This window comes from Jaculus jaculus, chromosome 6 (genome assembly GCF_020740685.1).
Source record: "Jaculus jaculus isolate mJacJac1 chromosome 6, mJacJac1.mat.Y.cur, whole genome shotgun sequence".
NCBI lineage: Eukaryota > Metazoa > Chordata > Mammalia > Rodentia > Dipodidae > Jaculus > Jaculus jaculus.
The window spans coordinates 134,278,023-134,350,111 of NC_059107.1; the positions used below are offsets into that span (position 1 = coordinate 134,278,023).

The window sequence follows — 72,089 nt, forward strand, 5'->3', positions numbered from 1 at the left end:
AGTTTCAGAATGGGAACACATTATTCAATACACTTGTAAAACAAAGGTTGCCCCATAAAATGCAGGATAGCATTAAGATTAGTATTACTGTCCTGGAAAGGTGGCTTAGCAGTTCCTTAACTGCATACAAAGTCCAAGGACCCAATTTTGATTCCCACATAAGCCAGAGGCAAAAGGTGGCACATGCATCTGGAGTTCATTTGCAGTGGCTGGAGACCCTGGCATGCCCATTCTCTTTACATATATCTGCCTTTTATTCTCTCCCTCTCTCTCAAATAAATAAAATATTTTAAAATATCATTAAAGGACAGGAGAGATAGCTTAGGGGTTAGATGCTTGCTTGCAAAACCTAAGGACCCATATTAGACTCTCCAGATACCACCTTAGCCAGAGGCACAAAGGTGAGGCATGCACAAGGTCACACATGTCCAGCAGGTGGCACAAGCCTCTGGAGTTCAATTGCAGAGGCTGAGGCCCTGGTGTTCCAATTCTCTCTCTCTCTCCCCTTCTCTCTGTCTCTCTGTCACTCTCTCTAAAATAAAAAGGTATGTATATTAAAAAGATTAGTATTACTATTAGTTATATAAAGAAGTCAGAGAATGAATAGAAATGATATCTGCTTGCTATTTTGCAGAATCATAAGCGAAAGTGCCAGTTCCATACATATTGTTATAAATGAGAGTTTCATTTTTGCTTAATGTGACTGATTAGAATTCCTAGCTGGGTGTGGTGGCTCAGGCTTAGAATGTTAGCATGTTGGTGGCTGAGAAAAGAGGATTGCCTTGACTTCAAGACCCTGACTAAAACTAGCAAACAAGCAAACAATTCTATTCAATACATGTGAATAGATGGACCTAGGCATCATGATGCTAAGTGAAATAAATGAGGCACATAGAGACAATATGCATCATCTCACTCATCTCTGTGATATATAAAGTTGACCTCACATACAAGTCAAGAGCAGAATATCGCTTACAAGAGACTGCGAGAAAGGTGATGAGGTCATGATGGGGAGAGGTTGAGCAATATGCATGAAGAATGAGACAGGAGAAATAAATTCTGGAAATTTGTTGTACAATAGATAAACACCAATAATACACTGCAAAGTTCAAAAAAGCTAGAAAGATTTTGAAGATATACCATGATGAAATAAATATTTAAGGAGTTAGATGTGCTTCACCTGACTGACAAATTTCTTTTTGAGACTGCATGAATACATGGTACTGCAGGAATAGAGCATCTTGAATGTTTTACATAATTGATCATTATTATGTTTATATATTCATCAGTGCTTAGAGTACCACATCATATATAGTACAGAGTAGAAGTATGTTTGGAGCCATTTCAGCAAATGCTGAAAATTATTTCCTAATCCCAAATCAAATCTCATTTAATGACTTTTCTGAAACTCAAGTCAGCAAGCAACTCATATAAAACTCTTTAAAATAGTGACATAATGGCCAGGGCACAGTACCATCTTATATGTTCAAAACCAAGACTGCCATGGAGTTGTGTGATGTCACAGGCACAAGTGATGTCAAGAGTACCTTGGATTAATTATGGATTTGATTTTGTATTCATTTTGGCTCATTAAATGTTCATGAAGCTATTATTGCTTGCAAGTTTTCATGAACCCAAATTCAGTTATATGACATCCTATAATGTTTAAGATGTGCTGTGAGGATTTTAAGGTGCATTTTATGATTCATTTTTACTTTGAATAAGACAGAAAAATTATTGAAGGAGTCTGCAGGGAATATCTTGATTCGGTTTTCTCTGATCGAAGCCTTTGCCCACATAGACTATAGGAGGACAGGAACGGGTCAAGGAAGATATTTAAGAAGAGCTGATTGGGGCTTTGACCTGGAGAAAGTGCTAACAGTATGTGGCACATGGTTATGATCTGAAGATAAAAGTAATAAGGTTGGATGACCTGTCATAAAGGGCCTGGGAACAAGAGAAGAGACACAAAGATGACTCTAAGAATTTTGGCCCAAGTCACTGGAGGGATGAAGCAAGGAATGAGATAGAAAGACTGATGAGGTTGAGCTGGAAGGGCTGGCAAGCAAAAGTTTGTATTGGAATCTGCTCATTTAGAGATACATATTCAATTTCCTTCAAGAAGAGCTTATATGTAGGAATATGGAATTCATAAAAACTGTGTTTTTTCCCTGTGTATATAAACCTTGGAAATGGCAAAAAAGAACCCGTGGCCTTTATCAGCACAGAAATGACTTGCTTTATCCAAACTAAGCAATCATACTGTACATGTTAATAACACATTTTACAGGGCCAATCTGGCCTTTTGCAATGTTCTTGTGGTTGCTAAGATAAATAAACAGTATACATTTCCCTCTGGATGCCTTTGCTGTGACCTGTCATCATTTCCAAAACAGTCCTTCCTTGGATGACACCAAGAAAGAAAAACTTCAAGAATAAGGATTTTATTGCAAGTTTTAAACATCCCTTTGTTTTTTTCTTGTGAGTTTAAAATTGTATAAAAACACTGCAATGTCTGTTCTCTCAAGAGTTCACATTCACAAAACCATTGCTTGTAGACTGCCTTGAATGTGGGTTGATAACTTGCTGGTGGTTTGGCAGTTATAAGCAAATAGCATTACCTAGAAAACCATGAAAATACATAAACTTTTAGCTAAATCCATTTTGCATGGACTTCTAATATACAGTATTTACAGAAAGTTTTTTAATAACTTACATTAATCATTTTCTTATGAAGAACTCATATGGTCACTTGACCTGACCTTAATATGAGAAATATGTAAGGAAATTCTTGAAATAATCTACTTTTCTACCCCTTTCCACAACAGAAAGTTTGTGAATGCATGCATGTATGTATGTATGCATGTATGGGTGTATATGTGTGTGTGTGAACTTATGTATGTGTTTGGGGAGTATTTTCTTGCAATCTTAACATGCTTTTGGGCTGGAGAGATGGCTTAGCGGTTAAGTGCTTGCCTGTGAAGCCTAAGGACCCCGGTTCAAGGCTCGGTTCCCCAGGTCCCACGTTAGCCAGATGCACAAGGGGGCGCACGCGTCTGGAGTTCGTTTGCAGAGGCTGGAAGCCCTGGCGCGCCCATTCTATCTCTCCCTCTATCTGTCTTTCTCCCTGTGTCTGTCGCTCTCGAATAAATAAATAAAAAATGAACAAAAAATATTAAAAATAAACAAATAAATAAATAAAAACATGCTTTTATGACAAAAATGAATTTTAATTAGCTTGATCATTTATTTATTTATTATATTAATTCATACATTTGTTGAGGATTTGGAATATGACAAAACTAAGCTACATTTTCATAAAATAAAGAAAATAATATGTGGATTTTTATCCATCTGATAGATAATTATTTAATGTAAGATATCTTTCCGTATGCTTCATTTATTTATTTTGTCTTGATGCATAGCTTACACTGATGTTTTTGAACTCATGATCCTCCTGCCTCAGCTTCCCTAGTGCTGGAATTAAATATGTGTGCTACCACATCTGGCTGCAACGGGCTTTACAAAATAAATTTAAAATAATATCTAAGAAACTTCTGAGAGGAAATGAAAATGCAAAATACTGCATATCTGTTCATGATTAAAAAATTATAAGGCTAAACAAATTTCCTGTGACTGCTCTGACTTGAGGGAAAACATCTGGATCAAATGCCGGGCCAGCTACACATCAGTGGACACAGCTTTCTCTGAGATCCAGGAAGCAATAAACGAAGCTATGGGACCAGATGTTTCTGGATGTTGCTTTTCTGACTCACATGTTCCTCCTTCTCCACCATCTGGATGAATAGGAGGATTTTTAAATTACTCCTTCAGAGATATAGCAACTCTCACTAATAAACACAGTAGCATTATGAATACTAATAGAGGCAGCAATTTTCTGGAAGGGGAAGTTAATGTATAAAATTAAATTTGTGGGGAAACCGCATGAGTCAGCCAAAAACATAGAAACTGAGGTCCCACTCAGAGCAGACATTTTTCTCCAGGTTTTATTGTTTACTTCTAAATTTCTTTCTCAGAGAGACTGTGTCAGACCCCTTATTGGGGTAGTGTGGAAATCAGGCAATAATCAGTGTTTGGTGGGCTGCTAGTGCAATATAACTTTGTTTCTATATTTTAAGTTTCATGTTTGTAACTGATACATAAAAACAAAATTTGCATATTAATTTAAACTAATACTTAATGCTTTATATGCTATGTGATGCATTTTTGTATGCGCACATTGTATAATAGTTAAAGCAGGTTGGCCAGGCAGAGTGGTGCATATGTATGATCTCAATACTTGAGAGGCAGAGGCTGGGGAATTATCTCAATTTTGAGGCCTTGTAGCCAGTTAGGCTTTAAACTTGCTATGTAGCCAAGGAAGTTCGAAGTCTTGATCCTCCTCTGCCTCCCAAGTGCTGGGATTGTACCTTATCTAGTTTTAATTAATTCTTTTGTGTGTGTTTCTGTGTGTGATGGTATATGCACTTGTCTATATATGTTTGGACATGCTTGCATGTGTGTGTACATGAGTGTGAGTGTGTACATGTGTATGTTGCATGTATTAATATATGTAGCATGTTTATATATGTTTGGTCACAAGTCCAGGTATGTGTATGTGTGTGTAGGCTAGAGGTTGATGTTGGGTTTCCACCTCGGTCACTCTACACCATTTTTGATTTTTTTTTTTTTTAGGTAAGATCTCCATTGAGCCTAGAGCTATCTGATTTGGTCAGACATAGCTAACAAGTAATCCCTAGAGATCTACCTGTCTGGACCTTGCCAATGCTGGGATGTAACATGTCACCTGGTATTCTGCTGTGGGCACTCTGGATCCAAACTCACAGGCTCATACTTGCACTGCACCCACTTCACTCACTGACTTATCTCCCTAGTCCCCACCTTAGTTTTTGAAACAAGCAATAACCTAGCACTTAACAATTTGGGTAGATTAGCCAGCCAACAAGCTGTAGGGATCCTCCTGTCTCCAAGTCCCTGGCACTATTGTGGGTGCTGGGGTCTAAGCTCAAGTTCATATGCTGACTTTACAAATGCTTTACCCATGGAGCCATCTCCCCAACCTTAGAATTAATTCTTCATGTAAAACTCAAACAGATCTGTTTCATTAGTGCCCAAATTTGCTTTTCTCTTTAATAAACTAGAACATGTTATATAACAAGCAACTGTTTTTAAAACATCTCTTTATGGTTTATTGTCAGTAATATATGATTTATGTACTTATTTGATGAACCTATACATACATTTTTGCATAAGATTTTCTCAGGTGAAAAGCAATCATGAGCAGAAAGAGTGTAAGAAGCACTGCTCTACAGGATTCAGTCCCTCCTTCCTCTGACTTCCCATGTCTCTCCTTGTTTGCTTTACTGGTCTTATGTGTTCCCTCTTCCTGTTGTTTCTGGATCATGATATGTATCTTCCTAACTTGATCTCACCCACTCCCACTTGATTTGGCCCTTTTCATCCACAACTCTGCTCAAGTGTTACTTCCTATAAAAGATAGTTCTTCAGCCATTGCATACAGCCTTGCCAGTTCATTCCTCTCATTCCTGCTTTGTCTATTATGCTATTCTGTGCACTGAAATGCCTCACGTACTGTGACACTGTCAAGAGAAAATAAGCCTACAGTGGATATCTGTTGAATACACGAAGTAAATCTGTTAGGCATATCAAACAAGGACTCGTGCATAGGATGTTGTTAAAACTTTTCAGTACATTTTAGAATTGATTTGATGCTTATTGCTTATAAACTGAAAGCCTTACCTTAGGTACTCACAGTCCCTATTAGGGTGGGTGTTCTGAAGAAAAATTATCTTCACATTTTTGAGTCTCATACACTCAGGAGTTCACTAACCCCCAGGCCTTTTGTGTGTGTGGGTCACCTGTATGTGCCAGGGATGGGAGAATATGAATTTTCCTTTTTTGTCCAGAATAGTTAATGCTGTAGAAGCTTATTTTACTTTATATCATATTTATTACTACATAAAATTTTAATAAGACTAGGATTTTTTCCTCTTGATTTCACTTTGTTTTCCATTATGATACTTTGTAGCATGAAACTAGCTGTCATAGACCAGTGATGGATTTGTGACAGATGGTATGCTTGAATACACAAATGAATCCACTATGAAAGGTTTTAGCAATATGTGGGGGAGCTTGAAAACAGCAGAGAAGACTGGACCAGCTGTAACCTCAGCTCCACACCCCATAGTCCCTGCATTGCAGGGTTTCCACATGTGGAGGGCAATGGTGTCTTGTGAAGAGTTCGGCAGGGCAGTCTTACATCAGGCCTGGCTAGATAGAATGTTTGAATCTACTGGAGGGATTAGGCAGTTCATTGTTTACATGAAGATAAGATAGTCATGTCCTGGATCTGCAGAAGTAACAAGACTGTGGAATGGTAAGGCTCTCCTTAGCATAGTCTAATGGAGAACAGAAAGGAAAAAATAAATAAATAAATGAAAGATAATAATGATGACTTAGTGAAATAAAGGCAGAGGCCTGGGTTAAGCCTGATTTATGATGGCCATTCCTACTAGATCATTGATGAGAAATGCAGGAAAAGAACATAAGCAAAACATTAAGTGCTCAAGATAGAAGGTGGAGTAGCATACTCTAGAATGTGTGTATGAAGGGCTCTGGTCCAACCACAAATCATCAAAGGCAAGTTTGCCTCAGTTTACATAATCCACATATTAATCAAACTAAAGTTTTAATAAAAATAACCCACCCCAAACCCCAGTTTTTATAAAGAAAATAAAGTTATATTAATAGTTGATTGGTGCCACCTCCTACAAACTGGCTCACATCATATCTGCAATGTCTGGGAATATGTCTTGATTAGAAAATACCATCATTGTAACCACTGAGGGCAAGTCACACTGAATTCCAGTGAGCTGAACCACAGTCTAGCTGGTCTCCTCATGAGAGCAGAACAGACACAGACAGAAGATCGACATGTGAACATAGAGGCAGAGTTTGGAGCCATGGGAGCTGTGAGAAGCAAGGGCACATCCTCTCCTAGAATCTCTGACAAGACACAGCTATTGGTGAACTTGTCCTCACTGGAGCAAACTACCTGAGAAAATAAATTTATAAAGAGAAAAAAAAAAATCTATCCTTTTAGGTTTGGTGGAAAGTGGGCCATAAATCATGACATGAGTGTTGAAGAATCATTTACCTCATGACCTAGATGTGGAACATGACAACAAGAAGGGATTAGATCCCACAGTCCCCTTCAAAGGCTTCATACCAGACCCAACCTCTTAAAGTTTCCATCACCTTCCACTAGTGGCAGGAATATGCAAAACCCTTTGTGGGGAAGAGTAGGGAACACACACTCCAGATCCAAGTTACAATAGTGACTCTACCAACACACACTAATTTGAAAATCTAGTCTCCAAGCTTGGGAATGTATAAATTTCTATCCTTTTAGGCTACCCAGTTTGAATTACTTTGTTATAGCATGGCTAGAAACCCTGTACAGGGGTGGCTTTTCATAAGGGTAAAGAAACAGGAAACATAAGAAAGACAGACATGGCCCAGCAGGACTGGGGAAGACTTTTTTTTTTTTTAATATTTTGCCTCGTTTCTCAGAGTAATAACTAAGAAGGGTCAGCATTTTTGCACTTACTTGAAATTCAGAATCTCAGATTCTCCTGTAGGCCTGGTGTAAAGGAATTTTCTTTGAGATGACAGAAGCCCAATATGTATTGTGTCTGAAGAATAACAAATGCAATAACAACAAACTTATTTGATTCCCCTTCCACATACCAGGCTTTGATCCTAGTGTAAAGTAAGTTAATCCATAAACCAAGCTAGAATTAATGTAGAGCTATCATTTTGATTTTACATATGAGATAACAAGGCAAAAAAAATGGCTAAATAATTTTCTTTACATACACATCTAGTAAATGTTGAAGTGAAGACAATGAGTAGAATGTATCTTTACTTCAAAGAAAAGATAATAGTTAAAATGGATTTATGCTGATATACAAAACAAGGGTTCTGAAGAAACAGGCCATGTTCTCCTTCAATATATAATAAAATTAGAAATAGCTTTGCTGGTAGGCAAGATAGGTTGAAAGATCTAATGGCAGATACAAGTATGAAATGTTCTTCCCTTCCCTCGAAATCTCAATTGTCACTTAAGCAATAGGGTAGCTGGGGAATACTCGTGCAACAGGCAGGCTACAACATGAGAACTATCTTCTTCAATGAAGCAACAGAGCTGGACACACCATTCTAGGCTCAGCTCTGCAAAGACAGTAAAATGATGCTGGTCATGAATATGGTCTTGACTATCTTCCACAGAAATCTTCCTCTTTCCCCTCCTTCTCTTGAACATAGTGGGAAATTCACATAAAGGGGAAAGTTGGTAGCTTCCCCTACAGTCATTAGCTCTCTTGAATGAAAATGTAAATGAATTATTTTCACTACTAAAGAAAAAGAAAGCTGAGCAAGGCCTCTGTATTAGTTACTTTTATCATGATACATGCCTGACAAAGACAGGACAGGAATCTGTGCCAGAACATAAACCTCAAACATTGATTGCTAGTTAGACTCCACCTAGTAAAGGTTCCACAACATTGTAGAACAATTCCACTGGCTGGGGACCAAGTGTTTAACAACTGAGCTTGTGTGGGTCTTTTTACATGCAAACCGTAAGACTCACTTTTATGAAAGCTTTATCAGAATATAGGCTGAGGCATACCTCTTGGATTTTGAATTTACTCTCAGCTGTCAATAGTACAGCCCCACCCAGTCTCCTCATTGACCTCTGCATATGTATTGTGGTGGTCTGAATAAGGTGTTTCCACATATTCATGTGTTCTGAATGCTAGGTTCCCAGCTAATGGCAATTTCCAAATCGGATCATTGCTTGAGGAAGTGTGTTTTGGGGAGCAGGCCTATGGATATCATAGCTAGCTTCCCCTTGCTAATGTCTGGCACATTCTCCTGTTGCTGTTGTCCACTTGCTGTTGGCCAGAAGGTGGTGTTCAGCCTCTGCTCATACCATATTTCCCCTGCCACCATGGAGCTTCCTCTCAAATAAACAACTTCCATCAGCAGCATTTGGTCAGGTGTTTTGTGCCAGCAACTTGGTGGTAACTGCAACATATTCCAGCACTCTTCCCCAGCTTCTACCTCGCCAGTGAAGTCTTGAACTTTCCATTATATCATTCAGCTACCACTGCAAAACAACTACATTCCTCTCAGCCACTACTGGAGCCTGCATTTATTTACATGAATTTTATTTTGATGTGTCACAATTATTTGCTGTATTTCAAATATTTAATAAATTCTTAACATCTGTTGTTTCTCAATTAGTATGTCTTCTATTAAACTATTATTACGTTTAAGTGCAGGGGTGACATCTTATCCATTGTTGTATCACCAGGCTCTGACACAGCCATATATATATTTGCTAGGATCAAAGTCTTAAAGGTTAAGGCTCTTGCCTACAAAGCCAAAAGACCCAGGTCTTATCCCCCAGTACCCATGTAAGGCAGATGCATATTGTGACATATGTGTCTAGATTTCATTTGCAGTGTCTGGAGGCCCTGACACATCCATTCTGTTTCTCTTTCTCTTTCTCTCTGTCTCTTTCTCTCTCTCTCAGATAAATATTCAAAATATTTTTAAAAATTCACTCTGAACTGTGAAATTAATATATAAACTCTTGAAGTCAATATAATTTAGTTAAGTAATATGTCAGACATATAGATAGGTTTATTGAAATTTAAATTACTAATATTAACTTTGTATTATAGTATTTAATTTTATTAACACACGTCGAGTACACCATAGTCACATGTGCTACTTTTATACCATAGTGGACAGTGACAATAGAGAATATATTCAAAACTGAATAGCTGTATACATTTATTTGATTTCTTTTTGTTGTTGTTGTTTTAAATATTTTATTTATTTATTTGAAAGAAAGAGAGAATGGGTATGCCAGGGCCTCCAGCCAGTGCAAATGAAGTCCAGACGCATGTGCCACCCTGTGCATCTGGCTTATGTGGGTGCTAGGGAATAGAACCTATGTCCTTAGGCTTTGCAGGCAAGCACCTTAACCACTAAGCCATCTTTCAAGCCCCACCCCCTTTTTTTCTGGAGGTAAAGTCTCATTCTCACAGTGGTTCTCCTACCTCTGCCTCTGAAGTGCTGGAATTACAGGTATGTGCCACTACACTCAACAAGTTTAGTTTTAATTGTTTTTGGAGATAGGGTCTCACTATAGCTCAGGCTGTCCTGGCATTCACTCTGTATACTCAGGATGGTCTGAAACTCATGGTGAGCCTCCTACCTCAGCCTCCTGAATGCTGAATACTGGGTTTAATGATGTGCATCACCATGCCTGGCTTCAAGTTAAGTTTGTTTTTTTGTTTTTTTTTTAATTTTGTTTTTTAAGTTCAGTTTTTAAATTTTTATTAGCATTTTCCATGATTATAAAAAAACTCCCATGGTAATTCCCTCCCCTCCCCCCACACTTTCCCCTTTGAAATTCCATTCTCCATCATATTTCCTCCCCATATTTGATTTCTTTGTAAACAAACTTATCTCTTCTGAAGCGCCCTAATGTTACATTTAAATTTGTGGAATCACTCATTTCTTAGATCTCTGCACCATATTGTTGACATGAGAGAGGCTATGGATGCTGAGTGATTCTGGCAATGAACACCTTCTCTTCTGAAATGTCAGAAGGCATCACAGTGAGCTGATGAAGTCTGCCTTTCACACTTACTAGCTGTATGCCTGTAGGCCCGTTACTCAGTTTCTCTGGAGCTCTACTCTCTCATCAGTTAAGAAAAATTAAGTCCACACAGGCCCACATAGCTATTATAAATGTTAAATATAACACTGTATGGAACTGGTAAAGACATATCATCCAATAAATGATTCCATCTTCATAGCACTTGCTCTTTGAGACTGTACTCCATCTGTGGTCACTGAAAAGATTACCTGATATTTTATAAAGAAAAATCATGTTCAGCTAACCATTTGACCAAAATTTATATGCTTGTTTAAAGTATTTGGACCCCTGATCAATGCAGACAAATCAATAAAAGCCTATGACCAGCTTTACTAAAAAGCCCGCCTCTAGGGTTACTCCAAATTTTAGTAGCTCACTTCTTATCTATAGAAAACTTTAACAAAGGATTCTGAATATAGCAGCCAAAATATTTTTATTGCAGGCAATTATTTAAACTGTGTATTTGACTTGGCACTTAATAGGTCATGTGGGAAACACATCCTCAATACAGTTAACTTTCTAGTATCTTAGCTTTCAATTTTTTTAGTGTGTGTGTGTGTGTGTGTGTGTGTGTGTGTGTGTGTGTGTGTGTGTAAGCAACAACGTTAACAGGAAATAAATAAAAATAAAATATTCAGACAAAACAGGCAGTAGGTATTCTGAGTGTGCTAAGTATCTGAAGCTTGTGAAAGTCACTCCAACTTTGCACATTTTTGCTAGTTATTCACCACCATCTTGTTTTATCCATTTCCTCCTGCTCCTGGATTGACCCTTATCTCCTCGGTTTTCTTCATAGTTTTTCCTATTGGGTTTGGTCAGGAGAGGCTCTGCTATGTGATGTGAAGGTAGAGGAAGTGTGTCATGCATCGGCACTGTCCCTGTGAAGAAATCAAATCCCTTCCGTATCTGTGGTCAGACAGGGGCAGAGATAGGAATACTCCATGGTAATTGTCTCTATAGTAGTTGGCTACAGAAACCCCACCAGGATCTATCTCAGGACACTTCAATACCTTATTTTGGTTCAATAAATACTGACCCCATTCTACAATTAAAAATAAAATTAACAGTCTGGACAGATGGATCAGCAGCTAAGGTGCTATCCTACAAACCCGAGTACTGGAGTTCAATTCCCCAGTGGCCACATAAAGGCAGAGATGCACAGTGGCACATGCATTTGGAGTCTGATGGCAGCATCTGGAAGCCCTGCCATGCTTATTATACCGCTCTATATCTTCTCTGTATCTCTCTGCTTGCAAATAAATAAAATTTAAAAAATAAATAAGATTACTTATCTAAATTATTTACTTCCTAGCTTTCTAGAAAAAGTCAGCCCCCCTCCCCCACACACACTGGACACATTCTTACAAGAAAGGAGAAAGCACAGTTATACTTTCCTGAGTATTTACCAATGGGGGAGTAAATAAATTATAAATCAATTTACTTCCCTGAACAAAACAAAAACATTAACTGGGCTCAAGAGATGGCTTAGCGGTTAAGCGCTTGCCTGTGAAGCCTAAGGACCTGGGATTGAGGCTCAATTCCCCAGGACCCACGTTAGCCAGATGCACAAGGGGGTGCATGTGTCTGGAGTTTGTTTGCAGTGGCTGGAGGCCCTGGCATAACCATTCTCTCTCTTTGCCCCTTTCTCTCTCTGTCATTTTCAGATAAATAAATTAAATTTTTTAAAAAAATTAAAAATCATTAACATTATTCACTCTGTAAGGTTGGGAAAATGTGTAATACTTAGAAACTCATACCTACTCAAAATTTGGAAATCCTATGCTTCTCTGCTCAGGCTAGGGAAGTCATAGGTGGAATTCATATTTTGCAACTGTGAGAGAAACCAGGCTAACAACAAAATGAAGGGTGGCTTAGCCAAAAGAACATCAGAGAAACTTGCTAGAACTCTGATCAGAATGTTCCTGAAAGTCCCTAAGGACTACATAGTACTCCTCTTTGTGACTTAAACTAGTTTCAACTGTTATCTTAGGATTTACAACCATAACACATCCAACTTTGTAGAAGAAATGAGCTGCCTTCACATATCTTTCTATTCAGTATTGATGTAAAATGTACTGTGGTAAATACTCTAAGGATATCAGTCCACCTCCAACACTTGATTAGTTGCCTGATTTGATAGCTGTTTCCAACTCCTACTTAAAATAAACATATAAAATCAGTGGTTAAGGCAATAAATATTCTAATACATCAGTAAATGTGCAGGCAAGCCATTTGATTATATTCATGATGGTTTTAAAGTTGAGGACTGGAGAGATGGCTTAGCAGTTAAGGTGTTTGCCTGCGAAGCCAAAGGACTTAGGTTCAATTCCCCAGGACCCACGTTAGCCAGATGCACAAGGAGGAGCACACATCTGGAGTTTGTTTGCAGTGGCTGGAGTCCCTGGAGCACCCATTCTCTCTCTCTCTCCCCCTCTTTTCTGTCAAATAAAGAAATAAATCAAAATAAAATATTAAAAAATAAAATTGAGACATTTGTGCCAAAAATATTGCTTCTCTATACTAATGAATAAGTCTGCTTTGGGATTTAGGCTTCATATTGAATATAGATAATTTTCATTGGCATATTCAGATGTAAAAAATTAGGGGTATAAGAAATAGCTAAAATCTTGAACATGTGTGCAATTACTGTCAACTCTCCAAAAAAAGTAAAGGAAATTTACAATTAAGCTTTTATACAATATCAATTTTGAATGCATTTTTCAAATTTATTTTTCAATATAATGACATTAGTAAAAATTTTACATAGCCCGTATTGAACTTACACATTCAGATGAGGCTTTGCCAACAATAATAGAGATAAATACAGAGTTAGAGGTTGGTGTTTTATTTTGTCAAAAGAGTTAGTAGTTTATGAATTACAGAAGGGATTTAGTTGGTCCCTCTGTAAACTAAATCAGAGAAGCTTTACTAAAAAGCCCGCCTCTATGGTTATTCCAAATTTTAGTAGCTCACTTCTTATCTACAGAAAACTTTAACAAAGGATTCTGAATATAGCAGGCAAAATATTTTTATTGCAGGCAATTATTTAAACTGTGTATTTGATTTGACACTTAATAGGTCATGTGGGAAACACATCCTCAATACAGTTAACTTTCTAGTATCTTAGCTTTCAATTTTTTTTTTAGTGTGTGTATGTGTGTGTGTGCGTGTGTGTGTGTGTGTAAGCAACAACGTTAACAGGATTTTTGCCATGTTATAAACACAAGGCTTCTTGAGAATTACTTGTAGTTTCCAAGCTGAATGGCAGAGCGCATGTAGACACACCGGAAGGTGGATGGCTGGATCTCCCAGTACTGGACAGGGTTGCTGAAAAGACTCACACCTGAATAAGAAGCCTTTTTGGTGTTGTATCCAGGTGGGCAGAAGTCATTTGAGCCCACCGCTGAGATGTTGTTGTTATGAAGGTATACGACCTGCAGTGTGAAACAGTAGAGAATGATGACTCTCCCTTTGAAACCCTTCACAACAATATTCTTTTCAAAATTCTTATCTTTTAGTCTAAATACATTAGCACTTCTCAAACCAAACCTCTGATGTCTCCCTTTCTTTCCAAATTTACTTTTTCCTTCCTTATCCGTCCATGTCTCAGAATGTTCCATATGCCAAGGATATAAATATTGTCATTAAACTTGACACTTGGGTTGGAGGCAGGGCTTTCTTTCTTTACTGAAATTGCTCTAATTGTTCTCTGCATGTTTTATTTATTTATTTATTTATTTATTTATTGCTTTTGCTTTTTTAAAGATCATTGTGTTACCTGACCTCTCAGAGCATTTTTAAAAAGTCCAAAAGTGGGTTTTAGAGAATGGCAATGCCATGCAAAACAGACATGAGTGGCCATTGCGTCTGTGCTTAGGCAATCTAGTGACTTCCCTTCTCAAGCAGAAAACAAAAAACAAAAACAACAACAACAACAAAAACCTTATGTTCTCACAATGACCTTCAACTCTTTTGTGCTTGGACATTCTATTCTTTGCTGAGTGCAGATCCTCTCACAGGACACACCAGCTGTCTGGTTCTGATACCCGAGAATCACACACGGTTGGGCAGGTACACACACAGGCTTCTTCCACCAAGAGTAATCTCTGAGATAGCTACGAGACTTACTGCCTCATGTAACTAATTTATTTCTTTTAACAGGAAGATCTTCCCTGACCAAGTCTCCACTTGTTGTCATATTTATGTGTCTTGGTTTTTATTCATAGCAGTTCTCACTGTGTAGCATGGTGTGTATGTATGTATGTATGTATATATATATATATATATATATATACATTTTTGGTTTTGTCAGTTTTATTTCTCTATAGTAAAAGCTTCACAAGGTACAAATCTGTTCTATTTGTCCATGAATGGATATTTAGTGCCTATTAGGACAGAGCAGGTATTCAGTAAGTATGTTGAGTGATTAAATGTTAATTTATGTATTGATATTGGCTCTACATAGACCACAAACAGAATGTACCATTGCTGTATGTGTGTGTACACACATGTACACCCATGGGTAGGTAGATGACAAGACAGCTTCATGTATCTTTCCTCATGCACTATCTAATATTTCGAGACAATTTTTTCTGGAATTTGCAAAGTAGGCTAAACTGGCTGGCTAAAGACCTCCAGGAATCTACCTTATCAGTGCTGGGATTAGAAGTGCATGCTACCCCACCCAGAATTTTTGGATTTGGGGATTAAACTCACTTCTTTGTGTTTTCACTTCAAGCACTTTATCAACTAAGCTGTTTCTGCAACTATGGAATGTTAAATCTTTAGTGCAAAAACAAAATATAAAATCTTTTAATAAAAGGATATGGAATGAGCAAATGCAACAACATGCCAATTGGAATTGATCTAAAGAGCTACAGATTTCAGAATATACTAATGCAGCACAGCTTTAGAGACTTTTTGTTTATCTCCTGTTATTTTATAAACATAAAGCAAGTTGTATTCCATGTGAAATAGGAAAAACGATCCTCCATTCTATTAAGTTAATATTTTCTAATATCAAAACTAGAAAACATATTATCAAAAGTGTAATTAAATATCCTTATAAATTTGTATTTTGAAATATTGAACAAAAATATAAAGGGACTGCATATCATTTCTAAGCATGATTTAGCTCAAGGATATAAAACTGCTTTAACATCAGTAAAATTAATCAATTTATAACCGTATTAAAAACACAAAACATCCAGGCATAGTGGCGCACACCTTTAATCCCAGCACTCAGGAGGCAGAATTGGGAGGATCATCATGAATTTGAACCACCCTGAGACTACATAATGAATTCTAGGCCAGACTGGGCTACAGCAAGACCTTACCTAGAAAAAAAAAAAAAAAAAAGGCTTTGAAAAGAAAATTCCAAAATTTGGGATAAAATTTCAAATAAATCAAGAATAGAAGATGCCTTCTTCATCATCATAAAGAGCATATACAAAAGACCATAACCAACATCTTATTTATCACTAAGCATCTGAATGATTTGAATGTGTCTTCATGAGACCAAAAAAAAAAAAAAAAGACAGATGTCCAGTTGTTTCACACATTTCACTGAAGATTTGGCATGTGTAACAATATGTAATGTTGTGCTTTAACTCCAGACCCTGTTTTTACTATAAACATCATGTGGTTATTTCCAATAAAAGGTGACACTCCAAACAGATAAGGGCTGCTGCATCTTGAGACCCTGAACTCTGGGATGCAGACCTGCTGCACTAGCATTCTTCTTTTTCTCCCTTTTTATGCAATAAAAAATTTGTTTCATTAAAAAAAAAGAAAACAAAGAAGAAATAACTGACTATACATGATTGTAAAGGGAATTTTGAAGGAAAGAAAATTGTTTTAAAAAATGTCTTGTGGTGCTGGGATGACTTTATAATTTTTAAAACAAAATAATTAAAAGTAAAGTATATGAAATCCTGAAGATTTTGTAGAAGGTAAATAGTGGAAATCCAAGCATAAGGTCTTTTCAAAATGTGAAAATATCCACACGATTTGCTTACATTCAGCAGAGACTCCACAGCAGTGTGTCTTTCTCCATGACTCAAGCTAAGAAATGTGTCATACATTGAAACTCCATATGTAGCCATGAAGAAAAACACTTGAAATTCCATTAAGGTTATCTCTCCTCTCCTAATGCATTTCATTCTTTAAATGTTCCTAAGGAACTTATTAACTTGATTCTATGAATAACACAATGTGTTCTGATTGCTATGGGAAAACAGGCATCCAGAAGGTAAAAATGACCATTTTAGACTACAAACATTCAAAAAGAAAAAGCAAAACAGAAAAAAAAAAAACAAACAAAAAACAATCAGCAACAATGAAAACCTCAGTTTTAAAAACCTCATATGTCAGTATTATTTAAAACTCCACCTACTTATATTTCACCACTACCACAAAGGACCCCAGTAAGGGGAAAAATTAACCCTCAAGAAGAAAATGTTTTAAGTTTTTATTATATCATGTCAAACACTTCATTGAAATCCAGTGACTGAAAATTATGCTATGCCTTTTGACTTTGAGTTTTTGTCTACTTAACCACAACAATGAGATCACAAATGCGTTATAGTTTTTGACAGCAAAGACATACATTTTGTAACACCAGCCAAACTTAGATATTAGATTTCCCAGAGGGTAACTATAAAAAACATTATCTAGAAAATATATCAAGGAGCCTGAGAGAGGGCTCAATGGCTAAAGCTCTTGCTGCCCATGTGTGACTACCTTGAATACATTAAAAGCATATGAATATTATGAACTACTAATTCAAACCCATTTTCCATAAACAAGAGTGAATATTTCTATGAACATATTAATGGTATCTTTGCAAGTAATTAATTCTCCCAAATCCATATATTGAAATTCTCCTCCTGGTATTGTGGTGTTGGGAGATGCGTCTTTGAGAGGTGGCTAGGTTATGAAGATCACTGCTCTTTTAATAGCTCTCTTTCTGCCATGTGGGGACCAGATATGACATCAGTCTGAGATATGGAAAAGGCCATCATCAGAACTTACTCGTGCCTGCACTCTGATGGCACACTTTCAGAACTGTGAATACTAAGTACTGAGTAAGCCTCCCAGTTCATGGGATTACATTCCATTGAGCTATGCAACTACGGAAAGCATGTCTAAGCAAGCTCCTGGCTTCCTAGCATCCCTGCCCAGCTATGTCTTACAGTGAGCAATGGCTTTGTGTTACCTGTATGTACTTGTGCTCTGCCAGCCCTCCTGGAACTCTGATGAGCTTGTTGTTGTCCAAATGAAGCTCTCTCAGGTGGGGAATATTGGCCAGAGTGCCATTGTCCACAGCAGAGATGCTGTTGAAACTCAGCCCCAGCCTGCATTGGGAAAAGGACGTGAGTACACACACCACTCAGAGATGGCTCCTTTAGATATGTGTGCTGTGCATGCTGTGTCTGTGTGCTCGTATGTATGTGAAGCCGCTGGGTACTATATACAGAGTGCTCCTATGTATGCAAAGCCACTGGGTACTATATACAGAGTGTTCGTGTGTATGAGAAGCCACTGGGTACTATATACAGAAGCAGGAAAGGCTGCTTTATATATTTGTCCACTGGAATTTCTAGAAGATAAGAAAGAAGATGTGTTTTACAGCTATTTCTCTACCACGGCATTTATATACAAATGGAAAAGTTTGATTTGTCACAGCAGGAACATTCTCTGTGAGAATATTCAGTAAATTTAGGCATGTCGAGAACAAAGTATTTCTTGGAGGTAACTGAAAGGTCATTTATCATTTATCTATTTTTCTATTACTTGACCAGTTTACAAATTCAGGAATGTCAAAGTTAAGCAAAAATGCAGACACTAATGATCATGTATAAAAAAGAAAATGGGGGTTGGAGGGATGGATGACTTAGTGGTTAAGGCAATTGTCTGCAAAGCCAAAGGATCCAGATTCAATTCCCCAGGACCCATGTTAGCCAGATGCAAAAGGTGGTGCGTGCATCTGGAGTTCATGTGCAGTGGCTGGAGGCCCTGGCACACCCATTCTCCCTCTCTCTCTCTCTATCTCTTTCTATATCTTTCTCTCTCTCTTACCCCCTCTTTGTCCCTGTTAAATAAATAAATAAAAAGAAAGAAAGAAAATTGTTAACCAGGACCACAAAAAAGAAAGCTGGCTTTTGTGATACTGCATTGACTGTGTGGTGAAGTTTAAATACCTCAGAGAACTGGACTTAGAGAATTTTACTGTGATTATTCTAAGAGTAAGATCAAAATGCCTGATTTTTTATATTTTGATAGCAAACATTTTAATGAATTCTTTGTTTTATAATTTTAAACTTCTGTTTGATTACCACTAACTTAGAATAAACCACATGAGTATGTTGATTTAAGACCTAATTTGATTGAATATCTTTTATGTAAGATTTAAAATAATGTGTTATTCATAAAAGATGTTCTTATTAATTTTTTATTTGACACAAAGAGGAAGAAAGAAAGAAAGAAAGGAAGGAAGAAAGAGAGAGAGAAAGAACAGAGAAAGAAAGAGAGAAAGAGAGGGAGAGAGAAAAAGTGAGAATGGGCACTCCAGGGCCTTCAGCCGCTGCAAATGAACTCTGGACATGTGTACCCCCTTGTGCATATGTGCAACATTGAGAGCCTAAGTCACTGTGCATCTGGCTTATGAGAGACCTGGAGATTCAAATACGAGTTCTTAGACTTCGCCGGCAAGCGCCTTAACCGCTACTCCACCTGCCCAGCCCAATATTATTACTTTATAGTAAGTATGCTAGTTGACTGATTTTTTTTTTAAAGAAATAGGTAAGCAATACAAAAATAACAGAGTACACCACCATGCTTCCAATTCTGAGTATGTTGATTAACATAGCTAGTCATTGTTCTGATTAAAAAGTAATGAAAGAAAATTCTTACTTAGCCAAATTACTCAGTCCTTTCAGGCTGGATGCATCTACTTTGGTGATTTTGTTGCCATCAAGATGCAATTCAGTAAGGGAAGGAGGAAGACCTGGAATATTCAAATAGAAGATGTACATTAGCAAGTAAGTATTATAAGAGCAGAATGTGGAAAGATTTAGTAGGCACATAATCACATCAATTCTCTAAAATTTGTAGTTTTGAAGAATTTTGCTTTTTACTTTTCCTTCATCCCATTTATAATAATATGTTCTTAAAGTAATGTAAACTCTTTTTATATCCTAGATAGACTTTCATAAAATCATGATTGTTTACATCACATCATAGATTATTGTGCTAGTAACAATAGGGTTAAAGTCAAACACTGAACCTCAAAGTCAAAGGCCGACTAAGTGGCTGAGTTACACCCACACTCCAGTGGTCTAATTCAAAGGTGGCCACAGTGAAGGTTTTGGTGTGGCGCTGCCTGGCATCAGCCAAGCAGGACTCAGCTTGGCTACTTCTCAGCTCTGAGACCTCGTTCACAGCGTGCTTCTCTTCAAGCCTCATTCTTCTCCTTCACAAAACAAGAATGATATGGTTTGGAAACCATGAAATGTTTAGAAAAATACCTTGTACCTATGCTTACTATAAGTCCTATAAGATTAAGAGGTAGTAAATATAAGCAAGCCTAACATGATGAGAACTTATGTGCAGGATAGAGCAAACCTGTAAGAAATCAAGGAAAATGGACTCCTAAATGATGGAATGCTTCATTGTGGGACACTTTAGAGGAAGCATTAGGAGGGACAGCAAGGTCAAATCAAAGTCTGTGCCTAAGGGAAGTCACATGACAACAAGAAGCAAGGGGAACTGTTGCTGTCAGCTCCTTGTTGCTGGGAGGAACAACCAAGACACAGCTTATGGAAGGAAGAGGTATGCTTCAGGCCTTCAGAGTCCAAGGGAGCACCAGCAGTGGTGGAAGAAGCAGGTGCCTTTAGTAGATCCAAGCAGAGAAAAAGCAGGCACCAACAAGCACAAATTTCCCCCATCTCAAACTCTTCTCCACACCTCTGGGCTGGAATTCAGATCCACCCCTAAACACACCTTTGGGCTCCACTCTAAAATCTGGCCCCAGTGACACCCCCCCCTCTCTCCCACCCCCTTAGCATGAATCTGCCTGCTAGGGACTGAAGTTGCAAACTCAATTTTAATTAAGTACCCTGAGTCTATGGGGCCATAAATTTACACTATCACATTCAAACCATCAGAGGGACATTTTGGTTGCCTCATCTCCTACAGCCTTAGGAAACATTAAGGATATTTTATGTGTAGAAGCACATTTGTGTGTGTGTGTGTGTGTGTGTGTGTGTGTGTGTGTGTGTGTGCGCGCGCACGCACATATACCTTTGTCCCTCAATATCTAGGTGATTGGATTCACAATTAATCTTCAAACTCAACTCTATTGTATAAAATGGTGAAATATTTCTGTAAAATCTAGGCAGCTATTCCTGTATTATTTAATTCATCTCTAGACTGCTTATAATTCCTGATATTCTTTAAATGTCAAGTATGTAAAGGTTACATTATACTATTTAAAAGATTAATGGCAAGAGTAATCTGCATGTTGGGTACAGATGTATGTATTATGAATATTTTTGATCAATAACTATATATATATATATATATATATATATATATATATATATATATATATACATACATACATACATACATACATACACACACACACTTCACCAGAACTTGGGTTAAAATGGAATATTTTTACATACAAAAACATGGAGACTCACCATGAACATAATTATTAAATTATTAACAAGCATCTACAAATCATCTATCTATCTTGGTAACTATTTTTAAACACATCAAAAGCATTAAACAACAGGGGACTGGTAGGAAGGCAGACTATGCACTGAGTTCTCCCAGGAGTTAAGGTTTCTGCAAAGGCAAAAGAAAGAATAGTTAGTGCTGCTGAGGAGTAGTTACCTACATCTTGTCTCCAGTCTAAAACCTGTGTAGGTGAGCTGAAAAAGGGGCAGTCTGTGGGAAACTGGGCAGTACAGAGGAGCTTTTGTGAGACTAAAAATCTGGGGCAGAGAGAATGAGAAAATTAGAGGCTCTTCTTTCTGATTCCTGAGTCACAGAGACAGGCTTACATGCAGCAGCAGGAGGAGCTGTGAGCCTGGCCATGTGGTTATCACTGTTCACTATTCTGGCTCTGCTAGAGGGTCAGATCCTAAAGGTCAGCAGTACATATCTCCTACTCACTTGCTGGGCTCCAGTGTTTAAGCCTAAAATATTTTAATAAGATGTAATATTAGTTCAATACTTATTTACATACCATTTTTCTTGTATTTAATTTTTTAAACATCCCTTTGAGATCATTATTTATATTATTCTCATTTAAGAAGTTGAAAATCCTTCAGCTAATTAGTGACACATTTCAGCCAAGCAAATAAATTCCAAAGTTGACATGATTTTTGTTATTTATTTATTTTGGGAGAGTGAAAGAATGAGGCAGATAGAAAGAGAAAGCGTTGAGTGTCCCAGGGCCTCCAGCCTCTACAAAGGAAGTAAAGATGCATGCATCACCTTGTGTCTCTGGTTTACATGGGTCCTGGGGATTTGACCTGGGTCCTTTGGCTTTGCAGGCAAGTACCTTAACTGCTAAATCATTTTTCCAGCCCAAAGTTGACATTCTTCACTTTATGTTAGCCAAAAGGCAGAGAAGCGATCAAAATTGACATTCTTTACATTTATAAGAAAAGTGTGGTTGATGTCCCTAAGTGTATATTAATGAATGCAAATTTCTACAAAGAATTCCCTATGGGACTGAAGAAGTAAAATTTGGCTCAATTTTAGAAGTACTTTCAGGTATTTTAATTTTTTAACAAGTACCAGGATAGTCTGTTTATTAAATAGCTATACTTTTTCAGGTAGCATAAACACATTGTGTGTTAAGTTACATCCCAGAAGGGACTTGATAAAAATTCTGTCCTTGTTTCTAATGAGCCTGGAGGATCTAACTGTCAACGAGGCCCAGGAGAAATATTTTCAGGAACAGAGACTTGAATGAAGATAAGGTTGGTTATTTGTGTCACAAATGTACACAATTATTTTTTTTTAATATGAATGTCAGCTCATAGGGAGTTTAGTTTCTCAAATGTTATCTAGAATGTATTGTCACCTTGAGGAATGGTGGTTATGTTGGTGTCAGCAATGCGGATGTAGGAGAGCCTCTTCATTCCCTGGAAGGCTCCATTTTCAATTCCAGAGCTCTTCAGTGGGTTGGTGCCCAGTTCTACAAATACAAAAAATGTAAGTCCTTTAAGAGACATGTTAGGATATCACAGTGTACACTTCAGTAAGGAGTCTAGAAAGACATTTGGGTCAAATGTGGGTGTAGTGTGCACGAAGGTTGATAGGTATGTTTGCATGTGTATAGGCATACATGTGAGTGAGGGTGAGCTTAAAAGTGGAGACCAGAGGTCAACATTGGGGACTGTCTTGATCTCTCTTCACCTTGTTGTGAGGTAGACCTTGAACCAGAGATAGTAGATTTGTCTAGTCTAGCTAGCCTGCTTGTCCCAAGCATATCCAGTCTTTTGCATCTCAAAACACTGATCTTAAAGTACTGAGCCACCATACCCAGCATTTATATGAGTTCTGAGAGTTTAAACTTGGCTACTCTTAACACTCAGACAGCTAAGGAAGAAGTCAAGATGAGTTCATGACCAATTTGGGCAATTTAGTAAAAACCTGACTCAATCAGCCCATCAATATATATAATTAATCTATCTATCACATAAAACAAATCAATTAATAAAACAAATACTAATGAAAAATAATAACTATATTATTTATACTTTTCAAAAAAACAATATTAAAGCAATTATTTATAAATACTAAATTGCATTCTTAATTTTCTAAGGCATTTTAAAATTGTAAATCCAGTAATTTATAAGCCAATTATAGAATTACTGTATATACACCAAAACATTGTAGCATATGCCAAAGGAAGTGTAGGACTCCTTACATTGCACTCTTACAGACACAAAATGTCCTGGATATCCATGATCTTGTAGTGCCTGGCACTACCTACACAAGACCCTCATAACAGGAGGAAAAGATGATGACATCAAAATAATAGTGATATTGATTGAGATGGGGTGGGGATATGATGGCGAGTGGATTTGCAAAGGGGAAAGTGGCAGAGGGAGGGAATTGTTATGGCTTTTTGAATATAATTATTGAAGTTAATAAAAATAAGACAAATGATTTGCAAGTGTTCAGGAAAAAAAAATATCTACCATGAAAAGGCCCAAAACATCTCTAATTAACTACTGCCAAATCTATCATACACATTGTACCTGGGATGTCACATATTCACACTAGCCCTTCCTCCATATTCACAGATCACCAAGGTCATCATTCTATTTCTCCAGGTCCTGCTCCTACACTTTACATAGCCTTCATCTCCTTCCTGCAGCTAAAGCTTACTTGAAATCCCTTAAGGGAACATTGAGTCCTTGTCTTCAAATTATAAGCAGATCTGTACCTATGACAATCATCTGGTTCAGTCCATTGAACACCGCTTTCCGCACTTTGCTGATCTCATTCTCATGGGCGCGAAGCTCTTGGAGAGTTTTGGGCATCTTTTCTGGTAATTCCTTCAGATGATTCTTGGACAGATAAAGTCGTTCCAATTTCACCAGAGGTGTGAATGCTCCTGGACTGAATTTGCTAATCTTGTTGTTGACGAGAATCAATGTCTGTAGACAGTGTACAAAAACAATTCTTTGAATCCAAACTTCCCACCTGTATATACCTATGATGTATTTGGACTCTGCAGTCCTTTCAGGGAAGTAGCATTGCAATTTGGAAAACTTTGAGAAACCAGAAAATGTATGCAAATGTGGTTCCTTTACTTCATGTGTGTATGTGTATATATGCATGATTTAAAAAAAAATGCTAAAGTTTGAAATTATTAGTGTGGTACCAAAACCTAAAAATTATCAGTGCCACAGACATGTCTCCCCGTCGGCTTTCATCCTAAAGGTCCACCTACAGTGAGGGTTATCAGATTCTGCTACAGATGCAGGAAGCTAGATGAGTGTCACCTGCAAATGCCAAGCTAGGTTTAGTGCATGTGCTCTCACTGAAGGTTCCTGAGTTTCTACATTTATGCTCTGGCTCTCATTTGTTGTGTGAGTATGAAGAAACTAATCACCCTGTACCTGTATTCATCTTTTAAAAAGGAGTCTTAAATCTGTCTACAAGACAAAAATAAGAATAGAGGTGAGGATTAAGTAAATTAATATATCTAAGCAACTGAGGACAGCACTGAAAATATAACAAGTATTTATTATTACTCCATGGTTTATAATTTTGTTGGCTTTTAATTTAAAAACCTTCTTTACCACATTTATCTAGAAATATAGTCAATTTATTAATGCATTGAGTCATTCTCCATTATATATCTATTCTCTCAATAAAACTACTCATGCAATAAGCCACAAAATTTTAATTGAATACAATTATTGGAGAACAAAGAAGCCCTTTTCTGTTAAGTCTTTTCTATTTTAATCCTTGCTAAACTTTCATTTTTTCCTCTTCCTTGTCATTGAAGTACAGTTTTCCTAGCCGAAATTATGATGTTTGCATAATAACAAGGATGGAAAAGATTGGGAATGAAAGAGTAAGAGAAAAACAGCTGTTTAACATCCACTGCATGGTCAGAAGCTCTAATGAACTCTCTTCTTCTGATGTTCATTTTGAAGTAGAACAGAAAATGCCAGTAAAATGAAGACTTTAAAAACACTTGGCATGGGACTTCTGGGAAACAAACAAACAAACAAAAAAACAACTCATTCTCACCAATAGTAGATTTAAAGAAAACATCAGACAACCTAGACAGAGCTTTAGAAAAGTATTCAGATTACACTTAAATGTCAGGAATTTGAAAGTAGCACTATTAGAATTCTCTCCCCCTACACAAAAAAAAGCAGATTTGCGACATATTTCTGCAAATAAAATGCAGACTTTACAATATTTTGGTTTACTGAAATTAATGGTATTCATTCTTTATTATCACCTCTGTAAAGTTATTTTAGTGATATTTTAGAGAGTCACTGACAAGCCTTGCTGATTTTCTCTCAGCTCTCCCCTAGTGAAACCTTACAGGTATGAAAGGACCCCAGACTCCAGATGTTTGCTTTTCCCATTTGAAGAGTGTCCGGTTAACAAGCTCCTCCCATTTGAAGGAGGGACTTCTGGTAAAACTTTCTCCCATTGGACAAGGGCCTGCTAATCAAGCTTCCTCCCATTGGAGGAAGACTTGAGGGTCAAGTTCTCTCTGTTAGAGGAGAGAGACGTCAGCTCCTGATTTCCCCAGTTGGAGGAGGGGCTGCTAGCTGGGCTTGAGAGCTGGGGCCTTTATTTTACGTTTTCTAAACGAGCAGCTTCCCTTCACGAGTTTATATGTTCACTGTCTGTTGCTGAATTTCTGCCTCCTTCACTTTTGTTCTTTCTTGTGTAGAAATTACTTTCTTCTGTTTGCCTAATTTTTGTTAATCCTCTAGAACTCTTTTCTCCACACTGTGACAAAACCCTGCCTTGTAATTTTATGTACACGACGTGATATTTCAGTAAACAATTACGTCTTATATTGTGTTTGTATTATGCACATCGATTACTTGGCCATAGTGTTTTAAATATTTGATTGAGATTCTTTTGGAATAGTTTTGTCCTAAACTGTTAAGTTTTTAAAGTTTATTAGCATATTCAATGTAGTATCTTTAGTCTTAGGAAAAGTAGGTTCTTTTAAACAAAAACTAGTATATCTTCTAATGAATATTTATTGGTTTTGTCATCTTGGATGTCAGGAGGTTCATAACTCCAGCTCATCTTCATTATATAAATTCTGTCATATTTCATTACTGTCCCTATATCGGCAATTCTTTAACTAATTCATAGAAGACAGGTGGTTTATTTTATATCTGTATTTTATTACATACTTTCTAGTTTATTGTCTATGTTCTCAATTATTTGCATAAGTACAACAAATGAAGGTGAAATGAGATACTCTCAGGCTTTCCATTGTATTTCTATGATATTCATGATTTTTAAAAGTCTACAAGCTATTAGCCCCTCACATAGTTGCCATGTCAACCCTATTTTCTGAAAATTCTCTTTCAACTTCATTGTTTAATATTGAGTAATCTACTTCTCTGCAATCTCCCCCAACATGGCTTTTCAAATATTTCACTAGTGTCACCTTTCTCTTTATTGTAAGTTTACATTTCTACCAAGTGTATTATACATGTGATGGAAAGGTTCGTTTTACCCATGCTTTGGGTGCTTGTGGGCAACCTTTCTTGATATTTCTTGATATGCCTCCACCGTTTCTTGACATGTCTTGCCAAGAGTCACACCCAATCCGGTAACTTTGGCCAAAAAGTGGAATGCAAACACCAATATTTATATTATATGTATATTTGGGACATTGATGTGTGGCTTTCTTCTTTTAAAAGTGCACTGGTAAAGAATAGACCAAATCACACTCCTTCCACAGACAGAACTGCTGGACAGGGTCACAAAGTCCACAGTGACTCTGGTGGCCTGTGTGAACAGCACCCATGCTCTTAGGGAAAGTTGCCTTAGAAGGCTTAACCATGTTTGATTGAGTTGGTCATTTTCAGTTACATCTCCAGCAATGTTCAGTCTTTGTCCTGTGGGGAACTCTTCTGTGTCCCTGGAAACTGGCATTTCATCAACTCTATGCCTTTACTTTCTGTCCTGTAAGTTTCAGTCACAGGATACAGAGGAAGTAAGAAAGGTTAAAAATGTGTCCTGCTGTTCTCATGCCCCGGCTTTCTTCACTGCCTCACAATGCCTTGTTGCTTCCACCACCTCTGTATGAACAGGTCCTCTAGGAAGTGGAGAAATACTTTTGAAAGCATCCTCTCTTTGCTAATGGTCTCATAGCCAGCAGATAAGATATAACAGTGTAGATAAGTGAAATCACAGCTTGCAAATGTGACAGTGCATAATCCTAAAAAGCAATAAATACATATATGTGTAGAATTAGCTGTACTAACATGTGGGTGATTAATCCTGATTCAATTGGTGTGAAAAGAAGGTCGTTCTTTGAGAATTTTTAAAGTCACTCACATTTCTTTAAGAGAATGAATGACATAAACCAAAAGCTACAAAAACATACAATATCATTATGATTAATGCATATTGTGTTGTACTCTGTTATTGGTGTACATCCTAAGTCAGATAATATACATTTCCATTCAGAAAATATGAAAGAGCACCATGATATAGAGATTTTTGAAGCAAATACTGAAGACACATGTACATTTGTATGACCACAGGTTAATTTTTAGTGGTTATTTAGCATGTTACCTTTCTCACTTCAAAAGATAATTTAATAAACACTTATATGCTGTAATAAATAGTGAATAATGTTATTCTGACCAGTAAATAAATAATTCTTACATGCAGATTCTTCAGGTTCTTGAAGTCTCCATCTTTGATTTCTGTTATTTTATTGTTCTGCAGGTCCAACAGTGTTGTGTCAGGGGGAAGATCTCTGGGCACCTTGTCCAAACCTAGAATAATAGTAAAAGGCACAAATCATCTGTAAAAAAAAAGAAATCATGACCAACAGAGGCACAAAGATTTTTGTTGTTGTTGTTCATTAAGGCAGAGTCTTACTAAGTAGTTCAGCTAGTCTCGATTTTGCAATCCTATTGCCACAACCTCCCGAGCACTGAGATTTCAATGATGCCCAGCTTGCAAAGGATACATTTACAAAAAAAATACAGGCTGAAATGATAGTCTTCCCAGTAACATATTATCTTACAAGAATGGAATCAATTGTAGGCTAAAATGTTTGATTTATCTTTCCCAACAATGTCAAAGATTCTTTTTTTCTTAAGCATGCACTCTGATGGCTTACTTGTATAATTACTCTTCTGTACATATCTCCTTTAGTGTGTAGCTCAAATTGCCATTATACATTATGTTCTTCTATATGTATTCAGTGAGGAGTGATCTGTAAATCTGTGCATTTCTACATAGAGACCCCATCAGTAGACAGGTACTCTATCCAAATCATAGTATGCAAAGTTCCATTACATAAATCTAAAGCTGCCACAGTTCAACATTTGTACTTCAAATTACTTAAACTTATAAACTTGTATGAACATCAAGCATTGGAATACAATTTTAAATCTAGTTGTAAGGCAGTACAATATTAATTTTACTTGAGCTTTTTAAATGCTCATTAAAATGTCACAAAATAGAATAAAGTAAGATAAATTTGTATATATGTTGCCTATCTATATACTGATGTTTATTATTATTACTTACATTTACATATATATGTAAGCAATATATATTATACATAAATTATTATATATTATATATGTTATAATATACTTATAGTTTTGTAGTTTTAAGTTATAGATTTAGGTTGAAGCAACTTAGCTAATTGTTTTCAATGTATTGTAAGCACATTCATCAATCAAGTGGTTCTTGGCATTAAAAATGCATTTCACTAGACAATTAACCAATCTTGCATTAGAGTATCACTTTGAATAAATTACTATGACTATTTTAAATTAAACCTATTGTCTTTCATTGACTTTTGGAATGCAAGAGGCAAAGCATATACATTTGATATTCTATGAACTCAAACTGATGTGCCTGTTGCTACATTCTGAGATTGTTTAATACCCATCTGAAAGATTTTTTTTTCAAGTCATTAGTAGAAATGATTTCTCCATAATATATAACTCATGAAGTATTAAAGTTCTTTGATTTATTTGACAAGGATCTGTTGAACTACTCTTGGCAGTGATAATTTATTAAATGCTGCACATACAGTTGGTCCAAATAGATGATACCCACACAGAAATATATTCATTTAATATATAATTACTTCCTCTGTTTTTAATTAAGATAAAACCACAACAAAGTATAGTAACTACTATGTTGGAAAGATACCTTTCCAATTTTAAATCTTTAATGAGCATACACTTAGAGACCACACATGGTAACCATATTTCAACGTCTTCCATTTCTTTCATGAAAATTACATGTGATTCTAGAATGACATGTCAAATCACATATTTCCAAGTTCTTTTTGTTCACAAATCCCTGCTATGACCACTAACTTCATAAAGTGCCACATGACAATGCAGGTGATTTTGAACTTAAGTCATATGCTAAATTAATACAGAACTCATGACAAACATGGTTCCCATAGAAATAGGAAGACTGAAGTGTTTTTAGCAATAAAGAGTAAACTCCCAAAACAGCTACCTTGTGGGAGGATGTTTAATGGGTTTCAGCAATTGCAATCACTGCCATTTTCAGAAATGTCAATTTGCTAATTGCATGCAATTAAAGGGGATATGCTTTTGCCAAATCTTTGATAATTAGTGTGATCCAACCAAGGAAAGGCACAATTTCCTTTCATTTAAAATATAGTTGGTACCTACATCTCATTATTACTTGTTTTGATTTTTTTGTCAAAGTTAAATTTCCACTTATGCTTAATTTTATATATTGGTGATATAAATTCTAGTGACTATCTAAATGTTTAATGTCAAGCTGAAATAGAAACTCAGATGTGTAGGAAAAGGATATATGAATGATATGATCCTAGAACTTTATAATAACAGAAGTTGCTGAAGGTAAATTACATATATCATTTCTGAAAACTTTGCATAAAAAGATTTTCAGGCTGTGATTTTGCAGGTTATTTCTTGAAGACATTTTAATAATGAAAATTCTAATTATATACCCTGTTCTGAGTTTCTAATAACTACATATCTTCGAAAGACTTCATGTACTGATACTTATTTTTACTTCTTAAATTTACATAGATTTCAAGATTATTTTCAAAATTAAACTATGTTCTACTCACAACTACACAATGTGGCAAGTGAGGCAGTATGATAATTTCCCTTACCATATGATTTTTAGAAAAGATTCAATAATGATACCAAGTTTTTCTAACTAGAAGAGATGTGGTTTTGTGATAACCTTTCAGGATTTGTTTTTAGTCAAATGGACCTGTTTCTCCAAGAATTGTTCTGACTCCAAAGACTAAACAAAATAGCAGCTACTGAGTAAGATGTTCAACAATATAGGCAAAGTGCAATAGGCAAATGATTCTGGTGGTGAAGTTTAGAATGTCCAACAAGGTAGAACCATAACAACCAGCTCCCATATAGTTCTCTCTAGGCTGAAAGTGGCTTTTAGTGGACTACATCAAATTTGGTTAGTTTTATGTAAATTAATATAATTTTGAAACAATTTCCTTGTCTACATTTAAATATACCTTCTGTAATATGATTCTGATAACAGTTTGTTTTTACTTTGGTAAGCTTGATTTTTAACCATATTAGAGAATGAACATAGACAAAATTCAAAATTTTTATTTTCGCAGAAACCACCGTATTTCTAAGCTAACTCAATCATCAATCATCACTTAAATATATATGTACATTCATTTGTTTGAGGAAGAGAGGGAAGAAAAGAGATAGAGAGAGAGAGAGAGAGAGAGAGAGAGAGAGAGAGAGAGGGAGAAAATGAGCAAGCCAGGGCCTCCAGCCACTGTAAATGAACTCCAGATGCTTGTGCAACCTTGTGCATCTATCTGGTTTATTGGGGTTCTAGGTAATTGAATCTGGTTCCTTAGGCATCACAGGGAAAAGATTCAACTGCTAAGCCTTCTCTCCAGCCCCCAGCATTCTTTTTGTCCAGAAAAAATGGCTTATCCAAGATGCCTCATAGCTGAAGAAGACCAAACACAAAGATGATCTGAAGCCTCCTTTTGTAAGCACCTGGTATCCTGTTCATACATGTGACAATAGAATGCATATTTTAAAATTTATAGTGTACATATATGCCTAGAACACACTGTACTCATTACAAGTTACTCATTTTGCCTCATTAAACTATGTTTCATGAAAAATTCCACCTGGCCATTTTCTATTCTAATATCCTTTAGAGCTTAATCAATGGCTTTTCCTCTTTTTTGTCAACTCAGGTAATGGTGATCTCCTACTTCAAAACTCATTATAGTTATAGACTACAGACCTGCTTATGGTGCTTTTGGTGTGCAGTTATATGTGTGTGTGTGTGTGTGTGTGTGTGTGTGTGTGTGTGTGTATTTATAATGTAGGATCTGACCCTATCCCAAGCTGACCTGGAACTTGCTCTGTACTCACAGGCTGGCCTTGAACTCACAGCCATCGTCCTACCTCTGCTTTCTAAGTGCTGGGATTAAAGGTATGTGCCAACATGCCCAGTTTTTGCTTCTTTATTTTTTGCACATTCAGAGTGAGCCAAAATGATAGTTTTTCATCAAAGCATTGCTCTGGCTGTATTATATGTAAGCTTCTTTATGATTGATTAAATTGAAAACTAGCTTGTCTCATAGTTGAGTGGTGAAGAGTTCAGATGCATGGCACTGACCCCCTTTATGCTGAGTTTTGTTATAAAAATCTCTTGACATCTTTCTTTTATTAAATGTTTATTTCTTCCAAAATATTAGGTTATGTCTGGCTACAGGATCATTATTTTGTTTCTAATTCTCAGTTTCAAAAGAATTCAAACATCAATGATTCCAGCTCCATTACCTGCCTCCTGAACGTTGCTTTCACTTTTTTCTTTGACTGTGATATATTTTAAAGTGTCTTTTGTCAAATAGGAGTCTAAAAACTGTTTTGTTGTCATTATTGTTGTTTTTGTCCCACACATGGTCCCTGATCCCAGAGTAAAAATTTCTTTGCTTAGAATATGTTTCTCCTGGGGAAAGATCAATTGTAAGCCTCTAGATGGAGAAATAAATCTTCATTCATGGATCTGAATTGACCCAAACAAACACACAAACAGTCAGTCCTGAAAATGATGAATAAATCTACCTTCTACATGGCAGGAAATAAGTCAAAATTATTCTAAAATTATATCCAATTAAAAAATCTGAATTTCTGGGACTAGAAATGGCTCATGGGATAAAATGCTTGTCACACAAGCATGAGTATCTGGAGTGCACAATACCAGGTCCCCAGGCCCCCAAAGAGTGGAGAGAAAGGTCCAGAAGCTCACAGACCATATAGCCTATTGAACTAGCCAAGAAAATGAACAAACAAGAGACCCTCCCTCAAACAAGGTGGAAGGTGAGGGTGAACCCCAAAAGTTGTACCCTGGCCTCTACATGGCTCATGCCCTCACTCACACGCATATGAACACACAAACACACACATATATACACACATGCATGAGTGCGTGTGCACACACTTGTGTTTATTTCTTCAATAAATTATTTACAAGAGGAAACGAAGGAAAGTGAATGAAGCTATAGTTTGGAGGAGACTTAAGAATTATGCTAGGCAGTGAAGTGTGGACCCGGATTGCAGCTCAGTGGAAGAACATGTGCTTAGCACATACGGGATCCCAAGTCCCGCCAGCACCAGCCCTACCAAGAAAGAAAGAAGACAAAAATGATGCCACGGATGTTACATTTGGATCATGAGTCTCAAGAACACACTGCAAGCTAAACATTTTAATATTTATGGTATTATTAAAAAGTGTATGTTGAGTCTTTGTTATTGAGAAATTATTAATATTTTAGATGTGCAACAGTTATTGCTAATAGCTATACCAATGATATGGAAGAGAAGTGACAAAATATAAGAAAATAATGAAATTCACTGATACTCATTAAAACATTTTAATCAATAGAAAATATTTTTTTGGTATTGTTCTAGAGAATTTGCATATTTAAGGATACCTCTAGGACTAGAGAGATGACTTAGTAAATAAAGTACTTTCTTGCAAAGCGACCCAGGCTGAATTCCCCAGTACCCATGTAAAGCAAAATGCACAAAGTGACACATGCATCTAGAGCTCCTTTACATTGGTAAGAGGACCCAGTGTGCCCTTTCTCTCTCTCTCCTTGCAGATAAATAAATTAAAAAGTTAAAAAGATGCTCTATAATGTCTTTCGTGAAATTTTTATCTCAACCTAATACTGGTTCTACTTGAACTTATGACCATGAAGCAAGGGACCTAAGTTCTCTCTTGGTACCTCCAAAAGAAAAATTCACTGCCTTTTATTTACAGAATTTCTGTGAAAAATCAATGAACTATTCTACAAAGTAATTGGTTTCCATAGTGTAGATCTGAGCCTCATTTGCTGTCACCTGTAATCACTATAGGCAAAGAAACTGGGTGGTCTAATTATTTCTTGATTTTTGGTCTGCATGTGTCTCTTTTCCCTGTGCATTATATTTGCAGTGCATGCTATCCTAGAAGCTGGAGGCCCTGAGTTGGATTCTCTTGTCAGTCATTTTCTATAGTTTTTCTACAAAGGTCTAGGTTTGGACAGGAAGCTTCAGTTTAATTAGCATATATTTTCCACCAGGTGATTAGACCCTAAATTTGTTGCTGACAATTCATCCTATGTAATGAGGATGAATGTTCAATTCTGTTGCAAATCAATAAAATACTAGTTTTTGTTTGTATACCTTTAGTATCATAATAACCTTGGCTGAAATTAATTTAGCCACTAACTATATATGCCTGGCCCCAAGTTAGCATATCTGACAACTCCAGGGCCTCTTTTGAAAATAAATTCAGTTGTAAATACCCTAGAACTAAGTAGAATTTTAAGGGCTAAATATCATATTTTCAAGCTAGAGCCAATGTTCAAATTATAAGTCAATAGAAATATTTCTTAAATGATTTTTAGTGCCTAGATAAAGTTAACAAATATCATCTTTAACTTGATGTGATTGTATTAACTCCCTATGGATTTTACTAAGTAAATAACATTGATACTGATTAATCTATGGTTATTAATGAAATACTTAGAGAATAAGATATTAAATACTTTAAAATAATATTTCAATTAGTCATATATGTTGTGTTTCAAGCCTAACATTCTATATTGGAAACAAAAAGAGATATGAGTTTTTGGCTTTTAAAATCTCAAGTATAAGTATGTAGTTAGCTTGTAACTCAGTTTGACTATAATTCATTTAACCACTTAACTTTTTAAAAAATATTTTTATTTATGTTTAATTTGCAAGAAAGAGAGAGAGAGAGAGTATATGGGTATGCCAGAGCATTCTGCCACTGCAAATGGACTCTAAATTTTATGTGTGACTTTGTGCATATGGTTTTACATGGGTATTAGGGAATTGAACCCTGGCCAATAGGTTTTGCAAGCAAGTGACTTAACTTTGAGCCATCTCCACAGTCCTTACAGAAACTTATTTGCTAAAAGACCTTCACAGAGAAATTTAATATCATCAACTTTCCATGTATAATATGCACCTAATGCTTATACTTTCATTAGAAATATATAAAAGTCTAAAAAATTGTAAATAACAGTATTTTCCAAAAATGACATTAATTCTTCCATAATGGGAACCTTTTCTTACTTTCAGGGGTTCAAATCATTCCCCTTCCCTTTCCTTAAATCTGAGATGGCCTTTTGGTATCTCTAAGTACCAAAAGAACGTGGTAGCAATGAAGCATCCTGACATTTGAGGGCGAGTTACAAAGGCGGCTTCACCTGATAATTGGTTCTATTGAGATGCTTGCTCTGAGCGGCCAAGAAACAAATAAGAAATATGCACATGCTCGGGTTACCATGTGCAAAGGCCACCAAGGACACTGGACATTATCTCACAGGCCAGAGCACCACTGAGGGCAAGTCATAAAATTACACCATCATGAGGGTTATGCCCCGGTCAGCCTTCCTATGATTCTGTTCCCTGCTTATGTTTGACTACAGATACATATGAACAACATTCTGGACTCTCCACATTGCACATATTTTTTTAGATCTTAAGTCATGAGCAAAATGAGACTACTTTTGAACTGCATTGTTTTTGGATAATAATTATATAGCATAGTCATAGCGGGAAAATGAAAGCCTTTTCCTGAGATGGAGGATGGCTTAGCAGTTGAGTCACTTGCCTGCAAAGCCTAAGGACCCAGGTTTCATTCTCTAGGTCCCACAAAAGCCACATGCACATGATGGTGTATGAATCTGGAATTTGTCTTCAGTGGATGGAGGCCCTGGCATGCTCATTCTCTCTCTCTCTCCCCCTCTTCTCTCTGTCTCTAATAAATAAGTAAATTAAATATTTTAAAACATCTTTCCTGATTTTTTAATGGACAAATTTTAGTATAATTGTATTTTTATTACAACAATATTTCTATCAAAATTATTGAATGATTTATGTGTTTTCTCAAGTTACGTAAAGATAAGCTTTGTTGCCTTTAAAATATAGTTTGTTAAAGTACATAAAACTCTACTTAAGATATTACCAGAAAGTTGTTTTAGATACTCCCTCTAAAAATATACTTTAGGGTTTTCCTTCTTTTCCCAGTGATTAATGGCATTGTTTTACTCAAAAATATACAAAACCTGGTAAGCATCATTTTGGACAGGTATCATGCATTTTAATTTTTCCTGTTATATGGCAGGTATCCAAACCTCAGGAATTATTATTTTTATTTCTGTCTCCAACTTATATAATTCATACAATGATGACATATTTCACTTTTGACAAAGGACCTCCAGCCATACAAAATTATTTTTGCTCCAGCCAGGTAGGTTTCTTCTTTCCTTCTTAAACATTGTAGTTGGAGGCTGGAGAGAAGGCACAAAGGTTGAGAGCTCTTGCTTATGAAGGCGCTCATCTGGGCTCAATTCTCCATGTAAAGCCAGATGCACAATGTGGAACATGCATCTAGAGTTCTTTTGCATTGGCAACAGGCCCTAGTGTGCCCTTTCTCTCTCTCTCTCTGTCTCTTTCTCTCTCTTATATCTCTATTTCTCTTTGAAAACATATAAATAATTTTTTTTAAAAAAATTGCAGTTGCCTATGCCATCAGTGAGATCAAGCTGCAAAACCCAAAATTTCTTCCACAACTTCATTTCTTTTAAGAAACTTGAGTAAGGTTTACACTGCCCCTTGGTTTAGAGTTAGCTGTTTGTTTAATAATTGTGCAATTTTGGGTGCTTATCTGTTTGTATCTGGGAATAATGCAGTTCTCTTTAGGAACAAAATAGAGAAACTATTTTGTATAAAGTTTTTTTTTTTTTTTTTTTTTTTTTTTCAGTACTGAGTATTGAACCAAGGCCCTGTGCATGCGAGGAAACTGCTCTATCACTAAGATCCATCCTCCAGCCCTCTTTGATCACCTTCAGTTTCAAGACAATTTATACCTAAGTTGCTCAGGGTGGAATTCACTGTGAAGTTCAAAAAGAACCTGAACTTGGCAAACTCCTTCTTCAGTCCCTGAAGTTGCTGGGATTGCCACCATGTATCATCAAATAGAGTTTTGTATGCAGCTTAAGAAGCCATGTATATGAAGCACTCAGTTTCAAATAAAATAAAAAGAAACTGTATTAATAACCTCAAGTTTTGGCTACTTTTGTCTGAAATAGTAAACTGAATATAAAAGCTACTAGGGGGCTAGGACTTTGGCTTAGTGGATAAAGTGCTTGCCTAGCCTGCATGAAGCCAAAAGTTCAAGTCCCATCACTATATAAAACCAGGTGTGGGCCTGGAGAGATGGCTTAGCAGTTAAGCGCTTGCCTGTGAAGCCTAAGGACCCCAGTTCGAGGCTCGGTTCCCCAGGTCCCATGTTAGCCAGATGCACAAGGGGGCGCACGCATCTGGAGTTCGTTTGCAGTGGCTGGAAGCCCTGGCGCGCCCATTCTCTCTCTCTCCCTCTATCTGTCTTTCTCCCTGTGTCTGTCGCTCTCAAATAAATAAATAAAAAATTAAAAAAAAAAACCAGGTGTGGAGGTATATGCCTATAATCCTTGCACTTGGGAGGTAGAAACAGGGGGATAAGGAGCTCAAGGTCATTTTCAACTACGTAGGATTTTCTGGCCAGTCTGGGACTACTTGGAACACTGTCTTCAAACAATAAAAGCTACTATGATAAGCACTTCAACATAGTTTCCATTCTTATAGAATAATGCAAAACACATATCAAGTCATTAGATAAGAAAGCAAGATTTTGAAAATACCAAACATACCTCTGTAAGATAGCAAAGCAGACACTAAGTTCAAGTGTTTACATAACCAACATTCTTTGCATTACTAAGTGATTTCAATTATTTTCAAACTAATTATAAAAAATTACCAGTAATTATTACTATAATTTCAAAAATAGAAAAAAACAATGTTTGTTCTTTTGTGACCTTTTAGGACTAATTAATCTATATTTTAGCAGTGAGGTGAAAGTCATTACCAGATCATGTTTCTTGGTGATCCTTGACTCCAAAATGAATGACTGAACCAAACTCCACAAGCTAGAGAAACTATCTTCCTTCAAGATTCCAAGCACATGAAACAAAACATCTGACCAAGATCAAAATTAAAATGCTTTAAAAAGCTTTGGCAAGCGTGAACTGCATTCACCTGTAGGTGGATTTTTTCAATTGGCTGCTATTTCTTTTCCTTGGAGCTCAGGGTTGGGTAGTGCTGCAGGATACATGGAGGTGTTTCTGACATAGGAGTTTCATTTTCTCGGGATGCATACCCAGAAGTGGGATTGCTAAATTATATGGTAGCTTTATTTTTTTAATTAAAAATATTTATTTGCAAAGAGAGAGAGAAACAGAGAAGAAAGGGGGTTTGGGGAGACTGTATGGAAATACCAGAGCCTCTTGCCACTGCAAACAAACTCCAGAAGAAAGTGTCACTTTGTGCATCTGGTTTTATGTGGGTACTGGGGAATCAAACCCTGGGCCAGCAGACTTTACAAGGAAACATCTTTAATCAACCTCTAAGACCAATTTTTAAAAATCTTCGATGACCATATTATTATAGCAGCTATACATACTCATTTCTAATCCCATCAGCAGTGTGCAATGGGTTCATCACATCCTCATCAGCACTTGGCATCTCAAATTTTGACAATGGTGATTCTTACTAGTCTAAAGTGACAACTCATTGTGGTTTTGATTTGCATTTTCATGATGATTAGTGATTAATTCTACATTATTCATGCAGCTACTGCATTTAGGTGCATCTTCTAAGAAATGTTTCTTTAGATTGAGTGCTCATTTTGTTGTTTCTATTCCTATTATTGAATTATCCTTAAACAAGATGCCATCTAAATAGTTTCATTTGGCTAACGAAATAAACATTGCAGTTGGGGAGGCATTAGAAAGTTTTCTCTTAGTCAAGGTCTCCATGCATTCTCCATCAAATGCTCACAGGATCCAAGGTCATGGGAAGTCTAGTCTGGGCTGTATCCTCCTGACAGTGCCGTCTGGTGACTAACAATTGGTGTTTCCTCTAGTCTGTGGGATGAAGTTGTCTGAAGTGACTCATGTGGCCTTGCTGGATAGGATTCTCAGTCTAGACATATCCATTCTTACTGTTTTCTTTCCTTTTGTTTTAACTACTGAGTTTTTGGAATTCCTTCTATAGTCTGAAAAATCAACCCACTGGAAGTTGTATAACTTGCAAATATGTTCTACCATTCTAGAGACAATTTGTTAACTCTGTTGATTGTCCCATTTGCTGGACCAATGCTTTTATTTATTTTCGAGATAGAGAGAGAGAGAGAATGGGTACACCAGGGCCTTCAGCCGCTGCAAACGAACTCCAGATGCATGTGCCTCCTGTAGTACATGTGTATCATTGTTTGTTTGTGTCATTGTGCATCTGGTTTACATGGGACCTGGAGATTTGAACATGAATTCTTAGGCTTTGCAGGCAAGCACTTTAACCACTAAGCCATCTCCCCAGTCACACAAGTGCTTTTGAATTGTATTAAATCTTATTTGTCTAATTTGAATCAACTGATAAATGGGTAAAGCATATATAGTTCATATACACCTTGGAATGCTACTCACTGAAATGATGAAAAATAATGAAATCCTGCTATTTGTAACATGGATGGAACTGGAGCCCATTATTATATGTGAAATAAATGAGAAACAGAAGGACAGGTTCTGTATAGTTTCATGTGCAATATAAAAACAGCTTGCCTCAAAGAAACTGAAAATACAATGGCCATTATTAAAGGCTAGCACAGCAGGGGTTGTGGGTGAGGTCTGATGACCAATGGAGAGTCATGGTTCAAGAGTCATTAGAAGTAGTGGTGAGCTATTGCACAATAGGGTAACTGCAGATTACATTATTATGCTAAACATTTCAAAAGAATATCAGAATTTAGAAAGGCTCTTCACGAAAGGATAAATGCTTGAGTAGATATGTGTTTGATGAATTACATAACTCAATGTATACACATATTCATATATCACATGATACCCCCAAATCTCTATCTTTTATAAACTTATGTGTTAGATAATAAATATGAGAAGACTGAGCTGCACTTTTGGTTTGTTATTTTAAAATATGACACAGATTCCTCAAATAGTTAATATTGTGTTTGTGTTTAAGCTTCTCTGTTAGTGCTATAATTGATTAAATTTTCATATATTCGATATGGATAAAGAAAGAAGAAAAGATAGGGTTCTTATGAAATTCAGATTCAAATTACAGACTTTTGCAACAGAGTCTGCAAAACATTTTGGCAGCTATCTGTGGGAAATTCATATTTACTTTTCAGTCCTCAACACTCTTAAAAAGCATGTTATACTACCCCAATGAGCTGTAACTAAGGCCAAACATTCAAGGTATCTTCCAGAAAGTCTTAACTTTTCCCAAAGAAATTACTCAATCTTTATTTCTCAGTTTTAATTTCTTTTCTTTAAAAAATATTCATTGGAGAGAAAAAACCATAATCAAACATAGTAATAAAAATGTCTGTATATGTTAATCATTGTTTAGGTAATGACAATGGCAAAATGTTGTTCTGTTTGAGCATCAAAGCTTCCCTCCCTCATTGAATGCTCTAGGAAGGAATATCCTAAAGGCATGAGCAACTGATAAAGATAATAGCATTTCCATCCCAAACTACATTTCATTTTTTTTCTTGCAATAATTCATCCTTCATATTCAGCTCACAGTGAGAGCATGAATCAAACAAATTACCCAGCTTCCCCTGACTACGATTGAGGCTACCCATTTTCTTTCTTTGTTTTCTTTCATTGTAGCTCCATGTGATCATTAAATAATCATGTAAAACACTGAGCTGCTTGTGTGCTCCAGGCTCCTCCCTCATGTCATAAAATGCTGTGACTGACAATGAAGTTTCTATCTTTGGCAAAGATACTAAGGCTCTAAAAGACTGGGTATGTAACTCAGCAGTAAGGCCTTGAGTTCTAGCTCCATTAAGGAATAACAAATATAAAGATAACTTCAAACATAACAGTGTTCTATGGTCACACATTGCCCAACAGCTCACTAGTAGCTGAAAAGGTGAGGACAGCTCACTAGTTTGTTTACTTTAAAAGCCAAGGGGAATTGTCTTCTTTCTATTTGATATGTTTTGCCTTAAATGAACATATTAAATTTTTTATATTGGTTCAAACATGGATCTCTAAATTAATAAAGTACCTTGGTTGAGTTCATTGCTTGCTGAAACTTAGATAAGTTTCATTAGATATAATGTCTCCAAATAAGACATTTTTGCACTTAACCACTTCTTTACCATGCAAGTCAGCAAGCTCATGTGTAAAAAATGAATAACATTTTCACTTACAGGACAAAAACATAATACGTGAAAGCTTTAGCATTTAAAAACAAACATTAGAAAAAAAGTCAATAAGTCTAATGGGTCTAAAAGCATATTTACTGTTTGTTTTGGAATAACAGGCATTTTGCATTGTAGCCCTAGGTAAATTACAAAACTGGCCCAATACGTTCCTCAGTGATCAAGTATAATGGACTATTTGTCGTGAACACTAAGTTAAAATATAAAATAAAATCAAAACCTCAGTAAAATTACCAGCAAACTTTCCTTCCCCCAAAATATCAGCACCTCATTTTAGAGATCTTGCATATTGGGAGTAAGAGTGAATGCTCTCAGGATGGAGAGATTGCCTAGTGGTTAAAGTGCCTCCTGCAAAGTCTAAGGACAAGACTTCCTTTCCTTAGTACCCACATAAAGTCAGATGCACTAAGGGGCACATGATTCCTGAGTTCCTTTGGAGTGTCAGGAAACCCTGTTGCATCAATACTCACTCTCTCTGTGTCTGCCTCTCTCTCTCTCTCCTTTCTCTCAAGTAAAGAGATAAATAATATTTTTTTCAAATAATGAATGTTTTCAGCCATGTTGAAAAGATGAAGTGAAATTTGTGCGTTCACGCACATGATCGCATGTGCATGCAGATACACATATCCACTGACATCATGTGTACACCAAGAAAGTTATTTGCAGTTTTTACTGCAAAAATAATAGTAATAATGCTAGCAGATATGCACTAAATAAATATAGTGTTTGCAAGAGAAATCCCTTATTGTTGTGGGATTTCTTCCATGAGGAAATACAGATGGAAGAATGCTCATCTGATGAGTGGTTTCCTCCCACTTTCCAATTAAGAAAATGTACACAAAGGAAGCAGAAAGCTGGCCACCATGTAAACAAAGTTCATTCCCCTTTGGCCCAACCACTGAGCCTTCAAACTCTTGAGATTTATCTCCTAAGTGTGTTGTTCTTGGAGTTTCCAGGCCATTTTTTTTTTTTTATTTTAAAAGAGGATAAATCAACTGCTCTTGGAGTTTCCAAGCCTTTTTGTTTTGTTTTTTTTTTTTTTTTTTCCTTAAAAGAGGATAAATCAACTGTCTGTAAGAGGGTTAGGGTTAAAGTTTTATGTTCCAGGATTATTATGGATATTTAAATTTTACTTTAGTTGTAAATATTTCTTTGGAAACTTTCTAAAGAGCATAATACCCTGGACTGTAAACTGCCAGAGGTAAGGACGGAATGAAAACCTGCGGAGAGAGGGAGGGAGGGAGGATCTTGGTAGTTGGAAATTTCTGTAGTCCCATCTATCTTGTTTTGCTTAGTAAAAATCTGCATGTTTTCACATTAGCAGTGTTCAAGCACTGTTCACTAAATCTAGCCAATAGTTTCATTAATAGCTAACATTTCAAGAATGCAAAATTGTAGAACTAAAATGAATCCTCACTCTGGAAGCAGAGCATAAGACATCCTTTGCAGAAGGATGCTCCTGAAGCTCGGAAAGATGTTTTAACACATTCTTCCCGAAGAGCAAAGTGATGGAGCCCTGAGCTTTACGGAGTCAGGAGGAAGGCACAAGCGCTCGAGCCCCAGAGCTCCTTCTCTTTCGACCCTCCTCTGCTTCCTTCACTCCTCATTAGGTGGCACTGTCTCTCGCTTTTGCAGCTGCACAGAAAACTGAAAAACCTAACACCCAGGGAAGCCAGGTCATGAATAAGATGCAGAGGTCAGGTGGGAAAGCAGCGTTGCCAGCATCCCACTTACCCAAATCAGAGCACTGCACCACTCTCAGATGGCATTGGCAACGGAAGGGACACACAGGCCCCAGGAGGTCCAAGTCTGGCAGGTCAGGGACAGGACTGTGTTCTTCTGGGCCTATCCCCGAAGCCTCATCTTCCAGCATGAAATCGAATAAGCCTCTCTGTTGAAATGGACCAGCCCAGGAAACTTGTGCAAGCAGTAGGAAGATGAGAGTCGCCTTCATGACTGAACACAGGTATTTTCACAGCCTGGGATCATAAGAAACAAGTGAAAGGCTGGAGAACAAAAGCATCACCTGTGTAATTTTTCATACTCTATCCCATCATGGAGTAACACACACAAGAAAACATTAAAAATATCACTATTTATTATGAGGAAATTCCAGACATTCAAAATGTAACACAGTAATGGTAATTACAGTCATTCTTACACAGCCATTTACTTATAAATCAAATTTAAGGTTTGAATTAAGAGGATACACTTTGCATTCACATCATTTGCCAGGTGTTTTATTTTTTATGAAAAATACATCATGCTGGAACTTTCTGTGCTCCCTCAATGCACGTCATGCCACAGTCAAATGAAAGTCTTGCTGTACATAAGACAGAGCTCCAATTGCTGTCTCAGCTAACACCTGTGCAAACCCACTCGTTTCTCCATTCTACTCCGTTTGACTCTGTCTAGGGCATCTGGTTACCTCGCACTGTCACAAGACCCTCCAATTAATTCCTGCCCTGAATATATTGTTCATTTCAGGCTACGTTGTACTCTGCTACCCACATATGAAGCTTCACCATTTGTTGATCTCCTATGATGATCATCTTCCTATGATGTCCCCATTCCCTGAGCTGTATCATTCAGGGTGTTAACTGATAACTCTAGCAACACTTCTCTCCATTTTCTCTCTACTCTCAGACTCACCTCACCTCTGGCACTGACAGCTATTTGCTGTTGAGAATACATACCTTATAAGAATGTTGGAAATGACTGAGATTCAGAACAAGTTCTCTGTATCTGGATCCTCCAGCCAGAATGTTGCTGTCTGCCTCTTCTGGGATCCCAAAGCAGTTAGTCTTACCTCTTCTAACAAACTTATCACATTATATTGTGATTTGTTTTGTATGTTCCTTCAGTCCCCCACATTAGCTGATGTTCTCCTTCAGGGCGTGTCTTATTATTTCTTGCTTTGTACCCATGCCTTGCACAATATTTTGAACACAAATGACTCAACTGACCGTTAGTTTATTAAAAATACAGTATAATCTATTTGATCCAAGTAACTAATCGGTCTAATTTTTTTAAACACAAAAGTTTTATTTTCATACAGAATTTTTTGCTATTTAGTTGTAAACTAAATAGCTCTGAACAACCAATCTGAACAACAAAAAGAAATTGATCTACAAGGAACAAGCAATCTAGTTTTGAGATGACTTACTTTTAAATCCCCCTGCGGCACTTACAAATGTTTCCCAAATGTACTAAAGATATCACCTTTAAACTCATGAGCTCTATTTAGAATTAAATACTAACAAGAATCTGTATTAAGGCTGCACATTCTTAAGTCGAATTAACGAATTGTTTTGAGTCATGATATCTCATTGCAGCTAATGTAAACAAGAAAAGAAAAACAAAATTTATGTGTGAAAAGCCTAAATGTATATTCTCCAAGTTCTTGTCCGATCCATTAGAGAGGGAAAAGAAATTAAGAAAATTGTGTCTCTATTCTTATAATTAACATGGGAGGATATCTCAGACAGTGTACATGATACAAGATTGAGACTTTTCATTTTAAAAGACCATAAAAATTACTACTTACATTCTTACTCCAAGTTCAATATCCAGATTTCTCTTAGAGCCCATTTCTACTCAGGGACTGAATTTCCCTTTAAGGGGAGTCTATTGTTTTGGCAGGATGTTCTCCTGGATTCATGTAAAGGAGCAGTTTTCTGTCTGTTTCACATTAATGTGCAATGTTTATGGTTTACTGAGAGTTGGCTAGCATTGCATATTTAATGTCTTACAATTTTAGAAGACAAAAAATGAAGCAAAGTGATCCCAGATTTAATAAATAGCAAGAGAGTTCATGCAGATGCCTCCGTAATTCTTTCCCCAGAACAGAGAACTCCTGGGCCTGGTGGTTTCACTAGCAACACAAAACGGGAAAACTTGAGCATTAGCTCAGAGGGATGGTGCCAACTTTGTTTATACTGCTTTGCTCTTATGAAAGTGATGTAAGTTCTCTGAGCAACCTTCCTTTTAGTTCAGACTAAATCAGCCTATGTCTTTAATTGCCTGTTCTGTATGACTCTTATTTACATGAATGTGTGTTTGGTTTTATTCTAAAAATTATACAGGGGGAAATTTGCCCAGAAACTATACAAACTCTATGCAACTATTTCTTTAAATTAGTACCATGAAAGTGGAAGACACAGAATCTTAGAGCAATTGATGTTTTCCTGATGTTATAATTTCTTTAATAATTATCTTCATTTCTTTGTAAATAATAACAATAGCAACAACAAAAACAGCAAGCATCTGTTATCCCTATAAAAAGCAATTTTAACTTCCCAAAATATATTCTAACAACACCCTTCCACTAACAATAGTTATTATGGTTTATAAATTTTTCTTATTAACGATAACATTTTATGTTTTCAAAACTAACTCTAGCTCATTTAGTTAGTTGTATCATTCAGATTAACATCAGTATAATAGCATTTATACATTTTGTGTAACTTTCATAGTTAAAATTTAATGTTTAAATCATAAGTGAGCCTGTAAATACAAGGCAAAATTAAAATTATCCAGGATGTGTTGAATTCATAACTTCAAAAATAATAGAATAATTGAAACATAAACAAGCTATGTTTATCCATAAATATGAGCTGCTATAAAAATTTGGCTTTTTTTTCTGGTAAAAAAGAGCAAGAGGAAGAAAAAAACCACAGGCATTTACCTCACTGGGAGCCCGCATAACCAGTGGTCATGGGTTCCTCCACATAAAGTAAGAAAAAGAATTAACCCTCACCTTCATTTTATAGTCAATGTACCTTACAACAAAATTTCATTTGCATTCAGAATAATGACGGAAACGCTTCTTTCTATTCAGGGAATTAAACATTTTCAAGAATTTTCAATGTTTATTCCACCTCTCTGGTAATAACTTCTACTTCTGAGTTTGTAGAAATATAGATTCTATCTCCATAGCTACAGAGTCCACTTCCTGGGCTTTTAAAAGTCTGCAAGACATACAAGAATTCAGTAGAATAAATACTTGAATATCTAATCTAACTACCAGCTAATGCAACATACTTTTCTGGTAACAGTTCATAAACAGCCAAACATTTCATTAATAAAACTTCAAAAAAAAATCCATTATAGATAGTCATGGTGTTAGGTTACAGATTTTTTTTTTAATCAGCATCTTTGCAAGAACAGAAGAGAAACTACTAATACAATGCATTTGACCATTTTTACCAAATTTTTTTTTTCTGTTTTCAGTCCATGCCTTTTTCAAATGTTGCACAAAGATTATTCAAAGCTTAACACAATTTCTTTTCTCTTTTCTCACCAAATATTTCCTTCTGCTCTCTACTTGACTGAACTTTTATGAGTCAGTAGCAGAGATCAGGACAAGTTTTGAAAACCATACCTTTTAATCCGGGTATTTGCCACAGGAGCCCTCAAAGCTGAGATGTAATTACACTAAATATTCAGCACAAGCAAACGAGTTTGCAGGTGGGGAAAGGAGGAGGGGGGGTAGGTGCTGCTCTGTAACTGTCACTAGGTTGAAAACCTCCTGCTTCTACTCCATAGCACAGTTAAAAACTAAGGTTTCCCTCAATGAGCACAAGCCAGCTGACACCCACATTAGATCATATGGTAATGATATGTCTCTTGTGTTGTAGCCAGAAACTTTATCGGCCTCTCTCTCTCCCTCTCTCTCTCTCTCTCTCCCTCTCTCTCTCTCCCTCTCTCTCTCTCTGTGATTGCTTTATTTCTTTTTCATCTGCCTCAGATTCTACCCTGCTTTTGTAGCATAGTGCAGCAACTTGATTTGAAATTTGTCTTACTTTCCATAATCATAATTAACAAGTTTGTCTCCCCACCCCCATCTCCTTTCCACTATTCACTCTTTCTAGCCTTGTTTATAAGTAACATTTACTATCCTTCCAGAAAGATAACTTTTCTTATTTTCAAGATGTATAAGACTGGAAAATGGAATGAAATTAATCTTGTAACTGATTTAAATGTGGTCTGAAAAATGACGGGGCTGCCTGGTGCAAAACTCCTCATTTGCATTCTACTTGCCTTGAATGTTTGTGAAAATTCAGGTTCTATGCTACGGAATTTTTTTATGCAGTTTGAATTGAATGTATTTCAATACTGTCTTGGAACAAAGCCAGGATTTTATCTGAAAAATATGTCATTTATTATTTTTATTATTCATAGCTTAAAAACTTTCTTATTGCATATCCATTGTTGTTTTAATAAAATACATAGACTCTAAAAACTGGTTGTAATATATTTTAGTTTGTTGATGAAAAAACTGATTTTTATGGACTGTACTTTTATACAATCCAGAGCTTTATATGGCTATTTCCAAATTTCAGTAAATGGAAAAAAAAGAAGTTCAAATAGGAGGAAAGATATTTATTCTGCCACTGGAAAGGGCTTTTGAGTTTTTATGATTTTTTAGCTGGATGCTGTCAGTGCTTGCTGTGGACCTGTCTGTGTTTTGACTTGTATCTCTGTGCTCTGGCCCCTAGGCTGTTTCTAGGCGGGAATTTGAAATCAACATCTGTGAAACATGAGAGGATTCCCTTCCTGCCCTGCACTCTCTTTCCATCCCTTCTCTCACCATCTAACTCTCCATGTCACAATAAATATTCTGCCTTGATGAGGCTTGAAGGGGTTAAATTCTTGAGCATGTCACTTATATGGGGGAAGGGTGTTGCTACATTAGACCTTCCCAAAGTAGCCCAAGTCTTTCTAGTCCTCATCCCGCCTCCTTCCCTACTATTCTGGTGGCTTAGATTAAAAAAAAAAAAAAAAAAAAAAATGGATGTGAAATTTTCCATTGACATTGGTGTGAAGGTCACCTGTCACCTGGCATTTATTAACCTCGCCCCTCCCCCAAATACTACTTACATGAAATTTATGTCTTTTTATGACATGCAATTGCTTTTTCTTTATGTTACAGATATTTATGTGCTTGTCTTCTTCCAAAATAGGAAGCAGGTGATGTTCATATTTCTGGAGACCCTCTACCAACGCCAGCTGTGATATATAGTCACTTACCTGATAAATACTTGTTTAACTACTAAGGAAAGTCAAATATTGACTACATCATGTTTTACCATGATTATTTTATTACTCGCCCTCTGATTAGTTCTTTAGTAATACAGAACCATTCTAAAATGAATAATCACAAATTAGGGCAACAAATGTTACTTAATATAAGAGAAAATAGAAAAATAAGAAACGTAAAGGAGCAGTAAAGAAAGAGTAGGATGGAGGATAACTAGAGGGCAAATTATATATGTGTGTGTGTGTGTGTGTGTGTGTGTGTGTGTGTATGTGTGTGTAGATGTAATTTATTTATTTTTATAGAAATGGAGTCATTTGATTTAGGGTTTATATCTTGCTCCTTCCTTGTGACAAAAGGGAATATGATGTACTCAGTAATATTACTTGAACTCTCTGGCCCTCATTCTTTTTAACTATGAAATGGACTGAAGGTATTACTTAATCCATAGTGTTGGGTAGAAGATGAAATGAGATAATGCATAAAACATTTAATTGAGTACACAGCATTTATAAGATGAGCTTTCCATAAGCATTAGTTTTCATCACTTTTAATGTGTTTTATAGCAATCCTTTGAGTAAAGTGAGAGAAATAGTATTTACAATTCCCATTTTACAAAGCAGAAGACTGAAGCCTAATGACCTGATTAACTTCACAGAAATATTAAGAAACAAAATAGTCCTTAATGCCCAGGTGTTCTCATTCCTAATCCAGTTTGTGTAATTGTGCCAGATAATTAACATGTTGAAAACCATAATTCCCACTCTTCAGTACCATCAATTTTCACACTATTTTCAAAATTGTGACCAAGTTAAAATAATTCACAAGCTTTGTTTTATCTTTGTGCCAGAGCAAATATTTCTGCTTATTAAGTTTTTTTAAATGTAATAAGAAACTTGTTTCCAAAATTTCAAACATTTTATTAGTTATCATCTTACTATAAAGCTATACATATAGATAGATAGATAGATGATAGATAGATAGATAGATAAAGTCTTCAGCTAGATATTAAGTCATACATATTGTCATATCAATTCTTAGATGCAAGAGAATAAATCACAGCACAATCATGCATAGTTCAATCAAAGCACATCATGGTATCATCACCAGAATCTAGTTCTCTTGCCATCAAACATGAAATTTGGTGATTTTGAAGCAAGAAACAATGCATTGCAGGACTTTATTAAGCTCCCTCTGGCCTGGCATAGCTGAGGATTTGGTTCTGTGGAAGCTTGGGTTGTCAAATAGATATGTGAAATATCCCAAATCAGAGTAAATTCCATGTCTTCTGCCTAAACCCCTCACACCGTGCTTCCTCTGACACCTAGCCACACAAATGCAGCGTGCACCCTGCCAAAGCCCATTTAAAGACTAGTCACCCTCTCTCACCACCATCATGTACAAGCCACTTAAACTGTGACTGCACATTAAGGGAATAAAGAATGCCAGAGCTTAGAAGAACCTCCTTCTGACACCCTGTTATTCTCTAATATATCAAAAAGAAAGTGATTTTCTTCACAAACCCCATGAAACTGGTTCATTCTTAGGCTTATGCTTCAGCTCTTAAATCAGGATTTGGAGTAGATTAGACTACCACTTTCTGTCGAGTAGAAAGGGATCAGTCTACTTTCCTTTCTCAGCCAATAAAACAGATTTCTTTCTAAGCCAATAAAACAGGATGGAATGGGATTTTAGGAAGCCTCAAATGCCTTGTACACACACACATAAAAAAAATGTGTAGGAAATCTTTACTTTGGCTCTTTTCTGTCTTTATGCCATGGACCCATCACCACTTTGTTCATTGTCCTTGTATCTTGCATAGGTAACTTAACTTCTCTGTTCTATAGGCATTTAACCTGTAAGATGTGAATAATAATTGTATTGTCTCCTTATATTCTAATGGTGAGGTTTAAAGAAGGATGATACATCAAATATAAAGAACTGTGTCTGACCTATACCAAAAACACACACTAATGTATTTCTTGTTTCTTCTGTGGCTGTTTCTGTTCTGGGCACTGTTTTGCAAACCTTGGACACTCTAGTACAAAATTGAGGTTGCATGGGCTGGAGAAATGGCTTAGTTGTTAAGTGCTTGCCTGTGAAGCCGAAGGACTCTGGTTTGAGGCTCAATTCCCCAGGATCCACTAGCCAGATGCACAAGGGGGGGCACTCATCTGGAGTTTATTTGCAGTGGCTGGAGGCCCTGGCGAGCCCATTCTCTCTCTCTCTCTCTCTCTTTCTATCTGCCTCTTTCTCTCTCTGTCTGTCTGTGGCTCGCAGATAAATAAATAAAAATAAACAAAAAACAATTAAAAATGAGATTGCAATAGATTTTCTAATATCCTGAAAATTGCCTCCATGATGTTATAATTACAAGAATTTACTCTATGTATCAATTTAGATAAGCTTAGGTTTCATCTCCTATTTTGTAGTGTTAAATAATGTCCTGTCTTGTGCTGGGAAGATGACTTAGTGGTTAAAGATGCTTGCTTACAAAGCCTGTAGGCCTATGTTTGATTCCCCAGTACCCGTGCTAAGCTAGATGCACAAAATGGCACATGCATCTGGAGTTTATTTGTGGTGGCAAATAAATAATAATAATAAATAGATCCTAACATGCCAACACATATACACACACTCTCTCTCTCTTTCAGACATGCCACCCATGTGTGTACATACAAAGATTCCTTGTCTGCCCAGTGCTACGCAGAGTCAGGACACTTAGTTCTGATTATCTGTCAGGTTATCTGTTTGACCTTGAGCAGTTGTGCCATTAATGTAAAGAGCTACTTCACATGCAGATAAAATAAGTCAGTTGTGTAAAAAATGCTCTAGAGAAGTCCCTATCAGAAAGAACAAGCTCTACATATTTATGTCAAGCAATTATGATTTTAGAGTGGACTGAAGATTTTAGAAAACTGTTTTCTTCTTTTTCTGGTCACATATTCACACTCTACCCTGAAAGTTAATATCCTGTTGAGCTTGGAACATTCCGATACAGGTCATTTCTGCAGTGTGTATTTACTACAGAGTACCCGTTTGGTCTGTAAATATTCTCCTTTTAATTTACCCTGTATCCTAGGTAAAGTAAATGCTATGCCACTGAGTGCAGAGCTTACAAAGGCAAATGAATGAGTGGTTTTATTCTGAAGCCAGCACTGTAAAATAAGGACTTCATTTAGGAACTTTTTCTGGGATAGTCCATTGCCCCTTCCAAACTTTAATGGCAATATTTCATCCCATGTTATTTACCTTGTTGAGGTTATTACTTTACTAATTTATGAGATGAATGTTTGAGGAACATAGATATTGACATGATGAGAATGTGAAACATGCTTTCCCTTTGAATTCCATGAGTGTTTTTATTTTGGGAAAGATTTCTGTGTTTTGAATCAATTCATTTCAAATACCTGAGGAGCTATTGCAGCTTGTAACTAATTTATGTGCCCATTTTTTATGGAATTATTTCTAAGCTTATCATATATAAAGACACCAAATTGCCAACATACAAGCTTACTTTATAATTATGAGCCTGTGGGGACAACAAAAGAAAATTGGGGCATGATCACATTTGGCTTGCTTTTTCAGTTTTAAATCTCTTTAGAGCTTTCTTCATCAAAAGTTTGGCTTCTCATGAAACATCTTCATTCCTGGAGGCCAGATTCAATGACTTCTCTAGCATGACTCATGGTCTAAGATAACACAAAATCCAACTAGAAAGAGAGTGCTTAATGCTTCCCATAGGCCAAGAGCCATAGAAGTTTATGCTATCAAAACACTTTCTAAAGAGGTGATTTGTTTACCCTGTGGAGATGTGCCATCCAAGGGCATTAAAACCACACAGTCAAATCTGCTGAGAGATTATAGCAAATGCTGTACAAATTCCTTTGGTTTTTCATTCTGTGTAGTCTCGGATCTTGACTGCTGCCAGCAGGCAGATACAATGCCAGCATTATATTAGCAAGGATTTAATGTTGGTATCACAATTCTGCTGGTTTTGAGAGCATTTTCTTTCTTTCTTTCTTCTTTAAAAAATGTACAATATAAAAATTACCACTTTACATTTTCTGTGTTTATGTTAGTATATTAGTGGTATAAAGTACACTTACAGCATCATGCAGCCATCACCATTATTCATTTCCAGGCCTTTCTGATCCACCTAAACTCTGTCTCAATAAAATAACACATTTTCTTCTTTCCCCAGCCCCTTACAACCTATATCAAAATTCTGCCTCAGTAAATATTCCAACTTAAGGAGATATAATAGAATCATAATAAGTTAATTTAAGGGAAAGCAAGCATTCCATTTTATAGGAAAAAACTACATTTTCTCATCAAATTTTAGATGGGAAAGGAATGGAATGGGAATAAACTTCCCGAGGCAATGAATCAAGCACTGCTGTGATCTTTCTAGAGGAAAGTGTATCATCAGACTGTCCTAGAGTACATGAATCTGGAGTGTCTTTGAGGTTGAGGAGGCTGGAGGCCCTCGTATGCCCATTATCTCTCTTCTCTATCTTCCTCTTTCTCTCTCTCTTTACAATAAATAAATAAATACTATATATATATATATATATATATATATATATATATATATATATATATATAAAGTAAATATAGCAATTATAATATGCAGATTTTCTGTATAAAATAGTTCAGCAAAAAAGCCTTGATTTTATCAAATGGTGTTTGCTGTAGCAAGCTTCATAATACTGGGATGAACTTCCAAACCAGGAATAAGTTATGGAAAGAAGGGATTTATTGAAGCTTATAGATCCAGAGCAAGTTCCATAATGGTGGAAGAAGCTGGCTTTCCTTTACAGGTCCACATAGAGAGATATCACAAGTAGCATCATAAAAAAGCATACTCTAGGAATACCAGGCAGGTCTCAAGCACTGTGCAGATCTTTAGGGTGGAATTCCAGATCTGCCTCTATACCTTTGGGGTGGACCCCAGCATCAGCTCACAGCAACACCAAGTTGTAAGCTTAAATAAAACTCCTGAATCTATTGGAAGACATCCACTCAAACTACCACATTCTACCCCTGCCCCCAGTTGATTCTTATATTTTTTAAATTAATTTAATTTTTATTTATTTATTTGAGAGAGAAGGGGATGGAGGAAGAGGAAGAAAGGCAGGTATAGAAAGAAAATGTGTACATCAGGGCCTATAGCCACTACAAATGAACTCCAAACACATGTACCATTTTGTTTATCTGGCTCACATGGGTCATGAGGAATCAAACCTGGGTTCTTTAGCTTTGTAGGACAGCACCATAACCACTAAGCCTTCTCTCCAGCCCATAATAGATTCTTAGCCATTGCACATTGGAAATTGTTTTCAGCCCAAATTCAAAGGTCCTGTAGTTTTTACTAACTTAAAATAGTTCCAATGTCCAAAGACTCATCTGAGATTTAGTATTGTCTCTTAGCTGTGAAGCTTGTGAAACCAAAACAAGTTACATACTTATAATATATAAAAACAAAGAGTAATATTTACAACTGTATAAGGTATAAGGAGAAACTGGACCAATGTAAACATAATAACCATCAAGCAAACTTCTGAAGTTTGTCTCATATCATAACTATGGACTAGTAAAAAAAATCTCTGAAATTTCCAATTCTGCCCCTCCAGCTGGGCTGAAAGGCCAGGGACATTTCCATTCTGAGTTAACAGCTCTCCGAGTACTACCTTGCACAGTCTTGGTATATTCAAAACATCTTTGGGTCTCTACTTCAAACCATGAGCCATCTTCATCTCTATACATTGATCTTTCCAGCCTTTAAAACAGGAATATCTTGTTTCCCGTGCCTCATCCCAGCTGAGGGTCCTGGAACCATGTGTATTTCATAACCCATTGCACACATTTTTCATGCTTCTGAAACCAGTACTAAGTGTGCAGGACATAGCCAATTATTCTTAATTTAGGGAGGAGATAAATCATGACCTTGAAGAGAAAATTGCCTCCTTTCAAAAGTTTGCATTTTTATTATTCATTCTTTCCTCAGGTGTCCTTTTCTTTGTTTCAATATAAAGCAATGGGGCTACCTTCCTTCAAAATGCTAATGTATTTGACAGTAGCAGCTTCAGAAACCAGTCTCAGGGCCAATAATTTTAAACTTGCTTGAGTTTTTCCAACTTTAAATCTTAAATTTCTCAGTTCCATATCGTTAGCCAAGCATATCAGTCCATTGAAAATGTAACCTTGATCAAACACTTTGGACATGGGCAGCAAAACACAGCCAACACTTATGTAAGTATCCCAGTTCAAAAACATTTTTTTTCAGTCTTTGCTTTCCCTTAGAAAGTTCATAAGCAAAGTCTCCAATTATGATTTTCTTGGCACTTAGCATTTTAAAACTCTCACCAGAGTAGCCCATAAGACTTGGTTCATCACTCTGAAAGACATCTTCAGTTGCAAGTATCAAGTTCATGTCCATTCCTACAGAACAAAAGTTCCAAAAGACCAAAATCTGCATTGTCAGATTCATCATGCAGCAATGCCCCACTTCTGGTTCCAATTCTGCCGCAGTCAGCTTTATGTTGCTAGAATTGAACCTCCAAACTAGGCTCAAGTTATTGAAGGAATAGATTTATTGAAACTTACAGATCCAGGGCAAGTTCCATAATGGTGGAAGAATCCGGCCCATTTACAAAGGTCCATGCAGAGAGAAATACCAAGAGCAGCACCATAAGCAAACATACACCAGGAACCCCAGGCAGAGATCAATCGCTCTGCATATCTTTAATCTGGAATTCCAGATATGCCTGCACATCTTAGGGCTGGACCCTAGGATGCACCCACAGTGACACCAACTTACAAACTTGAATAAAACTCCTTAATCTCTTGGGGGACATCCATTCAGACTACCACATTGTTCATAAATAATTTGTATACCAGCTGATACCTTTGAAGAATGATTTTGACTTTATTTATTTATTTTTCCCTGAGGTAGAGTTTTCAAGCCCAGGCTGATCTGGAATTCCCTATGTAGTCAAGATGGCCTTGAACTTACAGTGAAACTCTTACTTCTGCCTCCCAAGTTCTAGGATTAAAGGTGTGTGCCACCATGCCCAGCTTGACTCCTTATTAGCAGACAACTATGTTAAATTATCTATATTGTAATGGTAACAGAACTTCAGCAATACTTTTGTCTTGTTTTAGCAGTTCAGCTAAACTACCATGAAATAGTCAAAGAATGCTCAGGGAGTAAGGGAAGGGGGGAGTCAGAAAGGATGTAATAGCTGGATGATGGGGAGGAGTGTTGTGGAAAGTTGTTGTTTTCTGGATATGACAATAGTTGCTGTGGTCAATTGCACAAAACCTGCACAAGATTGAACCTATCAACATTGTTGAGGGAGGGTCTTATGAGCCCATACTCCTCCCTGAGGGGCTGTTGGCAGTTAATGTTTGCTAAAGGAAGTAGAGTCATTCTTCACTGATGCAGCCCCTTCCCTGACATGCTTATGCAAACATCCCTAATTAAACTCAGTTTACCTCAAGCTTAATTTGTGCTAGATCACTTTAGATGTCATTGCCAGAATCCCTACTGTATAAAGGGAGGTATATTATCCCCCTTTTCCTTCTTGTATTTCTTTTGTCTTAGGCATGATACATGGTGACCTGAGGTAATTAAATGGTTACTTACAGATTTATCCTATAGGACCTAAGATTCTGCAAACCCCAGAGCACATGCATTCTACTTTTCATTAGTACATCCCTTATGCCTCTAAAGGATTGTATTCACTGGCAATGGCCTGCTAGATTGGCATAGGATCAAGTCTAAGTGGTTTTCAAGCTGAATGTCCTTTGAAAGTGTTAATTTTGGACATCTATTCTTCTGGATTTCCTTGCCACATTCCATGGCTCAGATTTCAACATCCATATTTGTTTTCCATGAAGACCTGTAAAGGATGGCTCCCTCCCAATATCTACACTGTGAAACCTCTGTTAGTCTTCCTCATTTACTTTCTGGTTCTATACCTATATCCTAAGGATCTTCTAAGCTGGATATTTTCTATCAACACTACTAATTTACACATAGTTCAGTGATCCTCAAAAGTCTATCAGTTAATTATCAGCTTCACAACCTTTTATTATCATTTCTTACCAACTTAACAGGTATTAAAAATTAAAATTAGAATCTAGGCTGGAGAGATTGCTTAGTGGTTAAGGCATTTGCTGGCAAAGCCAAAGGATTCTGGTTCAATTCTCCAGGACCCAGATGCACAAGGAGGCACATGCATCTGGAATTCGTTTGCAGTGGCTGGAGGCCCTGGAATTCCTGTTCTCTGCCTCTTTCCCTCTCTCAAATAAATAGAAAGACAATATTTTTTAAATCTTTAAAAAAAATAAAATCTGCAAAATTGAATCATTGTGTGATACTCTTGTTACTATTATATGTAACACAGAACTATAATAAAACTTACCAAGTAAATGTATGATTCTTTCCTAATTATCCCCTTTAACCACAGTAGCACTAACATTTTTGTTCATACCATTGTGCCACTAAAAGTTCATAAAATAGGTCTATAGCTGTTTCATAGCATATCTATTAAAAAAAAATGTCAACTTCAGCCAGGAGTGGTGGCACACACATTTAATCCCAGCACTGGGGAGGCAAAGGTAGGTGGATCGCCATGAGTTCAAGGCGATCCTGAGACTACATAGTGAGTTCCATGTCAGCCTGGACTAGAGTGAGACCCTACCTCAAAAAACCAAAAAAAAAAACAACCTCTTCATTCCAATCTTTAACATTTATAAGCATCTCTAAAGTGAAATAGGGTTGGAGAGATGGCTCAGTAGTTAAATGTACTTCGTTTTAAAGTCTGACGGCCAGGGTTCAATTCCCTAGTACCTATCTAAAGCCAAATGCACAAAATGACAGGAGGCTCTGTCATGCCCATATTTCTTTCCTCTTTCTATCTCTCTCTCTCTCATATTCCCTCTTTCTTTATTTCCCCTCCTTTCTTTTCCTCTTTGTCCCTCATATACAAAAAATAAAAAATGAAGTAAAATAATTGAAAAATCCTCTAAAAATTAGATATACCACAATAGGCTTTTTAATACTATAAGAACCATTACAATTTGTAAAAATCTAGTTTCCTAATTTGAAGTTGAGGCAATTGATTTTATGTGGCATTGTTAATAGAAATTCCCCAGCACCACTTGTACTGTATCCACAGATATTGATAACCTGCTTTTCTATTTACATCACATATTTAATTTTTTTCTCTTTAAATTTCTTTTTTGTCTCAAATGTTATTTAGAAGTCTGTTGTCTAATTTTAAGTATTTGGAGTTTCAATTTTCTGATTTATTTTTATTTTAATTCTATTGAGTCTTAGAATATCCTTTACAACTTTGCATGTTTTCTGGTCTTTCAAATTTGCTAAACATATTTTATGTCCCAGAATGTTGTTCATCTTGATGGCTGTTCCAAGTGAACTTGAGAGGTAGGGACTCACTTTAGCCCCGGCTGTCTTGGAATTCACTCTGTAGTCTCCAGGTGACCTAGAATTCATGGCGATCCTACTACCTCTGCCTCCCAAGTACTAGGATTAAGGCATATGCCACCATGCCTAGCAGAAGTAGTATTCTTAATAGTAATGCTGAGGTGAAATGTACTCTCATTTTCTACATGATGTTCTACCAGTGACTGAGGAAGAGGTGTGGGAACCACTGACTATACCCCAGTGACTTAAGCAGAGATGTGGGAGTCATGAGCTATACCCTGTAACTAAAGGCGATATGTGGGAGCCATTGACTATACCCTGTAACTGAAGGAGAGGTGTTAAAGCCTTTGACTGCACCCCAGTGACTAGAGAAGAGATTTGGGAATCATGGACTACACAGCATTTGTGAGTTTTTGCTCCATGTTTTTTGACACAATATGTAGGAAGGTGCATTTGCCCTTCACCACTACATCATCCCTCCATTTTCAATAATGCTACTGCTCTGAAGTATGGCTTAGAAATTAATATAGCATTCATGAGTGTGTGTCCATATGTGTGTGAGCACACAGGTGTGCAGAATGTACATGTGTTCACATGTATGTAGACTGTAGAGTTTGACATCAGAGGTCTTCCTCAAGCATTCTCTTCTGTCTTTGCTGAAGCAAGGTCTGTCACTTGAGCCCAAAGCTTGCAAATTCACTTGGTCTAGGTAGCTAGTTTGTCTAAGAAAACTCCTGTGCTGACCTCCAGGGCATCAGAATTGTATGCAAACCACCATGCTCACCAGGCCTTTACATTAGTGCTGGGATATGCACCCTGGTCCTCTCTCTTGCATAGTGAATCTTCTTCTCAGCTCCAGTCTCTGCAGTTGAGAATTATTTTGATGATTCAATTATGACTTCCTATTGATGTAGTTGAATTAATATCTGCATCATCACTAGTTATTGCATTTATTATTTTTCAAACCCCTTTCTACCTTTTGTTTTAAAGAACATTTACTATGATTCCATCTTATCTCCTAAATACATAGACCATTTAAAATGTAGTGATTTCTTTATATTTTCCAAGGTAGACTCATAGCAAATATAATTTTCATTCAAATAATTATTTACCTTTCACTTATATTGCAGGTACAACAATGTTCCCAGCCCCTCACCCCCTCCCTAGAACTCTGTTGCCATTTATTTCACTCCGTATATGTAATATCTTACATATAATGCATATTATGTATATTTATTTAACTCCACATAATAATATTGTGGAAATTCCCTAAATAAAGATTTGTCTTAGATCCAAGAAGAATAAGACAAATAAATTATATCTTCAGTTTTTCTATGATGTTATTTTCTAATATAAACACTTGTTTATGCTTCTCGCCATTTTATTTTATCCCCTCAACCAAAAGTTTGAACAGATTTTACATGTAGATATGTTGGCAATGTTTTTCCATAAAAGCCTTTAATTTTTACTAATTTTATAGGATAACTTTTTGGGGTGTAGAATTCTTAGCTTATTTTGCTCTTTTTTTAATTGGAAGAATTTTCTCTTTCTTCTTCCATGCATGATTTTTAGTAGCAAATCTTCTGTGTGTTTCTTCCTTTTAAGCAAAATGTATTGGTTCCTTTGGATTTTATAAATTTTTTTTTTTCCTGTATCTCTTTAAAAGGAGGAGAAATGGGTCCTAGAAGTTTTGTGTTGGTTCCAGTGTTTTTGTGCTTTGTATTATCTGAGCTTCCTATGTCTATGATTTGCTACCCATAATTAAATTTGGAAAGTTCTTGTCTATTGTTGCCTTCACTTATTTCTTTCTTCCTCTGCATGTGAATTAGGTATCTGTGACAACTTTTAACACTTTTCAGTAGTAATCATATAGTTCTCTCTTTTCCCTCAGTTTTTGTTCCTTTCTCTCTTTGAATTTCACTGTGGGAATTTTCTGCTGACAAGCTTGCTGGTTCTTCCTCAGATACATCTCATCTACTGGCAGAACTTACAGCGGTATTTGCTGTGTATATGACTTCTAACATTTTCTTGTGGATTCTCTCAGAGTATTTTTTTTTCTTCCTAGCTATTCCTAGATGCCATCTGCATTTTTACTACAGTTAATAACATACTATCATAATTTTAACTACCTACATCTACTATCTATGTCATCTGAGTATACTTCTGAGATCTAGCTTCTGTCATCTTGTTTTCTAACATCTTGTCTTTTTTAGTTATTGTTAAACCCATAATACTATCAGGAGACTTTAACTGGACAAAGTAACTCTTTAATAGGAGGAGCTTTCTTAATTTTTAGGGGAACTTCACTATATCCTACTCCATGTGGCTCTAGGTTAGAAGAAACTAAAATTTCACTTGATATCCTTGTTTTATCTCTGGTGGCATATGGGAATCCTTAAGCATTCTTGTCCCCTAAGCTTGTAACTTTTACCTCCTGTTTCATTCTCTCTTAGTATACTGGAGCCATATGGAGGAGTGAAACCATTATTCTATAAACTTATGAATAGAGTTTAGCGTTTGTGTGTGCCTGGATGTCTGGGTGCTGGCCTCTTCAAGTGTGCATCTTCTGGTTTAGTTTATCCACTGCTTTGGTAAAATAGGGGGGTTAGAGTATAAAGTAACTGAACAGAGTTCCCCTCTGTAGAGATGTGACAGTAGTAAATGTTTTCCCCTGGATTGTGAGTCATCAACACAGAGAGCATCCTATGGGCATACATATCACACAATTTGTGTAGCCTTCTTCCCTTTTCGGAATCATGATAGCAATGTTGCTACCTCTTTAATTTGAGAACTTGATGAAACAATACCCAGGAGTTGCTCATATTCATGCTAGCCCACATTTAGCAATTTATACAAATATTATTTAAGGGTTTCTTCCAACTTATCCTTGCTGTGGGTTCTTCATTTAAGAAGTCATTTAAGGGCTAGAGAGATGGCACAGAGTTAAATTGCTATTTACAAAGCCTGATGGCCCAAGTTCATTTCCGCAGTACTCACATAAAGCCAGGTGTACAAAGCAGTGTGTGCATCTGGTATTTGTTTGTAGTAACAAGAGGCCCTGGCAAGTCCACACACACTTCTCTCTCTCTCTCTCTCTCTCTCTCTCTCTCTCTCTCTCTCTCTGTCTGTCTGTCTCTCTCTCTCTCTCTTTCTTTCTCTCTCTCCCTCTTCCTGCCTCCCTTACACCCCCCCACCACACACAAATAAATTAATTAAAAGTATTTTAAAAAGAAAAAAGAAGTCAGTTGAGACAGCATGATGCTTCTCTTGAAATCTGTAAGTGTGAAATAAACCTTCTCCTCCCATAAGCTGCTCCTGGCTGCGTGTTCGTCTGGTGACATGAAGGTAACTGGAACAGAAGCTAAATATTTGTTATATGTTTTTTTCTCAATTTTTCTGTTCTTAGTGTGTGCGTGCATGTACGCATGTGTGCACCAGTCTCTTGCTACTTCAAAGAAACACCAAACATTTTGCCACTTTTTTGATCTTGATTACACAGGTGACAGGAATTGAAACTAGATCAGTAGACTTTACAAGTAAACAACTTTAGCTGTCAACTCATTTTTCTATCCCCTCAATAATTTTACTTCATTTAATTTTTAATCATAAGGGTTAAAAATTACCCCGTAATCACATACTTCTCCATCTAACTGGAAAACATGCTTGCTATCTAAAAATATGTATCTTAACCTGGACTCATTCACTTGGTTATTACTAGCCCCTTCTCTTCACTATGTTTAGGATTCTAGTTCTATACAATGCAATGTGGCCCAGTAAAACTTCACATGACAGAAGTGATTAATAGTGACACTGGCTTGAGTGGTAGTCCCTAGCTATGCCTAGCTATTGAGCACCTAAAATGTAGCTAGGCTGGCAGTGGAATTTAATGTTTAATTATATTAAATTTTAAATAACTTACATTATAATTTATGTAATCACTGATGTGTGATTATCTTAATGTATAATATACTGAAAAAAGCCACTATCAATAATATGCTGTTAGAGCTGGGCGTGGTGGCACACGTCTTTAATCCCAGCACTCTGGAGGCAGAGGTAGGGGGATCGCCGTGAGATAGAGACCACCCTGAGGCTCAATAGTGAATTCTTGGTCAGCCTGGGTTAGAGTGAGACCCTACCTCAAAAAAACAACAACAACAAAAAATAAATCAATAGTATGCGATTAATTTTAGGTGAATAATCAGGTCTCTGCCTTTGTTTGATCTCTATATAAGCACCAGTCATACTGAGCAATCGGAGGTTCCCTGTGTCACTCACATTGTTCAAGTCCCTACTGGCTCATGTTTATGCTTTTTTTTTTTTTTCTATCAGGGAGGGACATGTACTTACATTTCACTATTTAATATTCATCTAAAATATGACTTTTCTATAAATTCCAACTCTATATTTAACATTGCCCTGATTTTAGGAAGTAATTACTCACTTTATAGTCATGTACTTGAACTGGACTTTTCTCAAACCAGCTAGAACAATCATGCTTGTTCTATATCTTTCTCTCTTCTTTTTTTTTTAAAAAAAAAAGCTTTTAATTAAAAAAAAAAAGTATTTAGAGAGAGCAAGCAAGAGAAAGACAGAGAGAGGTATGCCAGGGCCTCAGCCACTTTAATTGAACTCCAAACACATGCACCACCTAGTGGGCATCTGCAACCTTGTGCTTTCCTGGCCTTTGTGCATCTGGCTTATGTGGGAATCTAGATAATCAAATATGGGTCCTTGGACTTCACGCACAAGTGCCTTAACCGCTAAGGCACCTCTCCAGCCCTCTTTCTCCTTCTTAAAGAAGCAGTATATCCAGTACATTTCTCTCTAATAAGGACATAACATTGTAACCTTTATTACTAAGAGCAGTAAGTGCTTGGTGCATGATAAATAAATATATACTGAATATGAATACACAATGGCATATTAGGTCTATGACACTAACCAGTTTAAGAACTGGCTACACAACTGAAATTCCTGATAAACTTGTAGATAATTCATGGTGAGAGGTAGATACCAACTCATACTTGTGCTGATAGTACATTTATAAAGGGGATGTGACATTTATAAAAATAACATTACACTGTCATATTTCAGACAAAGAATATCAAATAAAGTTAATCCAAGAAAAAAAAACTATGTACTTTGTCTTAATAAATAGCTATTCTGGAATATATCTCACATTTACAGAAGAACAATATTATCACAATTTACTAAATTTTGAATAGAGACAAATACTTTGTTTATAGGCAAATAATTTACAATTTAAAATGGTTTCTTTTCAGCTCTACCATCATATCTCTCCATGTGATGTTACTTTAAGGTGGTGCACACAGTTGAAATTTGAGAAATGGGAAACGTCAATTCTGGTGCCAAGTTGTCTCCATGGTGACATGGATAGTCATGTATGAAAATCTAGAGGAAAGGGGATACATTTGTTCCTTCACATATGCAAATCCTGGTCTTGTAATTTTAATGCGTTTCCAATGGAAGAATGTAATAATTACTGATTTAGGAGTTGGAGAGATGTCTCAGCAATTAAAGTGTGTGCTTGCAAAGCCTTCCATTTTGGGTTTGATTTCCCAGTACATACACTGAACCAAACACACAAGAATTGCTTATTTAAGAAAGCTTATAATATGACTTTGAACAAGCAAAATTTTACTCCAAGATTGACAGGGTTTTTTTTAACCACTTGATAGTTCTCTTTAATCATCTTTGCTTAAGATAGGGAATAATTGTCTAAACTTGATTAATCTTTAAAAGAAATTTACTTTCCATAATGCATCTGAAGAATAGCCCTATAAATCATGCAGGCACATAATTTGTGCTTTTGGAGTGATCCATTACTGCATGCTTTCACTTGTATTAAATTATTGCCTGAAGATAACTGTAAATAGTATATAACTTCCTTTTTGTTGACATGTAGACAAAGAATTACTTGATTTATAATGTGAGTAAATATTAAAATTCAGAAATTATTTTTTATTCTTAAAAAATTGGCTGTGGAAAGTAATTAATTTGTCCTTTTAGAATTTCTATTAACAAATGTAATTGTAATATCCATAAAACAGCTTTGTCAGACATTCTTTTAGCATACTTTTTTAGAAATTAATTTCATTAAAAATTAATTATGCTTACAGTTATTCCTCTAAAGCAGAATCTGTTGTCAGCTATACATTCTGAGTAACGTGGTTCATATTACCAATGGGGCAAAGTTCCCCAATCACCCAACATTATTCTGTCTGACTTATGTCTATTTTGACTCCCATGACTAATAGGGAAAGCTGCCCATGATAAATCAGAAAATTTGCAATTAAATTATTCACTGGTAAAGCTAGCATTATGAAGTATGCTGACCCTGCAGCAAAAACCTCAGATATTAGGTATTGAATCTGGGACTATAGAGAAGCATCTTTTTAAACCAATCAAAGACAGAAAGAAGCAGCATAAAGCTGGAGATTTGGAAACCTGCATTGCCTACACTCAGTGAAAACATGCTGCTATAACCTATAAAATGGACCCCATGGGGCCTGGAGAGATTGCTCAGCGGTTAATGCCCTTGCTGACAAAGCCTCATAGCCTGGGTTCAGTTTTGCAGCGCCCACATAAAGCCTGATGTGCAAAGTGACACTTGTGTCTAGACTTTGTTTGCAGTAGCAAGAGGCCCTGGAGTGCCCATTCATATTCTCTCTCTTCTGTCTCTCTCCTTAAAAACAAGTAAATAGGGCTGGAGCGATAGCTTAGGGGTTAAGCGCTTGCCTGTGAAGCCTAAAGACCACAGTTTCAGGCTTGCTTCCCCAGGACCCGCATTAGCCAGATGCAAGGGGGCGCACGCGTCTGGAGTTCGTTTTCAGTGGCTGGAGGCCCTGCCGCACCCATTCTCTCTGTCTATCTGCCTCTTTCTCTCTCTCTCTCTCTGTTGTTCTCAAATAAAGAAATTAAAATTAAAATTAAAAAATGGACCAATAAACATTCAGGTTTCAACAAGATACTTCCAGGCCAAATAAAGAAGCAAGAGAGCCAGGGCGTACAGTGTTATAAGAAAGATGGCTTTTTAAAATTAATCCTTCTCTTCTTTTTTTTAGAAAAAAATTATGTATTTATTTATTTATTTGAGAGCGACAGACACAGAGAGAAAGACAGAGGGAGAGAGAGAGAATGGGTGTGCCAGGGCTTCCAACCTCTGCAAACGAACTCCAGATGCGATCTCCCCCTTGTGCATCTGGCTAACGTGGGACCTGGGGAAGCGAGCCTCGAACCGGGGTCCTTAGGCTTCACAGGCAAGCGCTTAACCGCTAAGCCATCTCTCTAGCCCTAATCCTTCTCTTCTATGAGTCATAGATTTATTACTTTATTATTGAGAGATCATGAACAAATTTTCTGCATGTAGGCTTGGTTTGTAAATCCATATTAAAAGCAAGGAAAATAAGTACCCTAATTCAGAGTTATTGTGGGGATTTCTGTTTGAGATAAGACATTCAATGTATTCACATCATGAACAGACTCCAAAACACCTAATGAAATAAGTAAACGACTACCTTTCAAAATGATTGCACATGACATTTACAAGAAAATATAGTAGAATACACATATAAAACAGTAGAAAGTACATCTAAATCTGAAAACATTTCATATTTCCATCAGGGCAGGGATCTTGTCTGTCTTATTTCTTACGTTTTCCCAGGCTTAAAGTAATCCACCTACTAGACACCATCCATATGTACACTGACTCAGAGATGACTAAGAAGGAGAAACAGGAGGGTGGTAGAATACTCCTCTTGCTTGAAACTTGCTGCTGGCAGTGTGTATCCTAGAGTGAACTAGTTATAGAAATGTTGGGCACTGGAAGGTGGTGTTTTTTCCCCTACCAGTGTGGTTATTACTTCTAGTGTGGTGCCAATTAAAAATGCCACTTGAAAATATAACTTTTGAACCTAAAATGTACATATTTAAATAGGCCTATATTTTGTACAACTTCAAAGAAAAATGCTTCAGTAGGACCAGCAGGACACCCCGACCCCCTCCTCCATCAATGACCTGCTACCAATGGATGATCTTTACCTTTACCTAGGACTTGATCTGATGTTATGGCTTAGATGTGAAGTGGTCCCCCAAATGCTCATATGTTATAAAAGTTTGGATCTTGGCCGGTGGCACAACCGAGACAAGACTGAATCATGAGGGCACTGCTTTTATCAGGCCATCATTAGATTCAGAGTGATTGGACTATTACGCGTTGGGATGGGCTTGGAAGAAGTGAGTCACTGGGTACATGACTAGGAACAGTGTATCTTTCTTTCTCCTAGGTCTTTCTATCAACCCCATGTCCATTGAGACAGTCAGGCAGGGACTGTAGCCTCTGAGAACTTAGCCAATATCAATCTTTCCTTCTTTTAAATAAATGATCTCCAATTTCTGTAACAAATGGTCTAACATATGTGAATTTCTTTATTGTATTTTCAATATATTTTTATATCACAAGTGAGCACAGTCTGTACTTCACAGTGTGCATCTGAAAAATGAGGAAGCAGCTCTTTCCCACCATTCATCCAATGACCTAGCTAAATCACCACTCTGGAGGGAAAGGTTTTAGTAAAGGATAAAGTACTCCAAAGACATTGGTGTCGCAGTCAGCTTCAGATTGCTGGTATCACCTTCCAAACTAGGCACAAGCTGACGGAGGAAGGGATTTATTGAAGCTTACAGAACTAGGGTAAGTTCCACATGATGGAAGAAGCCAGCCCTCCTTTCACAGCCCTATGCAGAGAGAGAGAGAGAGAGAGAGAGAGAGAGAGAGAGAGAGAGAGAGAGAGAGAGAGAGAGGAGACCACCAGCACCATAAGCAAGCATGCTCCAGAGTTCCCAAGCTGAACTTTAGCACTTTGCATAATTTTACATTGGAAGGAATTCTAGGTCCACCCCATGCCTTAGGCCTGGACCCTAGGATCCACCCACAGTGATACCAGATCTCAAGCTGTAATAAAACTCCTGAATCTGTTGGGGGACATCCATCCAAACTATCACATTTGGGGTCATTGCACTGCTCTTCCAGTGCTCTGAGTTTGCTAGGCCACTACTGCTTACTCATGAGTGATTATTTGATGGGGGGGGGAGTTGGTTGATCTTTGTAGTTGCATAATTACTTTCCATGTGTTCACTCCTTTCAATAGGATGATGGCTTTTAATGGCCATAGGTTTACTCCCACATAACAAATACCCTTTCAATAACAATACAAAGAGAAAGTACTTTATAAAACCTTGAATAAGTGAAAGTAAAACATTAGTTACTAGATAATCTACTTATGTAAAGCTCTCTGGAGTCTGTGAGGGAGTCTGAACAGCCTAGAAGCTGAGTTGAATTTATGTTTCCATGAGTTGAAGAGGTTTTAATCCCACCTACCTGCAGTGTGTCTTTCTCTACCCAAATGTGATCATTGTTCTAAATCACCTGCCTAAAATGGACACCTGAATCCCCACCAAAGCTCCTGTTATTGACAAAGCTTTGGGCCAATACTGAAAGTGACAACTGGAAAAAAAAGATCTAGGATTTTCCAGTCAGCCTAAAGAAAAGTGGGGAGTATTACTTTATCATTAAAAATAAAACATTCTGACACAAATGGCTGTCAAGGTTTTTATTTGTCAAGGTTTGCTTGAAGTAGTTGTTTTATTTAACAATCTGTAAAAGCTTCCCAATGGGGTTAGTGAACTTCATTCTAAGATATTACATGATGAAATGTCCAGAGGTTTTGTGGCAGTAGATCAAGGAGGAGAAGAATACTTTGCTTCCATGACAAAGATTTCATTTACATAAAACCAAATCTGCAAATTAAGGGCTTAAGAATATTGAAACCCACATCCCAAGACCTGGAAATCCCCATCTGTGTGATCAATTTTCAGCTCTTCAAAAAGTTATAAGATTGTAAAAACAATATCTTCTATTTATTAATACCACCTTTATTCGTTCAGTGAGCATATTTCCTTTCCTGGACAATTGCTCAAAATTTGACAAGCAGGTTTGTGAATGAATATATGAGAAAATATTTTTCACTGACATGAACTCTCTCTTGGGAATATGTATTTCATCAAAGAATATCTTCCAGAGGGATTTCATAAGCTGCTTCTGTTAGACTCTGTACTAGGGAAAGACACTGAGTTACCTAAAGTTCCATCCCCTACCATATCATGATTGAAAGCAGTGATGGTAGTTTTATGAGGTTAAAAATCCAGCTTCTAGGGATGGAGAGATGGCTTAGCCATTAAGGCACTTGCCTGAGAAACCTAAGGATCCCGGTTCAATTCTCCAGGTCCCACTTAAGCCAGATGCACATGTGACGCATGTGTCTGGAGTTGTTTGCAGTAGCTAGAGGCCCTGGTGTGCCCATTCTCTCTCTCTCCCCCTCTCTCTGTCTTTAATAAATAAAGTAAAATAAAAAAAAAATCCAGCTTCTAGACACAAAGAAGAGACAATGATGTTAGCAATAGAGAAGTCTAGAAATAAAATATGTTCTGAGAATCCAGAATTCTGAGTCAAATCTTAATGCATCTTTCACAAAATGGTTCTTAAGGAACCATGGGGAAAATATGACAAGGAAAAAATGCACTTATGGTGAAGCACTAAAGGGTGACTTGTATTTATGACTTCCCCATGCTGTCCTGCATGCAGGAGATGGCACTTCCCATCTGCTGGCTACACCACTTTCCTCCCAAGTGTAGATCACAAATAAAACCTCAGCTTCCTACTAGATGGGATGGATCTGGACATCTCTATTTTAGATGGACAGTTTAGGTTCCAAGGGCTATAGTTAAACCAAACTACTAATACTCATTTTTACTAGTTTCCAAAATAGAACAAGTTAATCTTAATGTTGGATTTTTTTTTCTTCTTTCACAAAATGCTTTGGTTTAGTGTTAGATTAAAAGGCAGAGTTAAACAGACATGATACATTGTTTTGGAGTTCTTGAGCTCTGGAGTAATCTATATTTTTGTAACCCATTTTTACTGACTGAGCCACAGAATGACAGTGTGTGGTTGAAAATTGCCAACAAAGCAGAATGTGTTCATGAAAAACTGCCTGAGAAGCACTTTCTTTGCCATCTTGCTTCATTTTTCCTGCAGTCTGAAATTCTTTGAAGAGGGTTTGTTCCCTTATACATGTTTCAAAAATTCCTATTTTATTATTTACTTATTTTTGCATATGTATATGCAGTCTGCATGTTCATCTGTGTGTGGCCATAGGTATATGTGGGTATGCATGCATGCATGCATGTGCATGTGCACGCAAAGGCCATAGGACAACCTCAAGTTTTGGTCCCTAAGAATGCTGCCCCACCTTTTGGAGACAGGATCTCTCATTGGCTTGGAGCTTACCTATTAGGCTAGACTAGCCAGCCAGCGAGCCCCAGGTATAATCCTATATCTATATCCACTGCCCAACACTCAGATTATAGGCACATACCCAAATTTTTACATGGATATTATCGATCAAACTCAGATCCTAAAGCTCTTGGAGCAAGTCTTGTACGGTACTGAATGAACTATCACCCCAACCTTTCTGAAACCTTTTGAATGATGTTTCTAACATATAGCAGTGGGAAATAACCCATCTATCTTCCACTTAAGTGCAACAGGAGTTCCTACCATTTAGCCCTTGGATTTCAGCCTTTGAGATAAATTTGCACTTTTGGGACCCACAAAATGAGAGACAGTATGGTTCTGGTCATCAAGTAGTTTTCTTTGCATATTCTTTTTTTTTTAAATTTTTTTTTTTAATTTTTTTTTGGTTTATTTTTTTATTTATTTATTTGAGAACAACAGACAGAGAAGGAGGCAGAGAGAGAGAGAGAGAGAGAGAGAGAGAGACAGACAGACAATGGGCACGCCAGGGCTACCAGCCACTGCAAACGAACTCCAGACGCGTGCGCCCCCTTGTGCATCTGGCTAACATGGGACCTGGGGAACCGAGCCTCGAACCGGGGTCCTTAGGCTTCACAGGCAAGCGCTTAACCGCTAAGTCATCTCTCCAGCCCTCTTTGCATATTCTATTAGTTTTATATTGCTGCTGAAATTTCCTTCAGTTTCCTAGAGTACATTGTTTTGTCTTATACTTTATTTGGCTGTCATAGAAGTAAGAAACCTAAAATGTTCTCACTAAGATGAGATGAAGGTATTGATGACACTACAGTTTTTCCTGGAGCCTCTAGAATAGAATCTGTTTTCTCCAGGCTGTTCACAATTCATGAGGGATAGCTTTCATTCTCAAACTCAATGAGAGTGATCTATCTTCTCTTCCAACCTCACTGTGACAGAGACTCAAGCTTTTCTCTTCCACATTGAAAGACACATGTAATAACATAGAGCCTACCTACATAGTCCAGGATATTCTCCCTAATTTGCAGTCAGATCGTTGATGAGTTAGTTCTGCTTTGTCAAAAAACTTGTAAACTTACTTACATTATGAGATGTGTTTGCATCTGTTTTTGTAATACAGTTGTGTGGCTCTTAATATAAACTTTGTAGGAGACATCGCCATATCATAATGTCAAATGATGAGACTTGGGACTCCTAAAGGGATTGTTATTTTGCCTACTATATTTTGCCTATCAAAGACCGTGAGCCAAACTCAAATTTACTGTTTTTGTGAGACTTAGATATCTCATATCATCTACTGAAGCTCACTTGCCTGAATATAAAAATTAAGACATTTGTGCCTTGCATTGTGTTAAGTGGCATAAAACTACTATATATGTTTGTAGGCAATGGGAAATTTTTATGTAGTCATTTTCCTTACTTCTCTATCTTGGAACTTTGGGAAGCTGAAGTCATTAGTAAATGGGTTTAGCCTCAGATTTGCCTTGGAGTGCTAAATTAATACCCAAGTCAGGGATGAGAATGAATGTTAAAAAAGAAACAAAAGAACTTTGTCAAACTCATTTGCAATGCAGGGATACAGCTCAGTCATAGAGCACTTTCCTAACATGCATAAAGCCCTGTGTTCAAGTCCCTGCACTGGAAAACCCATGTGTGCATATTCAACCCACATCTATCCTCCAGTATAAGTTTTATTTTCAATAAATCATCCATGTTATACCAGAATTGAATCACCTATTCCCAGAAAGAGTTTGGTGGTGACTGTAAAAGTCCGATGTCCTTTCTGTATAGAAATTCTGGGTCCACTTTAGACTATTCAGATGGAACTCAAGCACAGCTCTGATACCTAAGGCTTCATTGTTATCTGTTCATTATTTTTGCCTATATTCTGTAATTTCTTAAGATTCAAATCTGTTGTTTTTGTTCACTTGTTTGTTTGTTTGAAGCAAAGATTCAATCTAGCACAGGCTGACCTAGAGCTTATTCTGTGGCCCCTGACTGGCCTTGAACTCAAAGTGAACCTTCTTCCCCTGATTCCAGAGTACTGGGATTAAAGGCATGCACCACCATGACCAGCACAGATACAAATAATTAAAAAAAAAAAAAAACCCCATATCAGTTATTTTGCATTGCTGTGACATAACAAAAAAAAAAAAAACAAAAATAAGAAAAAATAATTTGGTTCACAGTTGCAAAGATTACATTCCATGATCACTTGGCTCCTTATTTCTGGACCTCTGTTAAAAAAAAAAAAAAAAAGCACTGTGATAGAGAGATTTATGTTCAACTCTTTCTGTCCAGGAAGCAGAGAGACAGATATACACTTCACAGGCTAGCTCCCAGTAAATCCCTTCCTTCAACCAAGTAGAGCTTCCTAATGGTCCATTCAGCTATGATGAATTCAGCAGGAGGTCAGTCCTCATTATACAACCACTTTTTCAAAGTCCATTAGCTTGCAACTAAGCAATTAACACCCGAGACTTTGAGGGGCATTTTTAGAGTCAAACGATAACAAAGCCAATGTTTCACATATAGGTATGTTCAGTGACTATAAATAGGGGAAGAATTAATAAATAAGAAATTTTAAACTTAGTACTTGGTATGGTGGTACATACTTGTAATCTCAGGATTTGGAAAGCTAGGGTAGTGGGATTGTAAATTCTAGACTTGTCAGAGATTCATATAAAAACCTTCTTTCAAAAAATAAAAATTAGGGTCTGGGAAGATTACTCGGTGGTTAAAGGGACTTCTTGAAAATCCTGTAGGCTCAGGTTAAATCCCACCCCCCTCCCTCCATGCTCACAAATAGCTAGATATACAAAGTGCTTATGCATCTGGAGTTAGT

The 72,089-nt window shown here is 36.8% G+C and overlaps 1 protein-coding gene across 3 annotated transcripts; it reads right to left on the minus strand.

Moving 5' to 3' along the window:
• Window positions 1-13,789: 13,789 nt before the first annotated feature.
• Window positions 13,790-46,953, minus strand: Dcn (decorin). Of its 3 annotated transcripts, none has more exons than XM_004650172.2 (8): window positions 46,764-46,953; window positions 43,115-43,359; window positions 28,199-28,311; window positions 24,252-24,465; window positions 22,881-22,994; window positions 19,691-19,784; window positions 17,994-18,132; window positions 13,790-14,211 (listed from the first exon to the last, which is right to left on the minus strand). In XM_004650172.2, exons 2-8 carry the CDS (start codon window positions 43,332-43,334, stop codon window positions 14,017-14,019), a joined length of 1,089 nt encoding a protein of 362 aa, XP_004650229.1. In that variant the 5' UTR covers window positions 43,335-43,359; window positions 46,764-46,953; the 3' UTR covers window positions 13,790-14,016. The 3 variants fall into 3 exon arrangements, with proteins under 3 accessions (XP_004650229.1, XP_045008980.1, XP_045008979.1); XM_045153045.1 differs by lacking the exon at window positions 46,764-46,953 and adding an exon at window positions 44,928-45,037; XM_045153044.1 differs by lacking the exon at window positions 46,764-46,953 and adding an exon at window positions 44,077-44,181.
• Window positions 46,954-72,089: the final 25,136 nt, after the last annotated feature.

Coding starts and splice junctions, on each gene's coding strand:
- Dcn (XM_004650172.2), bottom strand. CDS start 43,334: ATGAAGGCGACTCTCATCTTCCTACTGCTTGCACAAGTTTCCTGGGCT. Junction 24,466..28,198: donor AGAACCTGAAGAATCTGCAT/GTAAGAATTATT, acceptor CACTGTCTACAG/ACATTGATTCTCGTCAACAA. Junction 18,133..19,690: donor GGACTGAGTAATTTGGCTAA/GTAAGAATTTTC, acceptor TTCCCAATGCAG/GCTGGGGCTGAGTTTCAACA.